Source organism: Glycine max, chromosome 9 (assembly GCF_000004515.6).
Source record: "Glycine max cultivar Williams 82 chromosome 9, Glycine_max_v4.0, whole genome shotgun sequence".
NCBI classification, from domain to species: Eukaryota; Viridiplantae; Streptophyta; class Magnoliopsida; order Fabales; family Fabaceae; genus Glycine; species Glycine max.
In genome coordinates, this window is record NC_038245.2 from 21,139,103 (window position 1) to 21,211,191 (window position 72,089).

Sequence of the window (72,089 nt, forward strand, 5' to 3'; positions counted from 1 at the left end):
GTTACCAAATGGTTTGGTATGTGTGTCCCCGAATGGATATGATGGTTTAGTTTTTCAGTCATTATGAAAATGTGATGCTCTTTAAAGGTTGTTGCCTTTTCTTGAGAGGGTTCCTACTCGTGAAGCTCTAAATATAATTTTATATCTGAATTTTACTGTGTCCGTGCTTTGTCATGTTAATGTGGAGCGATCAGATCATCTAGTTTTCTCTTACCCTGTTTCTTTTCAGGTAAGGTTTTTCTTCTATGCTTGGATTGAAGTTGCTGTTGTTCTTCTGGCTTCTGGTTTAGGTCATTATCATCAACATTAAAGGTTGGTAAGGGGAAAAAATTTAAAGGAAGCATGAATGATACTTTGGCATGCAATAATATAATCTATGATCTATTTGGCTTATGTGCAATAGCGTGTCAAGAGGGCTCAGTGGATTTGCTGCAGTTGTTGGATGCAATCAAATTTCGTTCTTGCTCATGGTTCCTAGCTACAAGTGGGAGATACCATTGTAATTCCTCTAGAACTCTACCTATGGTTTTGAGTAACCCTTGAACTAAGCTCAGTAAAAGTTTTGCTTACAAAAAAGATAAACATTTTAATAAGGGAAAAGGTATTCAATATTCACAAGTGTTCCCTTGAGTATGGGGAAAATACAACACAAGTTTTAGGACAACTATCTGTATTTCGCATGAGAACAAGAAAATATCAACAAAATTACAAAACTGCAAACAAAATAATTAAAAAAATGAATAATCTAAAAAAATGTAGATAGCTAAATAAATAATTGGCAGAATTTCACAAGTTTAAAATCCTCTAGAGCCATTGTAAAGATGCTTGATTGAGTTTTTCAGCCCCAAAACAGAAAACACCCGAATATCCATTCCTCTACCACCAAACTTACCATATTATGACACTGACCGGAAGGCTTATGATTGTAGAGGAAGCTATGAAGCACTAATTCTAACACGGACACAAACACTACAACATGACTAATGTCTAAAATATAAGACACCGGGACACCGCATACACACACAAACATAAAACTTCTAATTAAATGAAATATGAGTAACATATAACAAAATATATAAGTTGATGGCATATTCATCTTTTTAAACCAACCTTTTATATTTTTTCAAGTGTATCAATTGTGTAAAGATAACGGCTTAAGTATTCAAGCCAACAAAAAGTGATTTTTGAATCAGAAACCTAATAAGAAGTGTGGAATAAACATCTGGTTGTTTGTGTGGTGTTGAAAGCGCGACACTTCAAACAAGAGACATTTTCGTGCTTCACATAGAGAAAGAGACACGACAACAACCTTACAAAATAGCTCATTTTCCCTATTTGATGCTAAGCAGACAAAGATGAAAATATCATTACCCACTAAAATAATATTTTCATTTTTGTGAATAGTGGTTTGTTGAAACCTTTTAAATTAAAAATTAATTTGCGGGCATAATAATAATAAGACTAAAAGCAGCACCAACCTGAAACATTAATTGTGCATAGGTGTTGGTAGTTTATTAGATGATAGTTGATAGTTGATAGTTTTAGAGAATTGTTTTAGAAAGAAGGTTATGTCATTGATTTCTTGGATGATCAATTACAACATACCAATTGTCTATTTATAGGCTCAAGTCACCAACCTCTCAATGGTGGTGAGTGTTTCTACATTACTTTAGGTCTTTCTAGAGTTTTCATGATAGATTAGTATTATGATAGTTCTAGATTCTTCTATCTTATACATACACTTATAGTTCTAGATTGTTCTACCATATTCATACTCATTATAGTTCTAGATTGTTCTATCATATTCATACACACTATAGTTCTAGGATATTCTACTATTTTCATACATATTATATTTAAGAATATTCTAGAAATTTGTAGCAATTTCAACACTCCTCCTTGATGCAAATTTTTGTGACTCCGAGCATAGCTCGTAATTCTTCAAATCTTGGTCTCGGTAACGCCTTCGTGAGTATGTCTGCAATTTGATCTTCTGTTCTGTAGTAGTCAAGTTTGATCTCTTTAGTTGCTTTAGCTTCTTTGATAAAGTGATACTTGATTGCTATGTGTTTTGTTGTGCTGTGATGAACTGGATTCTTCGCCATTGCAATTGCTAATTTGTTGTCGCAGTTGATTTTAGTAGGCTCATCTTGTTTTTCTCCCATGTCTTCAAGTATCCTACAAAGCCATATAGCTTGACTCGTTGCTTCAGCAACTGCCACGTACTCTGCTTCTACTGTTGATTGTGCTACTGTAGCTTGCTTCTTCGACACCCAAAAGAACATTCCTGATCCTAGTGAGAAAGCATAGCTAGAGATACTCTTCATGTCATCTGCCGAACCTGCCCAATCACTATCGGTGTAGCCAAGTAATTCTGAGTTGGTTTCAGTAGTATACCATATACCGAACTCTTTTGTTCCTTGTAGATACCTCAAAATTCTTTTTCCTACTCCAAAGTGTATTTGACTTGGGCTTTGCATGAATCTTGATAGAAGACTTGTAGCATACATTATGTCAGGCCGTGTAGTTGTCAAATATAGGAGGCTTCCAATTAGACTTTGGTATTTGGTTGCATCAGTTTTTGATGCTCCATCATTCTTCTATAGTTTCTCATTTGTTATGAGTGGAGTAGCAACAGGTTTGCAACCATACATCTTGAATTTCTTAAGTAAGTCTTCTGTGTATTTCTTTTGCGAGATGAATATCCCTTCATTTCTCTGACTTACCTCTATGCCGAGGAAGTAACTCATCAAACCAAGGTCGGTCATCTCAAAGGTCTTCATCAAGTCTTCTTTAAAATCCATCATCATCTTAGTATTGTTTCCTGTGTAGATAAGATCATCTACATATAGAGAGAGTAAGAGAATGTATTGTCCTTGAGACTTGATGTAAAGTGTAGGCTCACTCTTGCTCCTCCTGAATCCTCGATCCATGAAATACTGATCGATTCTACTACACCATGCTCGAGGTGCTTGCTTCAAACCGTAGAGTGTTTTTCTTAGTCTTAACACTTTTCTTTCTTTGCCTTCAGACACGAATCCTTGTGGCTTCTCCACATAGATCTCTTCTTCAAGTACGCCGTTAAGGAAGGCGGATTTGACATCTAGTTGATGGATACTCCATCCTTTTTGTGACGCAAGAGCTATTAGAGCTCTTATGGTATCAAGATGAGCTACTGGTGCAAATGTCTCATTGTAGTCAATTCCGGGTTGTTGTGAGTAACCCTTAGCTACTAGCCTCGCCTTGTGTTTCTGTATGGTGCCATCAGGGTTGAGCTTTGTCTTATAGACCCACTTAACCCCAATGATATCTTTTCCATGGGGACGATTTACTAACTCCCATGTGTTATTTTTCTTGATCATTTGTATCTCTTCTTCCATTGCTTTGACCCATACTTCCTGCTTTGACGCTTTTTCAAAGCTTCCAGGTTCCAATATGGCTAAGTTACAGGTTTCATATATGTCCACCAAAGATCTTACTCGTCTTGGAGTAGACTCTGGTGATGATAGTTCTTGATCTTGTTGTTGTGGTGGAGGTGAAGGTGGTTCAGCTGGGTCTTCTTCCTCAACTTCTTCTTGAGGTAGTTGAGCGGGTATAAGAACGTTCTTCTCCACTTTTTCTTCATCCCAATTCCCAGAAGCGTATTCATCAACTTCAACATCTCGACTGATGATGAGTTTCTTAGTTTGCAAGTTGTAGACACGGTAGACCTTAGAGATATTGCTATACCCAAGGAAGATACCTCGTATAGTCTTGTCTCCAAGCTTGTGCCTCTTCACGTCTGGAATATGAATGTAGCATATAGATCCAAAGACCCTTAGGTGCTTTGCTGATGGCTTCTTCCCGTTCCAAGCTTCAATTGGAGTCTTGTCTTTTACAAACTTAGTTGGACATTTGTTGAGTATGTAAACAGTAGTGTAGACTGCTTCAACCCAGAATGTGTTAGGTAGTCCCTTCTCCTTGAGCATCAATCTAGCCATTTCCATAACTGTGCGATTCTTTCTCTCAGACACTCCATTTTGTTGAGGAGAATATGCGACTGCAAGTTGTCGCTCAATGCCTTCATCCTCACAAAATCTTTCAAACTCGCGAGAGGTGTACTCTTTGTCGCGATCACTTCTTAGTACTTTTATCCGTTTTCCACTTTGATTTTCAGTAAGGGCCTTGAACTTTTTGAATACTCCAAAGACTTCTGATTTTTCTTTTAGAAAATATACCCATGTCATTCTAGAGAAGTCATCAATGAAGAGTATGAAGTACATGTTGTTCTCATGTGATGGCATCCCCATTCGTCCACAGATGTCCGTATGTATCAGCTCTAATAGATCTTTCGCTCTCCATGCTTCGCTTGTTGAGAAAGGAAATTGGTGTTGCTTACCAAGGAGACATCCTTCACACACTTCATTGTTTTCCTTTATGCTTGGAAGATCTCTCATCATGTTCTTCTCATGTAACAACTTCAAGGCATGTGTGTTGAAGTGGCCAAATCTTCGATGTCATAGCCATGAATCATCAACTTGTACCTCCATGGCAATGTTTGTTGCATATTTTAAATTTAGAGGGAAGCTTCTATTGCTCTTATTCATCTTTACTTGGGCTATCTAAGACCTTTTATTTTTCTTGTCTAAGATTTTGCATACACCTCCTTCAAAGTGAAGTGTGTAGCCTCTCTCCATCATTTGGCCAATGCTTAGAAGATTTTCTTTTAGGCTGGGAACTAGTAAGACATCATGGATGAGTCGCGTACCTTTATCTGTCTCCACCATGATAGTGCCTTTGCCTTTTGATTCAACCTCACTTCCATTTCCCAGTCGAACTTTGACTTTGACAGACTCGTCAATGCTTTTGAAAATAGTCTCATCCTTGGCCATGTGATTGCTACATCCACTATCCAAATACCAGCTTCCTCCCTTTTCTTTTATTGAGTCTTGAGTGGCATAGAACATACATTGTTCTTGATCATGCTCCTCTGTGATATTGGCTTGATGCCTATTTTTGTTGCGACAATTTTTCTCTATGTGCCCGAACTTCTTGCAATGGCTGCATTGTGGCATATTACGGAACTAAAAAATTTTCTCTGTGTGGCCTTGCCTTTTGCATATATTGCATGGAGGATTTTTATCTATTTTGTTCTTAAGGAAATTTCTAGAACCTTCTCTTCTTCTGGAAGTTTCTCCATAATTTTTCTTTCCTCCATTTTCTTTGTTTTGGGGCTGAAATTTAAACTTTGACTGGAAGGCATTTTCAAGTGTATATTCTTATGCCTATACAGTCTTTGCTCATATGCTTCAAGAGAGCCCACAAGTTCTGTCTCTAATAGAGTGGACAGATCTTTGGTTTCCTCAATCGTTGTCACGATTGGGTCAAACTTTTGGGGCATAGTAATTAGAATTTTCTCAACAATTTTCTTGTCAAGAATGTCTTCTCCAAAAGCTCTCATTTGATTAACTATTTCTTGAACTTTAGAATAGTAATCTTTAACTGCCTCAGACTCCTTCATCTTCAATAGTTCAAAATCTCTTCTTAGAGATTGAAGTTTAACGGCACGTACCTTAATACTTCCTTGAAACTCCTCCTGCAATGTGTTCCACGCTTCTTTGGCAGTCTTAGCTCCCATAATTCTTGGGAAAATTGGATCAGTCACCACTTGTTGCAAGGTGAATAACGCCTTTAAATTTTTTTGTTTATTTTTCTTCAGCTTTTTTTCTTGAGATGCATTAAGAGCTTAAGTATCCGCGGGAACGGTGAAGCCTTCTTCTACTATGTCCCAAAAATCTTGAGATGAAAAATATGTTTCCATTTTAACACGCCAGAAATTATAATTTTCACCATTGAAGATAGGGACAGAAATAGTTGACAATTGAATTGTGTTATCCATAGCTTAGAAAAAATATTATTGGAGTGGGTTAATAGTACAAAGGAAATTCTTGAAGTAGTTGGGAGGATTTTGGAATGGTAGGTAGGTAATATAACTACGCCCGATGTATGACCGAACGTAGCTCTGATACCACTGTTGGTAGTTTATTAGATGATAGTTGATAGTTGATAGTTTTAGAGAATTGTTTTAGAAAGAAGGCTATGTCATTGATTTCTTGGATGATCAATTACAACATACAAATTGCCTATTTATAGGCTCAAGTCACCAACCTCTCAATGGTGGTGAGTGTTTCTACATTACTTTAGGTCTTTCTAGAGTTTTCATGATAGATTAGTATCATGATAGTTCTAGATTCTTCTATCTTATACATACACTTATAGTTCTAGATTGTTCTACCATATTCATACTCATTACAGTTCTAGATTGTTCTATCATATTCATACACACTATAGTTCTAGGATATTCTACTATTTTCATACATATTATATTTAAGAATATTCTAGAAATTTCTAGTAATTTCAACAGTAGGCATTGACGTCGCGGAGCAGCGTTTGTTTGGCACGGAGTTTTTCTGAATCTTTTGGAGTAATGGTTGCATCTCTACGATCAAAGGGGTTTTAGAAAAAAAAACAGGTGTAATTCATGTTGAACCAAACAAGGAGTTGTTCAAGGAACTAACAGATTCTCCAAAAGCGCGGGGTTTGCGTTCCAAGAGAGAAGTAGAATGAAAGAGTTTGGTGAAGATGCTCTTGTTCATTTTCTCAAAAGCTTGAAGCTAAGATAACCCAATAATAACAAGCATCAGCATCATAGGAACGAAGAACCCTAACAAAAAAAACACTAAATTTTTCCTAAGACGGTGAGACCCATTTCAATTTTCACTCATCACCACCGGGAAGTCTGTTAAGAACTGCAAAGATTTCCTAGTGTTCGAGGCCTAGGTTCCTCTAAAAGAAAAGGTAAGAGAAAGGAATATTGTTTGATTGCTTGACCATTTAGAGTACATTGTTTAGTATTTATAGAATTTTGTTGCTATAATTCTCTGCCAACAATTCTCTCTAATGGTATTTGGCATGTTGCCTTGGAGGAAAAAGACAAAGTTTTGCAAAAGTAAGATCATGATCCTAACAGAATTATGTCCTCAATCGATAAGGAATCTTCGGGAGCACTACTGCCAACTCAATTCTGCTCCACTACGTGCTCACAAGGCTCATTCCTACTCCATTACTTGCTCACAAAGTCCTTCAGGTAATGAGGTTTGTGAATTTCATATTTTAGCCTTCCTTCTCCTCCTTCCTTTGTCTCTGTGCTTGCTCATGTTTCTGTGTTGCTTTGTTGCTCCTCTGCTGCCTTTTCTTGTGTGTGCCCTGTTCCTAACATCCCCTTGTGCTTCCAAAGCAACCTTGTCCTCAAGGTTGTATTTTGCCTTCAATTTCTCCCAAGATTCCCATGACATGTCTTCCGGAAGCAGTCCTGTCCATTGCACAAGTACAAGTAACTTAGTGTCCTCATCGATATTATTCACTTTGCATCCAGTATCGCAAGTGGGGTGATGATTGTTGATTCTCCTCTAATGCCGGAGGCAGGTTGAGAGGGACTTCCGACGATGTTGGCGGTGAAAGATAGGGCTTGAGTAGTGAGCAATGGAACACTGGGTGAATTCATGATAACTCCGACAGGTCAAGCTTGTAGGCCACTGGCCCTATTTTTTGCACGATACGAAAGGGTCCATAGAATCTTTTAGTCAATTTGAAGTATGGGCCTCCTGAAGCAATTGATTGACGACGTGATCGTAGTTTGACTAAGACTTGTGCACCCTCTTCGAACTAAACGTCCCTTCTATGTCTGTCCGCACTCTCCTTCATTCTCTGCTAGGCTTTTAACAACTTCTTTGTCAAGCTAGCGATCATGGTGTCACGATCGGTCAACCAGTCATCTATTGCTGCTACGTTTGAATCTCTAGTCAAATATTGAGGAATATTGGGGGGTTTCTTCCCAAAGGTGATCTCATAGGGCATCATGCCGGTGGCGGAATGTATGGAGGTGTTATATGACCATTCAGCCCAAATTAAGAAGCGACCCCAGGTTGATGGCTTCTAGTGCACAAATGCTCAAAGATATTGCTCGATCACACGATTCATCACTTCAGTTTGGCCATCTGTTTGAGGATGATACGCTGTGCTCATTCTGAGTTTAGTTCCACTCAGTTTGAATAATTCCTGCTAGAATCGACTCAAGAATAAAGGATCTCGGTTGAAGACGAGGCTTTGCGGCATGCCATGAATCTTTCCAGTGATTTCCATGAATACCCTGGCCACTGTCATGGCGGTGTAGTGTGCTGGAAGCAATTCGATGTGTATCCCCTTGGAGAAGCGATCTACTACGACTAATATCGTGGTGTGTCCTTGAAATGGTGGCAGGCTGTCGATGAAATCCAGGGAGAGATCCTCCTATGGTTTCAACGGAATTGGTAAAGGACAAAGGAGCCCGGAGCTTTTGCAATGATCATTCTTGGTTTGTTGGCACACTACACAGGTGGAGACATATAATTGAACATCCTGCTTCATGGATGGTCAGACAAAGTTTTCTCCCAGGCATGCCAGTGTTTTTGCAATTCCCATGTGGCCGCCGGTGGGGGTGCTATGGAATTCAGCGAGGATCGTGGATATGGCTTGGAGGCCCTTAGGGAGGATGAAGTCATGACTAATGGTATAGTCTGGGTATTCCTGAGGGTTGGCTTGAATGCACCGACGAAACTCGAGGAAGTTGGTGTTGTGAAGGAGTTCCCTTTTGAGTTCCTGCAAAAACAGAAAGTTGGGTACTGTTAGAAGGAAGAGTTGGCCGAAGTGGGTTTCTGAGCGTCGTGAGAGGGCATCTGCCGCCGCGTTGGATCTTCCGACGCGATAATGGATGGTGTAATCGTACCCCAATAATCGTGCTAAATACAGTTGTTGTTCGGGTGTTTGGATTACTTGGGCCATTAACTTTTTGAGGCTTCGATGATCAGTCAGAATCATGAAGGAATTGCCCAAGAGGTATTGTCTCCACTTTTTAACAACTGTGGTGATGGTGGCGAGCTTCCGGACATAGGTGGATGCATGCAGGAGCTTGGAGCAGAATGGTTTGCTAAAAAATGCTATCGGGTGATTTCTATGAGACAAAACCGCTCCCATGCCGATGCCGGAAGCGTCCATTTCCACACAAAATGGGAGGGAAAAATCCTGTAAGCTTAACACAGGGGCACTACATAGGGTGTGCTTTAGGTTCATGAAGGCATGTTTGGCCTCAAAGTTCCAGTGGAATGAATCCTTGGCAAGCAGTGTCGTGAGGGGAGCTGCAATTGAGGAATAGCCTTTAATAAATCTTCGGTAGAATCCCGACAAGCCCTGGAAGCCTCGCAATGCTCTGGTAGATTGGGGAGTTGGCCAATTTTACACCGCTTCTATCTTCGCCGGCACGGGCTCTACGCCACGACAAGACACAATATGGCCCAAGTATTCCACATATGATGTGGCGAAGGAACACTTTGAAAGCTTAAGGAAGAATTGGTGGAGGTTAAGGACCTCAAAAGCTGTTCGCAGCTATTCTAAGTGCTCCGAAAAGGTTTTACTGTAAATCAATATATCATCAAAGAAGATGATAATGAATTTACACAAATAGGGGCCGAAGGTTCTGTTCATTGGTACCTGAAAGGTCGATGGGGCATTGCAAAGCCCAAACGGAATTACAAGAAATTCGTAATGGTCATGGTGAGTGCAGAAGGCGGTCTTGCCAATGTCCGGTTCGGCCATTAAAATTTGATGGTAGCCTTGCATGAGGTCCAATTTCGAAAACCAGGTGGCTCGTCTAAGAGCTCATCAATCGTTGGTATCAGGAAGCGATCTTTGATCGCCAGAGCATTCAAGGCTCTGTACTCAACACAAAATCTCCATGAGCCGTCTCGTTTCTTAACCAGAAGGACCAGTGACAAGAAGGGACTGGTGCTTGGGCGAATGATGTCGATTTGAAGCATGTTAGCAACTTGGGTTTCGATTTCCTATTTTTGAAAATAGGGGTACCGATATAGGCGGACGTTGACCAGAGTCGTATGAGGGTGAAGATGAATTGAGTGGTTGGTAGGTCGAGGAGGAGGCAAGGTGGTGGGGGGTTGGAACAGAGTGGTGAATTGGGTGATTAAGGTGAAGATATTTGGGTGTGTAGGTGAAGGTAAAGGCAGTGAGGGACAAACGCGTATGTGGAAAAATTCATTGGAGCCGTCTGTCTGAATCAGGCGACGGAGTTGTGGCGAGGACATAGCCTTGAGGTCTTTGGTAGTATCACCCTTGAGTTTGATGATGTTGCCTTGATGGACAAATTTCATTGTCAAGGTGTTGTAGTCTGTTAGCACTGAGCCCAGGGATTTCAGCCAATGAACTCCGAGAACGATGTCAGCTCCACATATTGGTAGGACATGGAGGTCAGTGGTGAAGGTATGACCTTGGACTTGAAGGATGGCTTGCGTGCACAATTGATGCCATTCAATTTCGTTGTCGTTGCCGACAAGCACCCTCAGGGTCGAAGTTGGTTGAGTGGCGAGCTGAGGTGGCGGACCAAGGGAGCTTGCACGAAGTTGTGCGTGCTCCCGCCGTCGATGAGGATCACGACGGGCTGGTTGGCGAGGCGGCCCAACAAGCGGAGGGTTTCCGGGGCAGAATGACCTGACAGTGCGTAGAAACTTATTTGGGCTTCGGGCGGGTCAGGCTGGGTTGGGTCTTCAGGAGTTGGGTCAGGGGTTATTAAATTAGGGTTAGCAGAGTCTTCAAGCTTCTCTTCATCTGCGATAAGGAGGAAGAATCGGGGGGCACAGCGATGCCCCCGCGTGAACATCTCGTCGTAGTCGAAGCAAAGGCCGCGCTCCCGACGATTGGCCATCTCGACGGGGGTGAGTCTTTTTAATGGTACAGGATGGGGTTTGGTCAGGGATGATAACAGGGGTAAGGAGTGTGAGGGTAAGGGAGGGGTTGGCGCGGGAGGTAGGGTGGTTGCCGGAGGTGGCAATGGCAGCGTTGGGCTATGGGGCGCGCGACCGTGATAAGGTCGGCATTGCTCCATGAGCTTGTCCTCCTGAAGGCGAGCTAAACCTGCTGCGTGGACCTAGGTGAGGAGCTAGAAAGCCTATACCTCACGGCGGATGTCGGAGTCCAAGCCGGAGATAAAGCAACTCAGGAGAAGCGATGGAGGCAAGCCTACAATCCGATTGGCCAGTGCTTCAAACTGACTAACCGAACCTTTTTGGGTTAACTTGATGATATGAACCCTCATGGCACAAGGACTGACTTAGGATCGTCTAGGATTAAACCTTGATGGAAAATGCGGAAATTGATTAAGGATGAAAAATAAGGTGGTTAATTTCGTGGGTCTTAATAAGGTGGTTCTTGGCATAAAATGGATTAATGGGATGGTAAAACGTAGGTTAAGTAGTGGCTCGACAGAAATATAGAAATGGCAATAACTCAAGCTACAGGGCTCCAAATGAGGTGATTCCAAAACGAGGTGAAAGGTCTCGTCTTGAAATTCAATTTAGGCTCAAGAATCACTTAATTTGAGTGCGTTAAATGGGAGTTATGGCCACAAGATAATTCTGGGCAGAAGTGGATTTTCTGGAATTATGGTTTGAAAGAACAAGGTTGAAGATGAAAGGAAGGAAAAAATCACTCTTTCCGGCGAGGGCAACACACAAAGGTTGTGAAAGTCCTTTGATACAGCCAAGGTGTTCTTGAATCACTCAAGAATTTAGGAGAATCACTCTCACTAAGATAAAAGAGATAAACTCTAATTTTCTTAATAAAACTTAACTTGTGTTTATTGATAAAATGGTTCAGCTTATATAGAAGCTTTACAGCAGATTTTAGTAATGACCCACTAACCTAGAATTAAAATAACTTAATTCCATTAACCTAGGGAATTAAAAAAAATTAATGGCTGAGTGTAACTGAAATTGTGGCAACCAAAAGTCACCCCCAACAGCCAACAAGTCAGCCACCATTTGGTCTCCCAAAAGGCTGATGCCTAGGTTGTCAATTGGGCCCTTATTACAACTTGAACTAAACCTACTAAATCCCTTTTAGTTGATTAACCCAAAACATATTTTTGGTCAGCCAACTTTACAAGGATTAGGCCATTATTTAGACAAACTAAACACTCTAAAATTGAGACAAAGTGGTGCCATTTAGTCCTCCATTTGGGCCATGATACAACTCACAACCTTGGACTTTTCTCCTTGAAACTTGGGCTTGTATTCAAATAGTATGGATAACACTTGTTGAAGAGCTTCCTTGGCTTTCCTTGCTCTAGCCCTTGTCATAGGCCCTCCAAGTCCTTCAAGTGGATCCTTGCCCTTGCTCTTGGTCATGTCCTCATCATTCTCTCCCTCTTGAGAAGGATTTGTCCTCAAATTGGATTCTCCATCTGCATCAAAAAGAGATAAATCAGAGACATTGAAGGTGGAACGAACATTATACTCACCGGGCAGCTCAACTTTGTAAGCATTGTCATTGATTCTTTCAAGCACTTGAAATGGTCCATCTCCCCTTGATTGAAGCTTTGATTTCCTTTGTTCCGGAAACCTTTCTTTTCTCATGTGCACCCAAACCCAATCTCTGGGTTCGAAGACAACCTTCTTTCTCCCTTTGTTGGCTTGTTTAGCATAGCTTTTATTTTTCCTCTCAATTTGATCTTTGACTCTCTCATGAAGCTTCTTCACATAGTCCGCCTTTGCTTGACCTTCTTTATGCTTAAAAACAGAAACATTAGGCATAGGCAAAAGATCAAGAGGAGTTAGTGGGTTAAAACCATAAACAACTTCAAAAGGAGAACAATTAGTGGTGCTATGAACAGCTCTATTGTAAGCAAATTCAACATGGGGTAAACAAGCTTCCCAAGTTTTTAAGTTCTTCCTCAAAATTGTCCTAAGCAAAGTTCCCAAAGTCCTATTAACAACTTCCGTTTGCCCATCGGTTTGTGGGTGACAAGTGGTTGAAAATAACAATTTAGTGCCCAACTTGCTCCACAAAGTCCTCCAAAAATGACTTAGGAACTTAGAGTCCCTATCACTAACAATGCTCCTTGGCAAACCATGGAGTCTCACAATCTCCTTGAAAAACAAATCAGCCACATGGGAAGCATCATCAACTTTTTTACATGGAATAAAATGAGCCATTTTAGAAAACCTATCAACAACCAAAAAAATGGAATCTCTACCATTGCTTGTTTTTGGCAGCCCCAACACAAAATCCATGGATAAATCAATCCAAGGATACTTCGGAATTGGCAATGAAGTATACAATCCATGAGGCTTTACCTTAGACTTTGTCTTTTTACATACAATGCAATGTTCACAAAATTTCTGCACATCCTTTTTCATATGAGGCCAATAAAAATGTTCTTGTAATGTTTCTAGAGTCTTTTGGACCCCAAAATGCCCCATTAAACCTCCTTCATGTGCTTCACAAACAAGCAAATTTCTAGTACAACATTTAGGCACACACAATTTGTTTTCTTTGAAAAGAAAGCCTTCATGTCTAAAGAAACCATTTTCTGAAAATTTTTCACAATTTTTAAAAATTTCTCCAAAAGTTTCATCATTTTCATACATGCTTTTCAAACATTCAAGACCAATCAATTTTGTTTCAAGCATAGAAAGTAATGCATGACGCCGAGAAAGAGTATCGGCTACAATATTACCTTTTCCCTTTTTATGTTTGATAACATAAGGGAATTGCTCTAGGAATTCCACCCACTTCGCATGCCTTTTGTTAAGCTTGCCTTGCCCCTTGATATATTTGAGGGACTCATGGTCACTATCAATGAAAAATTCCTTGGGATAAAGGTAGTGTTGCCATGTTTTCAAAGCCCGTACTAAGGCATACAACTCCTTATCATAAGTTGAATAGTTAAGGGTAGGACCACTTAACTTTTCACTAAAATAAGCAATTGGATGGCCTTCTTGCATCAACACAGCCCCAATCCCAACATTTGAAGCATCACACTCAATTTCAAAAGATTTTTGAAAGTTTGGCAACGCAAGTATGGGAGCATTAGTTAGCTTTTGCTTAAGAACATTGAAAGCTTCTTCTTGTTTCTCTCCCCATTTGAAACCAACATTTTTCTTGAGCACTTCATTGAGAGGTGCTGCCAATGTGCTAAAATCCTTCACAAATCGTCTATAAAAACTTGCTAAGCCATGAAAACTCCTCACCTCGGTCACGGACTTAGGTGTAGGCCATTCTTGAATAGCCCTAACCTTCTCCTCATCAACTTGCACTCCTTTTGAACTCACAACAAAACCAAGAAACACAACATGGTTAGTACAAAAGATGCATTTTTCAAGATTGACATACAATTGTTCTTCTCTAAGCACATTCAAGACAGATTTTAAATGATCAATATGCAAATCAAGTGAAGTGTTATAGATAAGAATATCATCAAAGTACACCACAACAAACTTTCCTATGAACTCTCTCAAGATATGGTTCATTAGTCTCATGAAAGTGCTAGGAGCGTTAGTTAGGCAAAAAGGCATAACCAACCATTCATACAAACTGTATTTTGTTTTAAAAGCAGTTTTCCATCCATCCCCTTCTCTAATCCTAATTTGATTGTATCCACTTTTTAAATCGATTTTAGAGAAGTAACATGCACCATGCAATTCATCAAGCAAATCATCAAGCCTAGGTATAGGATGCCTATATTTAATGGTGATGTTATTAAGGGCTCTACAATCGGAACACATGCGCCATGTCCCATCCTTTTTAGGGACCAAAATCACTGGGACAGCACAAGGACTCATACTATCTCTTACCCAACCTTTGCTAATGAGTTCATCCACTTGTCTTTGAATCTCTTTGGTTTCTTGTGGATTACTTCTATAGGCTGGCCTATTGGGCAAAGAAGCTCCCGGAATGAGATCAATTTGATGCTCAATTCCCCTCAAAGGTGGTAGTCCACTTGGCACATTTGGTGGAAACATGTCTTGAAAATCCTGCAAAAGAGTTTTAACACTAGAAGGCACTTCAAAATCATCAAAAGTGTTAGTGGTCAAAATCTGATTTTTGCAAAACAAGATATATAGTGACTGTTTAGCACGAAACAACCTCTTGACCTCACTTTTTGTGGCTAAATAGCTCTCCCTCACTTCAAGTGTTTCACTCTTCTTTTGTTCACTCTTTTTCCTCTCAAGTGTTTCCCTCTTTTTCTCACTCTCAAGTGTTTTGCTCACTTTTTCTTTTTCTCTTTTCTCTTGAAGAAGTTTTTCTCTCATTTTCTTTTGATCCTCACACACTTCTTGTGGACTCAATGGCTTGAGCATAATCTTTTTGTCTTGGTGCATGAAAGAGATCTTGTTGGTGTAACCGTCATGATTGGCTCATTTATCAAATTGCCATGGTCTCCCCAAAAGTAAGTGACTGGCCTCCATAGGAACAACATCACAAAGTACCTTATCATTATATTTCCCAATGGAAACGTCCACTTCAATTTGTTGCCTCAGTTGCACCTCCCCATCCTTACTAAGCCATTGAAGTTTGTATGGCCTAGGATGTGGTTTAGTAGCTAAATTTAGCTTTGACACTAATCTAGCACTAGCCACATTGGTGCAACTACCTCCATCAATGATCACCATGCACACCTTGCCATTGATTAAACATCTAGTGTGAAAGATGTTTTCTCTTTGGCTCTCCTCCTCATGCTTCAATTGACCGCCAAGTAACCGCCTAATCATCAACAAATCTCCCTTTGGAGTCTCCTCTTCCTCTACGTACTCACTCTCCTCTTCCTCTTCAACATCATATTCACTTATATATTCTCCATCTCTAAGAACCATGGACCTTTTGTTAGGGCACTCATAAGCATAGTGTCCTAGGCCTTGGCACTTGAAACACTTCACATCTCTACTCCTTTTAGAGGGTTTCTCTTGGGACTTTGAGCGAGTTTTTGATGGGATAGGTGTGGAACTACTAGAAGTAGCAGCCCCATCTTTCTTACCTTTGTCTTTCCAACTAGAAGAACCAAAGTTGGTAAAACTCCTCTTAGTCACTCCCTTCCTTTTTAATTGTTGCTCTACTTGGATTGCTTTGTGAAGCAAATCATCCATTTCAACAAACTCCTGCAGCTCAACAATATCACGGATATCATTAGCCAAACCATTAAGAAATCGAGCCATAGTTACCTCCTCATCTTCTTCAATCTTTGCTTGAATCATGAGCACATCCATTTCCTTGAAATACTCCTCAACCCCCTTGTTGCCTTGGGTTAGTTTTTGGAGCTTGAATTTCAAGTCCCTTGAGTAACTAGCCGGCACATACCGCTTCCTCATGATCTTTTTCATCTCCGTCCATGTATCAACCATTGGCTCTTCATTTCTTGCTCTCTCCTTTTGTAGCTTGTTCCACCACACAAGAGCATAGTCGGAAAACTCCGTGGCGGCAAGCTTCACCTTTTGGTCCTCCTCATAGTTGTTGCATCAGAAAACATGCTCTATTTTCATCTCCCACTCCAAGTAGGCCTCCGGATCATTCTTCCATTTAAATGGAGGAATGTTGAGTTTAATACCATCAATTCGGTTTTGTCTAGGAACACCATCATTCCTTCTTCTCCTCCTTTCTTCTTCATTATAATCTCTATTCTCCATTTGATCCAACCTCTCATGGAGCGCATCATCTCGTTGTTTCATTAACCTCTCCAAATGTTGCATCAAAGCTTGCATTTGGAATTGCGAAAGCCCCACTCCATCATTAGGATTAGTACCTGACATCTCAAACAAACAAATCAAACGTAACAAGACAATTATAGTTGTTGTTTGAATACCTCACCCACTCAAGTGTATCACACAATTATGGCTTTTCTCTAATGAAACACTCTTGCCTTTTACCACTCTAATTCCCCTTGAGTTCTTAGGCAATTCAAGAGATTATGGCCACAACAAAGAACAATTCACCAATATGTGTAAGGTAAGGCTAGAGAGACAAGGAAAAGGTTAACCAAGAAAAAGGCTAACAATGTTTTTAGGCACAAATGAAGGAAATAAAATTCAGAATTTAGGAATTCAAGTAACAATCCTTCATGCAACCAATATATTACCTTAAAGAGATTTTTTTTAAAGTTCTTCAAGCATGAACCATTCAGCCCAATTTTTTTTTTAATTTTGCTTATAGGAAATTCTGCTTCTTTTTTTTATAACAAAGAGATCAAAAGGCTTAACTTTTGCAATGGTTCAGCCTAAAAAAATATATATATGAATAAGAAGGTAATATAAATGGCAAAGAGAATAAAGAAGGATGTTACCCAATATTTCCAGCAAAGGAAGTGTTTATCCTAGAACCGGTGCTCTGATTACCAAATTATATGAACCCTCATGGCACAAGGGTTGACTTAGGATCGTCTAGGATTAAACCTTGATGGAAAATGCGGAAATTTATTAAGGATGAAAAATAAGGTGGTTAATTTCGTGGGTCTTAATAAGGTGGTTCTTGGCATAAAATGGATTAATGGGATGGTAAAACGTAGGTTAAGTGGTGGCTGGACAGAAATATAGAAATGGCAATAACTCAAGCTACAAGGCTCCAAATGAGGTGATTCTAAAACGAGGTGAAAGGTCTCGTCTTGAAATTCAATTTAGGCTCAAGAATCACTTAATTTGAGTGCGTAAAATGGGAGTTATGGCCACGAGATAATTCTGGGCAGAAGTGGATTTTCTGGAATTATGGTTTGAAAGAACAAGGTTGAAGATGAAAGGAAGGAAAGAATCACTCTTTCCAGCGAGGGCAACACACAAAGGTTGTGAAAGTCCTTTGATACAGCCAAGGTGTTCTTGAATCACTCAAGAATTTAGGAGAATCACTCTCACTAAGATAAAAGAGATAAACTCTAATTTTCTTAATAAAACTCAACTTGTGTTTATTGATAAAATGGTTCAGCTTATATAGAAGCTTTACAACAGATTTTAGTAATGACCCACTAACCTAGAATTAAAATAACTTAATTCCATTAACCTAGGGAATTAAAAAAAATTAATGGTTGAGTGTAACTGAAATTGTGGCAACCAAAAGTCACCCCCAACAGCCAACAAGTCAGCCACCATTTGGTCTCCCAAAAGGCTGATGCCTAGGTTGCCAATTGGGCCCTTATTACAACTTGAACTAAACCTACTAAATCCCTTTTAGTTGATTAACCCAAAACATATTTTTGGTCAGCCAACTTTACAAGGATTAGGCCATTATTTAGACAAACTAAACACTCTAAAATTGAGACAAAGTGGTGCCATTTAGTCCTCCTCCATTTGAGCCATGATACAACTCACAACCTTGGACTTTTCTCCTTGAAACTTGGGCTTGTATTCAAATAGTATGGACAACACTTGTTGAAGAGCTTCCTTGGCTTTCCTTGCTCTAGCCCTTGTCATAGGCCCTCCAAGTCCTTCAAGTGGATCCTTGCCCTTGCTCTTGGTCATGTCCTCATCACTTGAAGAGGATTCTGGTAGGGTCCTCATAGGGCGAGTGAGAAAATAGGGTCTCTATGGCCTGCACGAAACTCGTCCAGTGGGGAACTGGTGGTTGCATGTCATCCACTAGAACCAAGCTAAAGATGGTCCCTCCATTGCAAATGAAGCAATGGTGAGGCGCTCTGGTTCTGGGGTGGAGTAGTAAGTGAAAAATTGAGTGATTTTGAACACCTACCCCAACGGGTCGGAGCCATCAAACTTAGGGACATCGAGCTTCATTTTTGGTGGATTGATAGTTGTGGTCTGTGGTACAGGGGTGGCCGAGGAAGAGGAAGGAGAGGCTGTGGGGTTGGCTGAGTGTTCAAGGTTGGCTACGCGAAGGAGGAGGTCCTCCAGTCTTTCAGTGACATGGAGTTGGCTAGAGGCTAACTATGCAATGGCCTCTTCAAGATGCTTGAGGGTGGATTTGGACCGGGAGGAGTCTGCCATGATCAAAATCAATGAAAGCACCAAAAATTGTTAAGAACTGCAAAGATTTCCTAGTGTTCGAGGCCTAGGTTCCTCCAGAAGAAAAGGTAAGAGAAAGGAATATTGTTTGATTGCTTGACCATTTAGAGTACATTGTTTAGTATTTATAGAATTTTGCTGCTATAATTCTCTGCTAACAATTCTCTCTAATGGTATTTGGCATGTTTCCTTGGAGGAAAAAGACAAAGTTTTGCAAAAGAAAGATCACGATCCAAACAGAATTATGTCCTCAGTCGACAAGGAATCTTCGGGAGCACTACTGCCAACTCAATCCTGCTCCACTACATGCTCACAAGGCTCATTCCTGCTCCACTACTTGCTCACAAAGTCCTTCAGGTAATGAGGTTTGTGAATTTCCATTCTTAGCCTTCCTTCTCCTCCTTCCTTTGTCTTTGTACTTGTTCCTGTTTCTGTGTTGCTCTGTTGCTCTTCTGCTACCTTTTCTTGTGCATGCCTGTTCCTAACAAAGTCCCTGGGCAACATCTGTTTTGGGAGCAGGTTAAGAGGAATTTTGAAAAACAAAAAAAAAATGCACTGATAATTTTGAATTTTTTTGAGATTGCAGATATTTTGTTTTCTTAAAAGTTACAACAACATTTTTTATAGGGTAAAATATATTTTCATTCTCTATACTTTTGTTAAATTTTCTTTTAAAATTCACAAACTTTCATATTGTACAATTTAATACTTGAATTTTATAAAAAAAAAATTTAAAAAAAAATCTTGTGCCTTTATGGTATGAAATCGTTTTGATCCCTTATGGGTAAACATTCGATATATGTTATTCTTCTTCGATTTGTGTGGTAAAATTGGATACTTCCTATCACTATCTCTCTTGTAAAGATGAGTCAATTGAATGCATTTTAAGTAAGCTTGCATTTGAGTACTCTACTACTTTTGTGAAAAACTTATCTCTATGTGAATCATTTTGATTTCACCTTTGTAAATATTTTATGTCATTCCTTTTCAACTCGTTTGTGTATTTGTTGTTATCCTTATCATGTGTTTGGATGGGGGATTTAAAAATTTCTAGAAAATTCAAATATACAACATTTTGATTGTCTTGATTTAAATTCCTTTCATTTTGTAAATATTTTGTTTGGATGAGGCAATTCAAATCAAACGAAATCCATTTCGAGTCCGGGTCGCACAGACAAGTTCCCTCCCCCACTCATGAGGTTTCTCAAAAGCAATGATGCCAGCAGAAGCAATAGAAAATCCAAATCAAGCCCAATGTTCGTAAGGAAAAAAAACACCACCACCATCGAAACCCAAACCCAGGAACCCTCTTCCCCCAAGGTCACGTGCATAGGCCAGGTCCGGGGCAAACGCCCTTCCAAACAAGGCGCCACCACCAAACGTGACTTAGCTCCCACGCGCTACCACTATCGCTCCCGCTGCTCTTGCTGTTGGATTCGAAGCCCCAACAACCACCCTTGTCGCTGCAAGCCCCTCTGACCCAACTGGCCCAACACACTTTCGAGGAACCCCAAACAGAATCCAAATTAAGTTTTCTCAGAGAAAAAATTGCTTCACTCACCAAACCGAAAAAGGTTAAGGAAGTTGAAACAGAGAGAAATTGAAAGATCGAGAGAGAGGAGTGAGTACTGTGGGTCGAGATCAGAGTTCTTGGAACCTTTGAGGAAAGACCGAGAGAGAGGAGTGAGTACGCACAAAGAGAGAAGTGGTACTGGTATGGGGGAGAAATTGAAATTCTTTGGTTTTTAAGAGAATTTCATATTACTTATTTTTTGTTAATTAAAATTCCAAATATTCAATTTCCCTTTAAATTATTATCCAAACACTAAATTTAAAATGACAGATATTCAATATTTCATTTAAAATGAATTACTCTGTTGAAAGTATTCATCCAAACACAGGATTAAAGATAAATTATTGCCTTCAATTTTGGTGTGAGTCATTTGATCCATGTGAGTGATGTTTCTTTTATCATCCTTGCATTCGAGCAAGATGAATGTTTACAAGGAAGAAATAAAATCATGATAGAATTGTAGTGGTGGGAATACGTCCGGAGCATTCGCACAATCAGGATTCGATTAAGATAATTTTCCCTCCTAATATTATATTTGTTAAAATGTTGTCCAAATTATTTTATCAATCCTCCCTTGCTTTCCATATTGTGAGTTATGAATAGGTATTCTTGAGTGGTTGAAGATTGAAGTCAGAGTTTATAAGACAAGGATTGCATTGGTGATCAAAAGAAGAAAAAGAAGTTTTAAAGGTGTTTTCGTGTTTAGAGTGCATTCGGATGTTAGGCATATAATTGCTATCCTATGTTATTGATGGGTGTTTTCATGAGTTCGGAAGATTGAAACAATGTTTGATGGTTTAAAATTGTTGTAGGATTGATACATTAACCACTAGGATTTGAAATTTTATGTTTCGAGCATAATTTGGAACTAAAATAGTGTAATTTTTTGGTACAGCTATTCAATTGCTATACATTGAGTATAACAATTGCTTTCAAGTGACGTATCCATGATCATATATTAGCTGTTTTGCTCCATTATTTTTAATATTCTTCTAATTTATTTTTTTTACTTTCAGTATACTAGCAAGTAGCATTGTGAAAATCGAATCGAACCGCATCGATCCGAGCTGATAATTGAATTGGCTATACCTATCGCTTGATTTCACCTATCGCTTGATTTCACCTACATCGACTTGGCCGATTTTGACAAAAATCAATGACCCAAACACAAGTTTTACAAGTGCCTAAATATTACTTTTTGTCATTGAACTTAAATGATTATTTGTAATATGATAAATCTAAATTTAAAATATAGATATAAATTTGTGTTGTTATGAACTTTATTTGTTATTTGAGATATTCAGTAGTTTACTATATGACAATAGAAGAAAGCCTTGTAGTTTTGAAGATGTTGGTGGTAATGCAATGTACGTCTTTGAGCAACGCAATAACATGCAATATTATTGCCATGGACAACGAAGGATCCAATCAAAGCGAAAAGAATGTGACTATGTGAGGGAGTGGGAACAAACATCCTTGTGTTTGAATGTGACAGCATGCAATCAAACACCGTACCCATCTTCTCTCGACAGCTGCTAACTGAATGATGAGTTGGCGTTTGCATAATTTCTCCCACTTCCCTCCCTCACCAAAAAGTCAAGAATCAGCATTCCAAACTCAACCAACCATGACAACCATTGATACATTGATACAGATGATACGGAGATTTGTGTTTCTTAGTTAAATGGTCATGATTTAAATTTTAATTATTTTTTAAATATAAAATAAATTATCTTTAAAGAAAATATTTATTATTTAAGATTTTTATCAAATATTTTTCATTATTTTTAATAAGAATAACTTTATTCTAATACGATGGTTACAAAAAAATTCCAAACTCAACAAAATCCTTCAAAATAACAACAACCAACATAACTTTTTTTTTCAGTAGCCCCTTGTGTCTAGTCTAAATTAATTATCCTGTTGCATTGTCGATCTATCAATATATTTTCATATATATTGAAAAAGCAAAAATATCTATTTTTTATATTTTTGTTATTAAATAAATTTTAAATAAATCTGGAATAAGACTGACATGATTTAATAAAAAAAAATGTATAAAACCTTTATTTAATAATAATAATAATAACATATTGAAGAAAAAAAATAATTCATTCTAAAAGAGTTGTCATGCCAACATTATTCCTACCTCGTTCTTTTTAACAATCAGTTCAGCATCCAGCTGAGCTTGTGATATTTTGCAGTGTTGGCACCGAATCGATGAATAGAGTGTGCCCCATATGAATTTTGATAGGAGCCTTTCACGCTTAAAGCATACCATTAATATGTAAAGAAAGTTATTAAGGAATGGGAATTGTTCAATATTATTTTTCAATGATACATCTGAATCCAATTCTTTTTTTAAGTATTTATTGATTATTTATATTTAACATTTTAAAAACTTATTATAAATTTAATTTCCATCCATTATTATAGTATAAAAATGTCTACATTATCAATTTAAAAATTGCTATAAAAATATTTTTAAATTATTATTACAAAAAATAATAATAATATCATATACAGTAAATTTATAATTAAAAAATAATGTAATAAAATTTAATTGTTCATTGTATTTAAGTACTGTAATTGAATGACACGATAAATCATTTATTGTATTAAGGCACTTTAAAGTTATATTAAATATTATCAATTAATTTTAATTGAATTCATGGTTTTAATTATTAAATATTTTTATAATTGAAACCATGACATTTTTTATCATATATTATGAAATCTAAATTATAATTATATAATTTTTTCTTTTTATATTATAATTTCCCTTTTCATTTTAAATAATAATTACTTATATTTTGAAACTATTTATGTTTTTTAAAAAAATCTTGAACTAAAGCTACTTATTTTTATATTTAAATTAAAAATATACCCACAAAATCATGATACTTTAATATTAATGAAAACTGAAGTTTTCTTTAAATGCACAGTTAAAAAATTCTCATACAAACGAATGGTAGGGAAAAGTAACAATAGAATAGCTCCCACAACTTGGGAGAAAATAATTTGAGTAGAATCACTTTGCTATTTTCAGAAAGAAAATGCCTTTATTTTTCGTACAAAAAAATTTATGTTAGGAGAATAATACTCTAATTTAAAATAGAAAAACTCCAAATTCAAAAAATAATTATATAGAGCTTATAATATGGTTAGATGTAGAGAAAGAAACAATAGATTTAAAAAAAAAAACAATTTATATATTTGATCATAAAAACAAAAGATAAAAAGGAAAGATTAAAAACGAATTTAAAATTTCCCTTTTTCTAACTTAAATTTGATTTAAATTCTTTTATTTTTCTTTCTTCATCCAAATAAATTAAAGTCACGAATTTATGTATTTATTTATAAGCGGGGAAGGAAGAGAAAAAAAAGGTGCCAGCTATTTCCAACAATAAACGTGACCCGCATGGATGAGATAATTCGAAAACGAAATAGACGGCCACGATCTTCCTAAATGGCATTTGCGGTTCATTTGAGGCGCATTTCATTTGCCATAACTTTCCTTTTTTAAACCACACTGCGGGTACCTCAGCCACACAAAGCCACGTTCGTTAAAAATAGAAAGCACAACACATAAGCTACGCACACGTAGCTTCCTTCATTTCGGAAATTCTAAGGTACTCATCACATCACATTCTCCAACTTTCTTCTTTCCTTATTTCACACATTGCATCATCAATTCTTCGCAGGTGACAATTAATTCGTTAACAGTTTGCACTCAATTGTACATTAGCTTAATCTTTTTAATGTGAGACTTCGATCATGTTGAAAATGCAGCATTTTTTTGTGCGATCATCATGAATTGTTATCTTTTGATTAATCTTTTTCCTTATGTGACACATAGAATTGACATTTAATAATCTTATTGACACTAACTCTTGTTTTTAATTAGCTTCATTGTTTATATGAGAATTTTTGTAATGTTTGGTGTGTTTTGCAGCAATCAATAAAAGATGGCAGATGGTGAGGATATCCAACCTCTTGTTTGTGATAATGGAACTGGAATGGTCAAGGTAATGTATATGGATTCATTTTTGTGTTGTTTTGCTTGTTCATCTTAAAGGTATTGGTTTTGGACAAAAAAAATGCATTTCCATAGATTTTTTAGTGTTGTTCTCCAATCAGAATTTGGAGTTTTACCTCATCAATTCGTATTAACATTGATGGAACCTTTATTAGGAGGATAACTAAGCTGAAATTCTAATTCTGATCCACGAACAACATCAAAAGCACAATAGAACTGCATCTAAGTTTTGTCTTTTGGTTTTTGATGATACTAGATTTTGACCCGTGGGATACAAAGAGAGAACTAATTGGGTGAGTACTTCAAATTATGTTCAATTTTGCAGGCTGGATTTGCTGGAGATGATGCTCCAAGGGCCGTGTTCCCTAGCATTGTGGGTCGTCCACGCCACACTGGTGTGATGGTTGGAATGGGGCAAAAGGATGCATATGTTGGTGATGAGGCTCAATCCAAGAGGGGTATTTTGACATTGAAATACCCAATTGAGCATGGCATAGTTAACAACTGGGATGACATGGAGAAAATCTGGCATCACACTTTCTACAACGAGCTGCGTGTGGCCCCGGAAGAGCACCCTGTTCTCCTCACAGAAGCACCACTTAATCCTAAGGCCAACCGTGAGAAAATGACACAGATTATGTTTGAGACCTTCAACACTCCAGCTATGTATGTTGCCATCCAAGCAGTGCTTTCTCTTTATGCTAGTGGCCGTACAACTGGTAAAGATTCTTCAATGTCTGTTTTTCCTTTTCTTGGTTTCTGGTAATTTGGGGCATGGTGCATGGTACTTGTATCTTTAGTGTTGTCAATTGTCATGACACTTGTATTTTATTAGAATCTCAAGATGATTTTCAAATAATATAGTTTAAATGTCCATATGAAATTGTGCGTGCTAATCAATTGAGTTTCAGTCTTTTATTTTAAACATTTTGTGGGAATTAATAATGTCATACATTTGAATGGTAGGTGTTGGGATACCAACATTGTTTGGATGTCAATTACCTATTGTGATGCCTTTGCATGCCATATCTTCATAAACAAAATTGCGATACATTCTAAGGGAGTTTCAATACATATTAAAATTGATTTTTCGGCATGGTGCATGGTATTTGGTTAGAATTTCAAGATGATTTTTTAATGAGTATATTTTAAATGGCCATTATGAAATTGTATATACTAATCAATCAAGTTTGATTTTTTTATTTATAAACATTTTGTGGGAATTAATAGAGTCATACATTCTGTTTATTTCAATACTAGTGCAGATTTTCAAGAATGTTAAGTGAGAATGAGATCTGAGGGACAATGAAATGGGTTGAAAACGTAGTTTTTAACTGTTTGAACATGCTTTCATGTAGGTATTGTTCTGGATTCTGGTGATGGTGTCAGCCACACAGTTCCAATCTATGAAGGCTATGCCCTGCCACATGCAATCCTTCGTTTGGATCTTGCGGGGCGTGACCTCACCGATGCCCTCATGAAGATCTTAACCGAGCGCGGCTACTCTTTCACCACCACTGCTGAGAGAGAAATTGTGAGAGATGTTAAGGAAAAATTGGCCTACATTGCTCTTGACTATGAGCAAGAGCTGGAAACAGCAAAGACAAGCTCAGCTGTTGAGAAGAGCTACGAGCTACCTGATGGACAGGTGATCACGATTGGCGCGGAACGGTTCCGTTGCCCTGAAGTGCTCTTCCAGCCATCCATGATTGGGATGGAGTCTCCTGGCATCCATGAGACCACATACAACTCCATCATGAAGTGTGATGTTGACATCAGGAAGGACCTCTATGGTAACATTGTGTTGAGTGGTGGCTCAACAATGTTCCCTGGCATTGCTGATAGGATGAGCAAGGAGATCACAGCATTAGCACCAAGCAGCATGAAAATTAAGGTGGTGGCACCACCAGAGAGGAAGTACAGTGTCTGGATTGGAGGCTCCATTTTGGCATCCCTCAGCACCTTCCAACAGGTACATCACTTGGCTTTGATAACATATGAATGAAATTTGTGTGGTTTTGTATTGTTGATTCTGGAAACTAATCAGGGAACTCTATTTGAAGAATAAGTAGGCACCAATAAAATTAAGGGAAAAGAAAAGGAGGAGGGAATAACCAACATAATACTCAGTTATTAAAGGGAAAGGAAACTGGTTTAAATTAAAATTGATGTGAAACAAATGTAGTTTGCAGAGGTTGATAGTGTATGGTAATTGTACAACCTTTTTTTAGCTTCCCTTCTTAAAACAAGAAGCTTCTCTAATTAACTTTTGTGAAAGCTCCTTTTGTGCTTTCTTCACTAAAAATTTACTATTATTTTCTAGGGTCTTTTTAGAATTATTTTTGGTTCAACTTCTCCTTTTTAAGAAAAGAACCAAAAAGTTGTGCTAACACTATCTTAGTACTGATCTGATGCTTTTTTCTGATAACACTTAAATGTTTTCCTGATAATTTTTTTCTTTCCTGAGAGCAGATGTGGATTGCAAAGGCAGAATATGATGAATCTGGCCCTTCAATTGTTCACAGGAAATGCTTCTAATAATGCAGAGAGTTCAGGAAATTTTAATATATACTCCGTACTACAGAAATACCATAAAGTGGTTGAGGAAGTTTTATTTTCTATTCTTTACCATTTTTTAACCATGTTTTTGTGTTTTCCTCTATTAATATGTTGGGATAAGAAGAGCGTGAAAGCAAAGCGTGATATATAAGATTCTTTTTTTTATTCATTTTCATTTTGTTGTAGAAGAGCTGTGTATTGTTATTGATTTGATTTGGTTGAATCAAATTCTCTTTTAAGTATTTTGATTAGAATAGAGGTATGTATTTTGATTTATTGTTCTGTGAACGAAGGAGTCATTGTTGTTCACGGACCGATCTTTTATTTTTATATAATAATTGATATTTGGCCAACCTTGCATGTGATAACATAATGAAAGTTATTGCAGTGCAATTTTCATTAAAAAAATAGATTATATGAGTTTAATACGATCATTCATTCACAATTCATATGTTAAAGAAATAGATTATATGAGTTTAATACGATCATTAAAAAAATAGATTATATGTGTTAAAGAAATTTTAAAAAAATGGGTCATATGGGCAGCATGAGTTTCCACCATCTTGAGTCACAATGAAGCCGTACAGAAGAATAACAACTTGCCACGTATGAAGATTAGAGAACAAGTTCACCAACCACACAGGATAAGAGATTGAGATCACAAGCCATTGGAGCTCACGATTTAGCTGTAAGAGGTAACAAAGTATAAAAGAAAATTGGTATCAAGAAAGATGAATTCGTGAAAATGAGGGCTAATATATACAATTTAGGAGGAGTAGAGTCTCTTGTTAGGATAAGAACCAAGGATTTGCCCAATGTAACTTACCAGAAATAACAAAAGCAGAACAAACAACTGAATAATGAAGAGTCACTTGCCTAACATTAACCAAAATAAAATGATAAGTTGAGCTTAATCATCCATAAATCCATTCACTATGTGTGGTTGGTATTAATTAGAAGCATGTGTATAAAATTAAAAAAACCGACGTAATCAATTGAACTAAGTGTTAAAACTTTTGTACTTACACCACTTATAATTTAATAAGTGAAGAAAAGATAGACATGTGTCATATTTAAACATATTATATATACTAGTATATTTGCGTCATTTTTATAAATTGGACGTCAAAATGTGATAATACATGTGTTCTTCAAGTCTAACCAGACACGCACTATGTAGAACATGAAATTAAATAATCTAACAATTAAATTGAAAGTTCTTAAAAATAAAAAATAATTGATATTATTGTACTATTTTATTTTACCAAATAATATATTATTTAAAATATAAGTAAATATTCATCATTACTAAATAACATACCAACAAATATCTTATTTATATGAAATTTAATATATTTAAATACCAAATGATTGAATGTTGAATAACCAACTTGATATAAGTAAAAGTGACTTTTATCTTTTAATTAAATAGTTTAAGGTTTAAATCTTAATTAATTTTGAATATGAAATAAATTATGATAGAAGAGAAAGTTGATCATGTGTACTTAATATTTGCTTTTAACAAGGATAATTTAGTATAATATCATGATTAAAAAATATATTGAATGTTGAACTGATTAATTTATTTTATATTTTACGTAAATTTATTAAATAAGTACCTAGTATCTATTGATTCTCTAACATTAAAGTGGAAGCTTATCTTAGGGAAATGTGATAAGTCACCACCACCGTCATCACCATTTGCCATCTCTCAAATACGAGAATCACATAGATTTTAGATATAGTGACAGCTGACACAAGAAAATTGACAGCAAGGAGTGTGTACGAGAATCACATAAATTTTAGATAGAGTGACAGCTGACACAAGAAAATTGACAGCAAGGAGTGTGTGGTCTTAACAGAATCCTTATATTCATTCACAAATCACAGCATAGTATGATGATAAAAACTTACCATTTGCACGGAAAAGTATTTTGTTTAATTGATCGATGACAGACAGTGGGCTGGAATGGAATTCCACTAGGATTAAAATGAAGCAGACAATGTACGATACCAAAGTTTCTTTGGGTACAAATTCTTGATAAATCATCAAAAGGACTCTAGGAATTACTTTTACAAAAAAATTTGGAGAATCTGTTTTGAAAATAATTATCAAGGGATCTTTTTTTCAAAATTCTTCGTCATTACTATAAGCGAAATAACATGTGGGTTGGCGAAATAGGCATGACAAATTCTTTTCTTTTTAATTACATAATAATTAAATTAATTTTAAATAATTACATAATAAATGAGAGTTAATATTTTTTCTTTCCATTTATGTTCAGGAAAATTAATTCTCATTTATTATGTTAATATTTTAATTTTAGTATATATTTTTTCTTTCCTTTTTAAATTTTTTTTTAATTTTAGTATATATTTTTTCTTGTTTGTCCACTGCATGCGTGCCACGTCAACCGCGAAACTCTCACCCCTATTTCGCTAATACCACCAGCGAAACCCACCGTTGCCGTGACGTGATGGGTGCCTGTTTCGTCAACCCCACTGACGAATGTCATGTTGTCCCTACCACGTGATGTTTCGCTTCCAGTAATGACGGAAAGCTTTGAAAACAGACCTCCTTAGTAATTACTTTCAAAACAGACTCAGTTTCGAAAAAAGTTTGTAAAAGTGATTCCTTGGGTCAATTTGCCTCATCGAAACATCTTTTTTTTTTGTTAATACATGCGAAGTTATTGAATATTTTGTGAAAATAACAATACCGGTAATAAATTTGTCACGAATTTATATATTTTTTAAAAAATATTATTTTTATTAATAATTCTTTCTCTTTTAAATGCATATTAATATAATGTCTTTTTTATTTAATTAGTAGTCTTTTTAATCTAAATGAGACAATATGAATTGTATAAATGAGGAAGTTTAAAAAGTTGAATCTTCCAAAGTAGGTAGTATTATTTTTAGAGTTTAATACCTATGCACTTATATTATAAAATAATTTTGTAATTTTATATTATTATTTAATCATAAATCATTATTTGAATTATTTTAAGATAATTATTTGAAGGCTTAAATGATTTTTTCATACTTAAAAAATAGGTTGTTTTCATATTACTACTTAAACGTTCATTTTTTTCAAGTACCTGAAATTTTTTTTGTTTCAAGGTAATATCTACCGTTAGTCTTTTTTTGTTTTATGATAACGTGACATACGAAATGTCATGTCATCAAATCACATCAATGTCACATTATTTTTTATTATTTTTAAAAAAATCTCTTTCTTCCTCTTCCCCTTTTTCTCCTTCTTCCCTTTCTTCTCGATTGCGTCACCGTCGTCCTCTACTGCCAACTGCTCCAACACACCGTCCTCCTCATCATGGAACCCAAATCTCCAACCATCTAAAGTGGATGCGAATATAGCATTCCATTTCTGTGGCTGAAAAACATCCTCGTTATCGTCATAGTCCTCAAGGGTCTCGTTGGTGTGGTGTCGGTGTTAGCGAGGAGGGAATCCCTGTTGGAGGCCTTGTGAACGATTCATAAAAGGCACATGTAGGCCTTTGAGGGAGTGAGTTTGAGTTCGATGATTAAGCGGTCAAGTTTGTTAAGGACGAGGTAGGGGAGAGGCGCTCGATCCAGCACGGGCAAAGGACAACACGGGTCTAGATGTGGATGCCCTCAATGGCGTCGACAAGGAGGAGGGCATTGTCGCTGAGTCGGGCAATGGCGGAGACCTCGTTGCAAAAGTCGATGTGGTCGAGGGAGTCGATGAGGTTCACCATATAGCAGAGGAGGATGGAGGAGTTCTTCATCGTGATAGTGCGGCGTTGCTCCTCATCCAAGTAGTCCATGAACCAAATGCAACCATTGAGCTTCAGGTGGACGACGTCGCCGCCCGTGGCAACGCAAGCAGTTTTATTAATGAAATATAATAATATGATTTTATTTAAAATAATAAATAATGACATGGCCAGATCTACCTACGTGTTTAGTGAAAGGTTTGATGGCATGACATTCAATTTGTCACATCATCATTTAACAAAATGAGACTAATAACAAATATTACTTTGAAACATAATTTTTTTTTAAGTATTTAGTTGAAAAAAATGAATGTTAGGTAATAATCTAAAAACAATCTATTTTTGAAAAACTTATTTAAATCTTATATAAAAAGTCAATAAATTTATCATATATAAATTGATTATAATTGAATGAATACATCAAACTTGTTTACGCAAGTTTTACACACTCAGTGTATAACCCTTTTCTCTCCTATCTTACTAATATCCCTGATAAATATGACTTTAAATTTTCATACAACTTTACTTCTCAATGCTTTGGAAATTGACCGAAGAAAAAAGGCATAGTGTCATGCTTGGTGTTTAGTACCCAAGATAGAAAAAGTACATTTGGAAGTGCTTCAAATTCACAAAGGAAATTTACTTGAATTTAATGTCAAAAAAATTACTTAAAGCAAATTTGACCTTTATTCTAAATCAAACAATAAAACTATAGTTTGGAACCGGGACTACATGCTTCATGCCCAAAAGTGCAAAAAGTAAAGCCATTTGAGAATTTCTTTCAAACCTCGTTATCAAAAGGGGTTCCAAAGTTGTGGACAGAAACAAGTATATTTTAGTAGTAAGAGTTAAAACCATGGTTCACGTTATCGACATTATTCAATCAAACAAGCTATAACGGTATGTAAACAATGAAGAGAAAAACATGACTTCCCTAATTTATCACCACCAGCAAACGTGTTTCCAGTAGACAAGGTATAGTTTAAAACTTAAAAAAGTTAAGCAAGGAAAACCCTTGAAAAGTGAGAAGAAATGTTCAAGATAAACAACAATTAGATGTTGCAAAAATGTCTAATGAAGTATTGAATTTCTTTTAGCTTCCTTTTGGACCAATGAAGCAGCCAGTCAAGTTTGTTGGCTACAAATGAACCTTGTGATCATTCCAATCCCCGCAAATTTCTAAAATTTGATGGTCCAACTGTGTCAATAAACCCTTTGATGGACAAATCAGGAACTGTAACATTCTTGCCGCGCAACTCGTGGTCAATGAAGACAACAACCACAGTGATATCATCATGGAAGAAACGCCTAATCCCCTTTCCAATCTTCTGAAGGTCTTTATATCTCATTTCCCTTTTCCTAGCTGCCTCGTTTAAAGCTGCTTTAAGAAGTCTTCTTGCAATACCCTGATGTTCAAAAGAGTGTGTTAAAGAGTGTTATTAGCATTTATCTAAACACCAAGCAATAAGAAAAACTTAATGGCTTTTCATATCCAAGGGCAAAGATGATCGAAGGAAAAAAGACAAGTGGGAAAAGAATCGTACGATTCGTGGATTGTTATGAACAATCTCAGCAGCTTCCTGGTTTGTCAAGTGTTCCCAGAGTCCATCAGATGCAAAGATAATGAACTTATCATTAGGTTTTAACACTCTTGAACATATAGAAGGTTCTGCGGTTAGCACAGGTCGGCGGATAGGTTCAGGCAGGTGGAACCGTGGGAATGACGGATCAAATGAGAACTCTGGCCGCTTCAAATATGCATCTCCTATAGATCTGGATACCTGATCCCAGTCGTGGGGTGTACAAGAAAACTTATGTTACAATGAGCAACCCCAACCAACACAGCAGGCATCTCATTAATTGTTGTAAAATTAATTACATGAGCAAATGCAATAATTAGCAAGGAAGTGAATCAATCATGAATGCAGCTATCCTAAGTGTTTATCATATATAAAACAATTTTTGAATAAGTACTTGTCATAAATGTGCTTGTGTATAAGTTGTTCCTATAATCAAAGGAAAAATGAGATTTAAGTTGTTTTTACACAAGTCATAAGTTGTTCACATAGGATATCCTGGAGAACTTATTGAAATAAAGACGTAAACAGCTTATGGACAGATCATAGGTTATATTCGTAAGTTCTCCCAAACACTTGCAAAAATCTTGATGTCATAAGATAACAGTAAATAAGATCTTCCAAAATATGATTTATATAGACGAAAACAAGGGTATGGAAAAAAATATAAAACCATGTAACGGAAGTTGGGAGACACCTTGCTAAGAAAATCAATTCGCACAAAACCTCTGTATAGACACAAGGGAAGAATATTACATAGAAACAGAAGCAAAGACAAAACAACAAAGGCAACAACAACAACAACAACATAAACCATTAACAAAAATTGATTTCTAAAGAGAAAAGAAAAAGAAAACCTGGATGATGCCTTTAATGCGCCAGGTTCCTTGCTTCATAACTACAATTTGTGAATCTTCTGGATGCAAAGACCTGAGTTCTCGTCTAACCTCCTCTTTGCTAGCGTTGTGCTCTTTGGTCAACTGCTCAGCAATGATCTTGTTAGATCTACCTACAGAACCAATTACAGCGCGAGAGTCTCCAAGATTCGCAATATATAGCGTCCCTTTCCAGACAACACCAACCAGACAACAGGAACCCATTGCTGCTATCAATGGCTTTATTCCATAACTCCTTCGAACAAGAGTCAGAAACCCGTCCTCAGTAGCAGAAACAGCACTTCTGATAATATCTTCAGACATAGAACCATTTTCTTGAGCAACCCCTGCAATTAGATTAAATTTCAACAAAATTAAATAACTTCCAAAAGCAATGCAGTATCCAGAATATGCACAACATAAATAAAAGTAGAGGGGAAATGTGCTAGGATATGTAAAAAGATGCACAAATAAGAGAAAACAGAAACTGAGAATATGGAATTTCATAAACCATATTAATCCAGAATTAGTAGGTAAATCAATAATTCGCATGACCCTTTACTCACATCACATTATGTGTGCCAATTTTTCAAATATGTAACCCTACTCCTAGCACTCCAAATTACAACATATAATGGTCACACTAATTTCAAATGACATACTATGGTAACTTGATCGAGTGTGCGCCTTGATTGTATGAATAAAGTAATAATCTTCATTCCAAATTTTCCATCTTCTCCCATGTCACTTACACAACAAAGCAAACCATATAAAACTGTATTTACTCTGAAGTCAAAAAAAGGCATATCATTGACTGATATAAAAGAGGAAAACTCCCGCTCACACAAAAGCAAAGACAAATTGAGGAATAACTAATTAACTACATGATAATTAAAAAGGTTCAAACTTTAAAGGAAATATTTACCCTGTCCGATCTCTAGGATATGTATATATATACACATAAAATTTTAATAATAATTTCCTTCTAAAAACACCACTCAATTTTTTTTTCTTAAAAAAAGAAAGGAAACCACGTCTCTTAATCCTATCTATGACCTGAAAGCAAATTGAATTTTCCACAGTTTCCGTAGCCGCAAAAGCATGTAAAACTAAGAAACCAACAACAGAATCGGCCAGCCAGAAGAAGCACATAATCCAAATTAATGGTCCATCCAAATAATTCCAAGACCCCAAATCTCATAAGCAACCAAAAAGGTCCAAAATATCAACATTGATCAACCCTCCCCCAAATCAACGACACATCCCCCAAAACAAATCCATAAAATAAAAAATATCCTCCAAACAAACCAATTCCGCACAAGTCAGATAAGACTATTATAGGCAACAAAGTTCACTCACTCCTATTGTATTGAATGGCTCATACTCAATAATACTACTAATTAAGTTGGAATAGCGTTATGTTAGTTAATCCAAACATTCAATGGTACCCACAATTTTTTTTTTTATTCGTACCCCATTGCCCAGAGGCTCTTCGCTATGCGAAGGTATGGGGGAGGGATGTTGTACGCAGCCTTACCCTTGCATATGCAAAGAGGCTGTTTCCGGATTCGAACCCATGACCAACAAGTCACAAGGCACAACTTTACCGCTGCACCAGGGCTCGCCCTCAATGGTACCCACAATATTGGTATTATTATTGTTAAAAAAAAACCTTGTATTTCTGTCCAAATATTGATAGATTTGATCTTTTTGATACAAAGAGTAACTACTTCTACTACTATAGACGATAAAACTCTCCTTCCAAATTTTTAAGAGTTGCTACCGAAGAATCTAATTGTGAGACTATCTAGAACAATCTCGGGCCAGTTGATTCACACTCTAGGAATATAATGAATTCTTAAAAACAAGGAATTAAATCTAAATGTTTATTGAACTTTGAGAACATAGATAAAAAATAAAATAAAAACACATTTTTGGCCTATTATTATTGTTCACTAGAGTTATAAGGTTGGCTTGTGAAAGAAAAAACGAGGTGGTGAGTTCAAAACCTCCGATTAACAAACAAAATACTAATAACTAATGAAAAATGAAGAATTGAGAAAGGGTGGAAAAGGAGAAGGTGGACTCACTGATGAGATTAAGGAAGAGATGATCGTTGATGAAGCGCGAGGCTTCGGCGCCGCCGTGTCCGTCGTAGACGCCGACGAAGACGGCATCGGAGCCGGTCTCGACCTGGCTGTGATCCTCGATGACCTCGTTGGCCTGAACCACCGCGTAGGAGAATTCGCCGCACGAGTGTTTTTCGAGGTCCTTCCCCCACACAAGCGCGTCGCCGATGGTGGACACGTCATCGACATCACCATCCTTGCTCATACGCGCATATCGCCGCACCGGTCTCAAGCACGCCGACACTATCCTTGCCAGCCACGAAAACATCCCACATTTCCCTCTCTCACGGATCCCCAGAATATGAAGCCGGAGAGAGAGGAATGAAGAGGTGGATGATGAAATGCACCCAGATGGGGGAGAGGGAGAAAAACGAGTTTTTTTGGTGATGGGGGGTGAGAAAGATTGGAACTTTGAAAGAAAAAACTGGTGGGTGTGGAGGGAAGAGTGAGAAATGTGACGTGAAGAGAGGAACAAGAAGGTAAATAATGAAATGTACCCAGATGGAGGAGGTGGAGAGGAACAAGATTTTTGGTGATGGGGAGGGAAAAAGATTGGAACTTTGATTGAAAAAATTGGTGGGTGGGGAGGGGAGTGAGGCAGGGTGTGGATTGGGTGTGAATTCTGATGTGAAGAGAGAGAGAGAGAATAAGAATATTTTGAAAATTGTTGGATATGGAGAGAGAGAGAGATGGGGGATTATGCTATTGGAATTTTGAAGAGGGGGAAATAATTGGAATGGGACGATCTGGTCTATTAGAGAGTGAAGAAGAAGAAAGGAGAGAGTTGTTTTTTTTTTCTTTGTCAAGAATAGTGAAGGAGAATGGTTAAATACATGGTGTTGGCGAGTTGTACATGATGAACGGTGTTTTGTTTGTTTGCTATGTCTGAAAGAAGGTTGATTTGAGATAGCGGGATTGTTTGGTAAGTGAAAGTGGGGTTGGTTAATTTTTATTATGGGAGAAAATAAGGGAAATTTGTCTCTGAAAAAGAGTGGAGAGAGGTTGAAGAGGAACCTGGGGTGAGAGGAACAAGTTGAATTATGCCTCAGTTTGACTTTAAAAGTATGAATTGAAGAAGAAGAAGAAATGGCGTATCAGCTTTCCTTTTGTTGAATTTGTAGTGGAAAATGTTTTTTTTTTCTTGTTCGCGTCTTAATAGGGGGATGCACAGTGGACACAGATACACGAAGGAAAGAAAGGAAATATAACATAATAAAATAGATAATATATAATGAAGAAAGTGATAAAATAAAGTATAAATTTGCCTTCAGATTTTTCTATATTTGGTCAAATTTAATTTCAATTCTTACATTTTTTAAACAGTAAATTTTATCTTTATATTTTTAAAATGTGATTAATTTTGTCAAGTCAAAGTAAATATAAGATTGTCGACGAAATTTACTACATTTCAAACATATGATTATTACTAAAGTTATTAATTTTAAAATGTAAGAACTAAAGTAAATTTTTATCAAATCTTAAAGGATCTTAAATATATTTTATTCAAAAATTAATTTAAATTAACAATAACTTACATGAGAAAGAAATATGTTTTTTATTGGTTGATAGGATTATAGACGAAATTTACTACATTTCAAAAATATGAATATTAATAAAATTATTGTTTCGAAATGTATGAATTAATGTGAATTTTCAGTAAATCTTAAAAGATCTGAAATATATTTTATTAAGAAATTAATTTAATTTATAATTGAGGAAAGTAACGATAACTTATGTGAGAAACAAGTCTTTATACTAGTTGCAAGAGATCTCTATATATAATTTTTTAAAATAAAAAGTAAAACAGAACAAAAAAAACAGTTGAAGAAAATAATGACAATAATTATATTTTAAATGTTCATAAAAGAAATGTAAAAAGTTATATATTAAAAGATAATTTAGGAATAAAAAATATATACATCCTAAGGAATATATGTCTTTGTTAATAGTTATAAATGCAAGAGTTACATTGTAAATTTATAAAATGAAAAAAAGAAAGAAAAAAATCGTTTGTGAATTGATAATTCAAAAGAAAATTAATTTATTTTATAATTGAAGAAAGTAACGATAACTTATGTGAGAAAGAAGTAATTTATATGCGAGAGTTACATTTTGAATTTATAAAATGAAAAAATAAATAGTTAACAAGAGAAAATCGTTCGTGGATTTATAATATAAAAGAATTTTGTATTCTCATTTAATTATGAATTTTAATATATTATAATTTTTTTTACTCTTATAATAACCATGTTTTTTTAAAATGAGCATAATAATTATCTTAAAAATTATATATTTTTATTGATTAATAATGTAAAATTTCTTACACTAACAATACATAAAATTGAAATTAAAAAATACTAGTAAAATTTATTTATTGAAAATACGAAAACTATTTGACATTTTTTTATTTATTACTAAAATATTTAATAATATATAATTATTTTTCTTAAAATAAAAATATTTGTGAAACTTTTTTTGTAAATTGATATTAATTTCATATTTTTAAGAAATTCAGTGACAAAAAACTCATAAAATAAGTAAACTAAAGACTGAGAATTCGTCAGACTAATATACCTTTCTTTACTCGTGTACCCAAAAAAATACCATTCTTTACTCTCATTCAAATTCTCCTTATTTGATTTTTTCTTTTCTTTCCAATGACCATTACTTTGTTTTTCCTCCTCAAATTGACAAGATTACTGTATTTAACTAATCGCTATCAATTTCATTTGGTTGAATAAAGATATTGCTGGACGGTGACCAGCTTCCAACAATTTGGCCTATTCAGATTTCACTATTCTTATTAAGAACAAGAATTTCAATTGCCAAGTCCCAAGCTCGGTCTATGGTCCATTCAGATTATTTTTTTATTCATTAACATGGAAAATTTATTAGAATATGTTGTGAAATTATATCATCTCCAATGTGAAATTTAAGTAATTTATTTTGACATCTTTATTTTATATTAATTGATTTTTATAATATCATGTCATAATTAAACAACTCAAATATATTTTATTTCATTTAATTTTAAGCCGCTTAACACGACACATAAATCATTTCTAATGATAAAAAAAATTAAAAATAAACAACTTATTATTGAACAACTAGAGTTTCAATATGTTATGAAGAAAACTTTTGCTAACAAATTCACCACGCCTTCTCTAAGTACACCGAATTAAGCGCATTATTGCATGTAATAATATCTCTCACGGTATGTTTGTAAAGACAGAAAGATTTTCCGAATTTTCTATGTTGCTTGTATGCTAGCTACAATTTTGTTGCTTAGACAAATGGGTAGGCCAAAAGGGTTCGGATTCATTAAATTTTTCAGTCCAATGATTGCATATATTTTGCATGAATTATAAATTATTTGAGGTGATATTAGCATGGATGAACATTGGCCACAAGTTATGGTATTCGCCCAGTGCAATGAAAAGGGGCTAAGAAGTAAGAATGGGAGGGACACCTGTAATTGAGTAGTTGTGGCTTATAAGTTGTGCAACATGTTTGGATGGATTAAAGGAGGGAAATTGTGCATTGCCGGGGTAGAGGGCAAGTTGTTGTTTTCCAAAGGAGAATGGAAAGTCACACTTGTACACATGTGGCATGTGAAGTGGCCCTTTTTTCTTAATCCACTCCCTAACTCATACAGTTGCATTAAAGGTTTGTGGTTGCTACCTAGGAGGCAGGGACCATTTGATACCCCAAAATAATTATGTCTCTTTCTTTTCCATTGTCACATGGTTGTGACATCTTACACCTTGTGTGGGCAATTTCACAAGGGAGGGATTGATTCATTGCTCACCCATAATAAGTCAAATTTTCAATTTTTCAACCCCGAAGTAAGGTTCACCTATGTTCTATTCTGTAATCTATACCCAATGCGTGTTTTATGCCTTAACATGCCTAGCTACAAAATAAGTAGTTGTTACTAGGATCTATTTGGTAGGATGGATACAAAATAAAGAAGGGAAAAAATTTGTTTCTATATCCCTTTTATGAATGGATGGTAACAAATTTCTGAAGAGTACTAGGTTTACATTGTATTAGTTTTACATCTTTTTTCTTAAATTTTTTAACTATTGCAGGTCTGCAACAACTTGATATCAATTTATTTTTTTTGAGTTTTTGACAATTCATTCCGGTCTTGGAAGAATATTAAATGAAGACAAAAAAAGAAATAAAATAAAATATTAAAATTTTAGGTTATGTTTCATAAAACTATCTTATAAGTTAGTTGAAAGCTTATAAGTTATAAGTTAAGAGCTGAAAGCTTATAAGTCAGTTTAATTGAAAGTATTTGATAAGACAAACTCATAAATTAACTAATAAATATTCAAATGTTATAAAAGAACATATTCAATTGTGTGTAGAATTTAGTTAACAAAAAGGGAGATTTTTGCTTTTACAAATTGAATTGATAAAATAAAAATCAAGCAAGAAAATGAATTAATCATATAATTTTAGCCAAAAAAACATAGAATAATTCAGGAAATGATTATAAAGTTGATATAATTCAAACAATTAAAAATAGATATGAAGGTGTTTTCAGATAGCAAACAAAAAAGATAAGATGATTTTTAAATTGAATAAAAGGATAAAATATAATTTCAAATAAAATAGTAAGAATAAAATTGAGAAGAAGAAAAATAGTAACTTATAAGCTAGTTTATTCTCATTTTCCATAAGTTACTTGAAGTACTTTATGAAAAATAAGTAACTAAAATAAGTTTGTGTACCATATTATAAACTAGTTGTTGAAGTAATTAACAAGTATAAAACGACATAAAAATAATAAATTATGATTTATTTAAAAAAGATAACAAGAAAAATAAATAAATATATTGAGGATAAAAGTGGAAGATAATAAAAAAAAATTAGAAGTCAACATTTTTAAAAAATACTACTTCAATTAGCTTTTAAAAAAACACTCGAGGTTATGGCTATATTCAGCAAGATATTTCATTTAGTGTCTAACTTTTTTTACTAGTTAAAAAACTCATTTAGTTATTCGATAAACAAGTTTTTTTAGTAGTTTCTTAATATCTTCTAACGTTTTTTGAAACGCTACTTAAAGTTGTATTTTTTAAAATGCTAGCTTCTAACTTTTTATATTTTTTTCTTTTTTATTCTTAGTATATTTATCAAATTTCCTTATTACCTTTTTTTAAATAAATCTTGATTTTATTATTTTTATGTCATGTTATACTTTTCAGCTATTGCAGCTGCTAGTTTTATCGAATATTTATAATTTAATAAGTTAATTTTTCAACTTCTAGCTTCTAGATAATTTTTCAACTAATTTTGTCGAACATAGTCATAATACAAATATGAAAACAAATACTTTAATATAGTCATAAATAGAATAAAAAAGAATGCAAAAAGAAAGATTTTGATATATTTATTTTTCTTTTTTTCATCATCAATCATATGTAGTAAGTTCCACCTTTTTCTTTTAAGAATTTTTCTAGTTCTATTTTTCTTTCACTAGTTAGTCCACCTTTTAGTGGTTGTGTAATTCTGGTTTAATAGTAGTTAGAAAGTCTCTTTCATATTGAGGAATTTTATCTAATGGCATTTGATCACAGAATCCACTTAGAGCTGCATAAATGACTAGAATTTGTCTTTCAATTGGAAGTGGTGCATATTGAGGTCGTTTCAGTATTTCTGTATATTCAAGTTGAAAAATTAGTTTATTAACATGTTTGACAAATTAGCTGGAAGTTGAAAAGTTAACTAATAGTTAGAAACTAGTAGTTGGAAATTAAAAAGTTAACTTATTAAATTAAAAATATTTGGTAAAACTTGCTAGTGAAGTAGCCGAAAAGTATAAAACAACGAAACAAATAATAAATCATGATTTATGTTAAAAAGGTAATAAGGAAAATGAATAAATATACTGAGGATAAAAATAAAAGAAAATATAAAAGCTAGAAACTAGTGTTTTAAAAAATGTTAGACGCTATTGAGAAGCTACTAAAGAAAGCTTGTTGACCCAGCAAATAAACGAGTCTTTCAGCTAGTTAAAAAAAGGTATAAGTTAGCTAAAATATCTTGTTGGACATAGTCTAAATTAGAAGTGTTTGATAAAATTAACCGTTGAAATAACTGAAAAATATAAAATGACATAAAAATAACAAAACCATGATTTATTTAAAAAAAAGATAACAAGAAAAGTGAATAAATATATCAAAGATAAAAATGAAAGAAAATATAAAAAGTTAGAAGCTAGCATTTTAGAAAACACTACTTTTTCAGCAAGTAAAAAAAGTTAAATAATATCTTGTCAAACATAACCTTAATAAGCTAGCTTAAAAGCTTTTAGCTTTCAACTAATAGCTAGTTTTGTCGAATATAGTTAGAAACTATTGAGAAGCTGTTAAAAAAAATTATCGAATAGTCAAATGAATTTTTCAACTAATAAAATAAAGCTAAAAATTAACTAAAATGTCTTGTCGAATATAACCTAAATTTTAAGAATTTTAAACCTAATTAAATCTCAACTAATTACTACAACGACTATTTTACTTTTTGCATAATTTACATTCTTATTTGGCTAAAATAAACATATGGTCTCTTAATTTATTTTTTGGTTCTAAATTGGTCATCTAAGTAATCTAACTTTTAAAAATTCTAAAATGGTCCCCTTACTTATTTAATTCATCACAAGTTAGTCCTTTTGAAATATTGATCATTTTTTTATTTTTGAACATTTTTTATTGATTCTAGAAGTGAAATTTATCTTATTAAATTCATCTATATGAAAACTATGAAAATCCACTAAAGTTCATACTAAAAAAAGACATAAACTAGGTGAAAAATATATGAAAAATGAGTCTCGTAATAAATTGAAAATCTAAAAATCAAACATCACGTTCTTTTCTTATTATTCATGAGACTCATTTTTCATATGATTTTCACTACATTTATGGTCTATTTTGTTTCAAAGATGAGTTGATTCTTATAATTTTCATTGGTGAATCTAATGAAACAAACTCCACATATTGAATCCATCAGAAAAAGGTTTAAAATTGTGTCAAAAATAAAAAAAATGATTGATATTCTTAAAGGAATAACTTGTCATGAATTAAATATATAAAGAGATCCTTTTAGAACTTTTAAAAATTAAGGCATCAATTTAGAAGAAAAAAAATAAGATAACGAAGTATTTCTATATTTTAGCCTTCTTATTTCAAATTTACTAATTATGTTAATTATCTTTTTTAGCAATTAAATGTGGCATCGTAACATTAAAGTAACAAGGGTAATAAGATATGTATCAAAAAAGAAAAATAAAGGCAATAAAGTCGGATAAATAAATGCAGCAACAACAAAGCATGAAGAGTGAAGCTTTAAAATTGAAACACTCTCACCACACATAAAATACATTATACACAGAATTAGGCCTTGTTATTGGAGCCATTGAATCACTTATCAAGGCATTATGCCAATTGCCATCATTCCATATGTATAGTAAAAAGTTTAGAAAATGTGAAGGCTGGGACAGTGGCCTTAATGGCCCGGTCTTATGCATGGCCTTGGGTTAACTCATTATTTCTCTTTTGAAGATGATTTTGTTCACAACATTATTGAACATCGAATATATAAATACCTTTTTGCTGGGGAATTTGAACATGGATTTGCCAAGTTATGAGGGATTAATCCATTTCCCTATACCTAACTCCTTTTAGTATCAGAAGGGTGGTTTACTGGTTATGCATTAGGAAAGTTTAACCTATTTTTATTCCTAATTCTCACTACAGTTTTTTATATTAAAATATTATTTTTCACCTTAAATCATAAGTAATATTTTAAGGTAAAAATATGTTTTTTTGTCTTGTAAGATTACCAAAATTAGGATTTAGTCTCTACAAAAAATTTCATTCGTTTTTCGTCCTCCTAAAATTAAAATATGTTAAATTTTAGCCTAGAACTAGGTTTGGACAAACCTATGTGTTTGATGAATGACACATAAATTGGTTCATTAATTAGTTGGATGTTGACACTTATTAAAATCCTAACCCTCTTTCTCTCTCCAATCCCTAATAAGTAATTTTATATGCAATGTTTTTTGTCCTTCTCAACCTCTCCAATTTCACTTTGTTTCCCTTGTTCATGTTTCCTTCCACCTCTATCGTTACTAAGTGCAGAATTGAGTGTGCAACATCTTTCTTTGGGTGGCTATGCATGAAGAATCATCTAATCGAATCTTCAAACCAAACAAATCACAAAAATAGGTATAACCTCTCTTTCCTTTTCGCCAACTTCTTTTTTGGGGGATTATTACCAAATGGCAAATGTTGCTTTGCCATGTATGTGTTAAGGATGAAATTTGTGTTTGTTTTCGTTAACAAACATAATCTCACATGTATATTCGAGGAATGCGACAATTCTTCCTTTAAAGGCCTTTTATCCTCCAAGTAGGCCTTGCCATGAGTCTATGTGTTAAACTTTATGTTTAGTTCGATTTAAAATATATGATTGCAAGTACAATCAAACAAACTATGGAAATGTATTAAGTAGGAGAAGATGTTGTCAAAAGAAAAAAAATAATATAAAAATGAGAAAAGAATGAGAAGATGTGCAATAAAGGTAAATGAAAGCAAATAAAGTTATTTGATGAAAAAAGTAAAATGTTGGAATTCAAATGGTAGTTGGAAACATTGTCTTAACCCGTCAATCCGTAAGCGTCACATGAACTTATGAGCGTTGCGTGGACTTAAGAGGATATGAGTTACATGTTTCAATCCTTGTTACTGTGGTACAAACTAGTATTTATAGACAATAATTCCTAACAATCCATAACTTCCCAAATAACTTTCATTAAATCATCATCTTCATCGTTGATGAATTTTGTCTCCAATCTTTATCCTTGATGACTTGTATCTTCAATCTCCACCGTTGATATTTTCTATTATCTTGATGTTTTTCAAATCTTTATTTCTTCTATCAGTGTACAATTATCCAAAACATTAATTTTGACACTTAGTCAAAATAGTTTATTAAAAGACTAATCCCCAATACTTTATCGAAGATCATTTTTTGATTGTCGAAAAATAACGATGTTAACAGTATGACAACTATTATTTATAGGTTTTCCCTCACTCAATATTTTATTTTATTGGGATGGAATTATCACTTCACCAAAGTTTTGCATGAGATGCATGATAAGATTATTTTTAGTGAAATGAAAATTTGTTTTTGATCAAGTGTAAATAATAGAGGAAGGAAAGAAACTATGGATAAGATGAAGAGATGCAGGACAAGGGGAAGGAGAGAGAAAGAAGACCACCACCCACAACTAGTATCGAATTACCAGTGTAATATCCCTATTTTTGTGCCTTGATAAGCTTTTAACTAAAAATAGCAAATGTTTTTGTGATAGTTAATGTTGTAAATTTTTAAATAGTGAAATGATTGTTTTGTGTGTGTGATATCCTTGAATGGATACGTACTCTAGGATTTTAATTCTACGATTAACAATATGTATTTTAGGCTTAAAATGTCTTGGGCAACATCCAGTCAACTAGTCAAAGAAAAGTTAAAGTATGAGAATTATCCCATTAATGACAATTTCGTAATTATGTAATTTTTTAGACTAAAAATTATTTTGAGCCTTGAGAAAATAAGTTTAATTATAATTAAGAATTTTGATGTTTTTAGTTCAAGGAAATATTTTGATATGCATTAGTAATTAATTTATTGAGCATAATTATTGTTTTAATCATAAAAAATTCATTTCAAGCTAGATTTGAGTTATTCCAAAGGCTTTCAACTCACAAAATTATTTGTGAAAATATGATTTATTTATTAGATTCAAATTAAGAAAATAAGATGGTTAGAGATGCCTAAAATGTATTTTTAATTCCACTTTGGGAATGACCAAATGACCCTTAGACCTAATTTGGATCCCCCTATATACGCTTAAGGGGACTCCCCTCACCTAGGTGTGTTGGCTATGTGAAATGGAGGGGAATGAATTTTCAATATTCTGGAAACTTATAAGGCTACTTCAAGGCAAGTTATAAATTACCAGAAGCTTGATATTTTATTTAGTATGAACACGTCGAATAGCATGCGTCATGGTATCTTGGAGGTTCAAGAAGGATTTGAAATAGGTAAGGGTGTGTTTGGTTTGAATTTTCATTTTCTGTTTTCATTTTCTGAAAACTATTTTCATTTTCAAAAGATTAGAATTCTGAAAACATGTTTGGTTTGACTTCTTGTTTTATGCTTTCAAGAAATAAAAACACTGAAAATGTGTTTTCAAAAGAAAGTGTATTTTTAGATTTGCTTAAAATTACATTCTTTGCCACCGCGTTTTCATTTTATCCAAAATGAGGTCCCTGGTTTCAACTGAAAACAAGATTTTATTGTTTCCAGTTTTTGGTTCGTTTGAGAAAATATTTTCACTGAAAATGTTTTAAAAAATTCAACCAAACGCATTTCCATCACCATTTTCTATTTCTAGTGAAAATGAAAACAGAAAATAGTCAAATCAAACACCCCTTAAGTATCTTGGATTGCATTCCCTTATTTGTAGGAATAAGAAGGTTGTGTTTGCTTATGTGAAGGATAGGGTTTGGAGAAAGATTAATAAGTGGACTAGGAAGTTCCTATCAAAGGTGAGAAATGAGGTAATGATTAAATCTCTGCTTCAGGCAATGCCTATGTATTGCATGGGTTCTTTCTTATTGTCGTATACCTTGATTGATGAACTACATTGCATGTTGAATGCCTTCTGCTGGGGGACAAGGAATAAATCATGAAAAGGGATAAGGTGACTGAGTTAGAGTAACCTGACAATGAAGAAGGATGAAAGGTGTGTGAGTTTTTGAGATTTGATGACTTCAACCTTGTCTTACTTGTTAAGAATGGATGGAGGCTTCTAGAAAACCTAAAATCTCTAGTTGCACATGTTCTAAAAGTTAGTTGTTTTCCAAATCAAAGTTTCCTAGAAGCCCAATTAGGTCATATTCCTAGCTATACATGGAGGAGTATTTGGAGCGTGGGGGACTTAATTCAAATTTCCAACATATGGAAGATGGGGAGTGGAGAAAAGATCAAATTGTGGGGAGATGTATGGCTTAGGGAGAAAGGTAATAATTATCTTTGTCCATTGAATCTGAATAGGAAAGATAACCTTTGGGTCGAGGATTTTATTAATGCGGAGGACGAGGGTTGGAATAGAAATCAACTGGAAGCTTTTGTTTCACAAGAAGAGGTTCAAGTTACTCTGTCTGTGATGCTTATCATGAAGCTTGAAGTTTAATGGATATGAGCAACTTGAAGGTATAGGGAGATTGGAAGTCAATTTGGCCTTAAACAACCCCCAAAGGTTAAACGTTTTCTTTGGAGGATAAGCAAAGGTGTGTTGCCTATGAGGTTGAAACTTCAGCAAAAAGGAATCATGTGCCCTAGTGTTTGCCAACAGTGTAAGGCAGTACTAAAAATAGCTGGCACATTGTCATGGATTCTACTAAAGCTAGACAATGATGGGAGTTCGTGGGTTTACACTTGTGGGTTGACTAATTAGTTTCTCATGTGGAAGGGTGAATGACTTTGTCTTTCTCCTGTTATCCTCACAAGGGTCTAGGAAGATGTTTGAGAGTTGCATAATTTTATGGAGTCTCTAGAGGGTGCGAAATAGGTTAATATGGGAATCAATTGAAGTGGAGGGAGCTCAGGTTCTCTTTCAAGCTCACAAATGTTTAACTTAATGGAGGATGGCTTAAGAGTTTCGTGATAAATTAGAGGACCGACGTGAGAAACTCCATAGTGAGACACATTGGAAGAAGCCTAGGAATAGGTTTGTGAAGTGTAACATGGATGTGACCTTTTGCAAAGGGAAGAAGAGTATGGGGATCAACATTTATGTCAGGGATGCAAATGGTGCATTTGATGCCAAGTTAGTTGTTAAGAATTTTTGTCCTCCTACATGATTCGGTCTATAACAAGACCTTTTGGCTCTAGGCAATGACATAGATTTAGCTTTGACCAACAATCTTCATTTTTTGTGCATGTAAAAATTGCATAAATAGTTGTCTCAACTTTAACTGTAGATAGTGGTCATACAATGAGACATTACACCCTTCTAGAATTCAAAGTTGTTCTAATTGGAATGCAACATCTACATATTCTCCACATCAAATTTCTTACTCGTGGTGGAACATTAACTTTCCAAATCAAACACTGTGATTTTATAATGTTTATTATAAAAAAACATTTCATGTAGCATTATTGGAATTTTATTTTATTTTATCATATTTATAAAGGATGTTAAAATTATTATCAATACATTGCACATAATACATGATGAGGTTCAAGAACAATGACATCAAAAAACTAATTATCAATATGGGTGAGTTTCAAACTTCTTTTTCTTCATAGTAAATATCACTTAATTTTGTATTATAAATAATAATTGAAATTGTTTGTTCATAACTACCTAGCACATGCAAGGACAAAGCTTTAATTTAATCACTATTATAACACTATGAGGGAGGAGGCACAAACTGAACTAACAATTAATTGGCTTAGGGAGATTCCGCAAGAAAAGTGGACTCTTACATGGGATGGTAACCAACAATGGGGACACATGACTACCAATCTTGTTGAGTCAATTAATTTGATACTTAAGAAAATACGAAATTTTCCAATATGTGCATTGGTAAAATCAACATATATAAGATGTAATACATTGTTCAACCAAAAAGGGAGAGAAGTCACAACAATGATTACATATGGCCAAGTTTATATGCAAGTACCAGACAAGGCTATGGAAAACGCATAGAAAAAGACAAACTCTCACATTATTCTTGAGTTTGATCTTTACAACATATAATTCTTAGTCTTTAAGACAATTAACTAGATAGAGGTTTGACCCGTTAGAAATTTCATGATTAGACTGGGTAAAAAGTGATGTGACTGTGACATATTATAAAAAATGCACATGTCTTATTTTCATATTGTTGTTGCTTATAAGCATACTCACCACGAGTATAGGAATTACATACATCATGTGTATATGTTGGAAAGTGTCTCAACGTGTACAAATGATTGTTTGGCGAATTACACAATGAAGTGTATTGGTAAAGATGATAAGGAATTCTAAAGGTTGTCATGTCTCCTCTCGTATACATACCGAAATGGATATTTGAGAATCTGGTCAACCAAAACAATGTTTCATGTGTTATATCCTAAACCATTCAAAAAACAAATGCCGCCATTATTTAGGCTCAAGTCAACAACATTAAGTTTATGTCATATTGTTTGTATTTTAAAAATTTTGTTGTATTGTTTCAAACTTAAATATATTTTTTTCTATTTTTTGTAATTTTATATCTATTTTGTAATTTACATATTTATTTAAATTTCAACTTGTTTGATTAAATATGTTTTTTTTTAATTTCAATTAAGTTGTTGATTTATTATGCATTTTATTAATCAAATAAATTGAAAATATAAAGGATTTCAACTCTTGAAAAAATGATAAAACCAAAAATATGAAAAAAATAACAACATATGCAAATAATATTTAAAAAAACATAAATACAAACAATTAATAACACCAAAAAAATTAAAATGCAAAAACAATTTAAAAACTAAGAAAAAAATACAATAGATAAGAAATCAATTCCTAGGAACCGATTTTTTAACTGGGTTTCTTAACATGCACAGTAAAATATATCAGCTACATAAATAATTATTGGGTTATATTATTTGCATAAATAATTTATTTTATGTTTTTTAAGTAAAAAATCGAATAAATTGACTAAAAGAAAATTGATACATAGTTTTGAGATTTATTAAAATCATGTTATTCACTTAATGTAATAAAGCATATCATCTCTTGTCTTATTATTAAAGCAAATAAGTTCTACATAGAAATTTTTTCACTTTTTTTGCATTCAAATCTCACTAAAAAAATTCAGGTAAATCAAATAACAAATTTATATTATTGTTAAAGCAATATGTATTGATTATTGTCCCATATATATTAAAAGACCCATGTCAATTAATGAATATATTGTTATTTTTATGCATAAATTTAGTTCCTTTTAATGATCAAATTAATTGATATTAAAAATACATCTCAATCCATTGATATATTATTGAGAATCTCTATAGTCATCAAGCACCCCATAATTATCCATCAATATGTAATACACATTGACTGATTTAGGAATTAAATTAGGGAGAAGCCGTTTCATTAATTAATATAGTGCAATAGGAGGCTTTTCACATTTAATAGAAAACACTGAACAAAAATTAGAAAAATAAATTTGAATGAAAAAAATGAAATAGAATTAAAATATAAAATTATATTAAGGGGGTGTATTGGGTTATGATTTTAAAAGATTATCTTGACATAAAAGAAACCTATGGGTTTTAAAAGAGTTTGAAAGAATGTGATGAGATTTTTAAGATTTTTTTAAAAGACTTTTATGGTTAGGATTTTTTTAGTTTGAATTTTAATGAATTTATAAAATATGAATTCATAAGATTTGAATGAAAATTATGAATTTTTAAGATTTGAAAAGACTTCATGAATTCTTAAAAAACATTTAAAATTATTGATAAAGATTCATGATTTTTTTCCATCTATCATTTTAAATAAAACTCAACTTATACAATAAACTCTAAACTTGTTACATAACAAATTAATTTCCTCAAGCATATTTACAAGCACAATAGATTCATTCCCCTTATTCCTACAATAACGATTAGACAAAAAAAAAAAATCTAACAATTGTTTCATACCTCATTATATATTTATCCACTTATACACACTGAACTTTTCACATTTATTAAAACTATATATTTCTCATGTTGATATATACTGACGTTCATTTATATTAATGTATAAGCATGTAATAAAGATGCCCCAAGTTCAAAGAATTGGAAAGGTATCTCATATCACATGTTCTAGGACATGTTGATTATTGGTTGAAAGAGAAAAAAAAATATGAATATATATCATTTTCAACAAAGAGACAAGGGATTAAAGAGATTTTGTGTGATTGAAAAAGAAAAGAATGACAATTGATAAGAAAAGAAAGAAACTCTAATGAAATCTTAAGGGATTTGGATGAGATTGATTAATGTGTATTTTCTACTAAAAAGTTTTATGAAATTCATCTTAAAAAAGAATTCATCAAAATTTGTATATTTTTTAATAGCATAAAACTTTTTTTAAGCTATAAAAAATTTCAATTAAATACCAATGGATTTTATTGAATTCCTTAAAAAATCATAATAGTCTTCATTGAATACTACAAAACTTGTTTTTATTATTTAAAAATCTTGATTAAATATTTTAAAAAATTTAACAAAAAAAAGCTTTTTCAAATTGTAATTGAATACACCCCTTAATAACACCACACTTTTTTTAAGCCAATAAATTTTATAATTTTCAGCATGAAATGTAATACACGATTACTTTAAATAATTTATTAAAGTGTATAAATAAATTTTATTAATTTACCTATAAGTTAGACCATTTTATAATTATCCAAATAATAATTATATAGCAAATGTATATAGTTAAGAACTCATTTTTAATAGTTTTTTTATATCACAAATTAATAACCGTGTTAATTACTAATGAATTCAAATATTTATTTAAAGTTATATTGCACCTTTAATTCTTAACATTTGTGGTTTCTAGATCCTAACTGTAAAAGAAATGTACAAATATAATCCGGGATGAAAAATGTACAAATCCATAAAATTCAATTCTTAGATTTAGGTTTGTAGATTTACAGGTTATTAAATTTACAATTTTTTTTTTCAAAATTTTGACAGCGATTAAAAATTCATTCAAGAAATTAAAAATATCAATAAATCTCATAATTTAAAATAAATAACCTGACCTTTTCTATCTTACAAAGGGGAAAGAATTTTCAAGATGAATGTCATGAATTTGAATTTTGAGAACGATGTTTAGTTCCAATATACTACAAAATATAATTCGATCTCTATGTAAAAAATTCAAGCATTCTCAAGAAAATGTATCTTTTTCATATGTAATTACTACTATATGATGAATACACATTTTTTTATTGGTTATAATAACTATTGATAAATTGAAAGTCCCTCATATATATGTTTTTATTAATTTTGATTAATGAAATTTTTCTTTAATTATTTTTTTAAGAAAAATAAATTTTCCATAATAAATATTGTAGTTAGAGTAAGTTAAGAGCAATTCACAAATTTAAGAGAATGGTATGTGCATTGCAGGAGTTACCCAATTAGTTCTAAAAAAATGTTAGAAACATTCTCACTTAGATTTTCTTTCTAACATTTTCTGTTTGATTGACTTGAATTTATTGAAAAACATCAATTTAGAAAAAGATACCCACTAAAATTAATAAATTTGTGTTATAAATTAATTTCAATTAATCAATTTGAAGGTTGAAATCTTGAAAATATCATATTGATTATATTTTTTTTTACCATAATTAGGTCATTTGACTCCTTGATGAGTCCCTCAGGTCTCCTTGCAAACTTCAGCCCTTTGGAGCTGCTACGTGACTACTGACTAATTTTCGGTTTGAGGTTTATTCACACTTAAAAAGTTTTTCACCTCTTTTTTCAAGAGTGTATTTTGTGGGAATCAAACTTAAGTTCTCCCCCACAAACTTAGTGAGTTATATTGGGTATACTAATTATAATTATCTTAATTAATGTAATTATATATTTTTATGAATTAATAATTATAATAACTATTCAATATATTAAAAAAATATTAATAAGTCATTGGCCTGAGTGGTACCAAACGATTTTCTTAAGAAAAGTTTTGCATTCGAGTCTTATGAATAGAAAAAAAAATGATTGAGAAAGAAGATCTATTAAAAATGACCAATCATATTTTTTGACAGAAATTAATCATCCACAAAGTCTATTGATACTTTATAACAATAACATGGTAACAAAAAATATTTTTATTAAAATGTTACAGTTATTATAAAATTACCGCAACGACTTTATAATTTACCGATGTGATTTTTTTTACTAAATAATACTTATCTTATTTCATTATGAATCAAATGCCTGAAAAAAAGAATCACATGATGAATAGAGTAGAGGCTAGGAAACAATGAAGCCACCCTTGCTAACTCATAAGAAACTTCATTAGCTTGCCTCTTAACAAATTATATTTCATAGGATGGATGAGTAACTACAATCTTTCTACACTCAACAATAATATTTCCCAATTTTGTTAGGTCCTCACATGCAATAGTTATGTTGTCAATTACCACTTTATAGTCTAATTCATACACCACATGATTAAATTGATTGTATCTACAAAACGAAGCGATTTTAATAGACTTCATGCTTCACCTTCTTGAATGTTCATGCATGGTTGTAAAGCTGTCATTTTGGCCTAACCCACTCGGCCTTGCATTATGGCCCTATGAGGACTTAGCCCCCTTAATGAAGGGCCCTGCAAGGCCCAAACCCACACAACCACACTTAATATGAAGCCAGGGCCAGCCCACGAGCCATGCTATTTTAAAAGTGATTTTTTTCAATTGTCCAAAAAATATATTTTTAAATCAATTTGATAGGATTAATTTCAGTCGACCTCGACTAGGTTTATTCGCAACCGATATCGACCAAAGTTATTTTTGAACAACCTCGATGGAAATTTTTTTTCCTAACTCAGTTAGATTATTTTTGGTTGACCTCAGCCAAAGTATTTTTTATCAACCTTTGTCAAGGTAGTTTTCAACTGACCTTGCTTGGGTTGTTTTTCGTTGACCTCAGTGAGGGCTATTTTCGATCAACCTTAGCCAAGGCTATTTTTGGTTGATCTCGACCAAGATTGTTTTGAAACCAACCTTGGCCATGACTATTTTCAGGCTACCTTTATCGTGGTCGTTTTTGGTTGACCTCAATTAGGGTTATGTTTGACAAACTTTGGCCAGAGTTTTTTCTGTTGACTGACAACTGCAAAATTTGAGTTTAATTGATAGTCAATTTTAGCTAAGAATAATTAAAATTTATTCACTTTTATGTTGTTTTTAATGAAATAATGAAGAATTTAATATCATTGTAATTTTTGACAAGTAGGATTCAAAAGAAGGAAATTTCAAGTGCTTCGGAGGAAACTTTATGCAAAAACTTGAAGAAAAAGTTGAAAAAGGGATAGCTCACTTAGCGCCCAAGTCAGACTCGACGCACATCTTCGCTTAGCGGGCAAGCTCAAGCTTAGCGCGAAGAAGGCCCACGAAGAAGTCCAAAGGCGCGTTTAGCGCGAAATTCCACGCTAAGCGCGTGACCGCCTCGCTAAGCCCAAACGTGTCGCGCTCAGCTTGTGATCACCTTGCTAAGTCCAGAAGGAGTGCGTTGAGCACGAGGTCGTGTGGATTTTAAGCTACCTTGGGCCTATAAAAGGAGTAGGAAGAAAAGGAGAAGATACACCGAGACTCAGAGCTCTCTAATGAATACATCCAAAGCCCGAACATCTCTTATGGGGGAAACCCTCTCTTTAGCCATTCTACCATCTTCCTTTATCCACATTAATCCTTAAAGTGTAAAGTCTTTCATGGTCATGAGAGGCTAAACCCCCATTGTTGGGAGCCTAGCAACCAAATACCCTTGTAATGTAATCTTTCCTTATTATTTATTCCAATTTTTATTGTTTTTTCCTGTGCTTTATTGTTATTGTATGACTTGATCATCCTTGCATATTTTTAGAGATTAAGCATTGGGAAGTGTTTCATTTCTAAAGAACTAAGAAATGACATCTAAATAAATCATTGTTAGGGATAGAGTGATCTTGTTTTACCTATGCATACATCTCCAAACTTTATACAATTTATTGTTTTATCTTTGCAAATGGATTTGAGAGAGAGAATAAATAAATAAGGTTCTTCATCGTGAGGGATCAGGGTTGAGTATCTTAATAGATGTTGGTGAAAATTGGAATAACATTAAATAGAGAAACACCTTAGCATTGCATCAAGGGTAGTTAGGCATGCTAGACCCCAACATATCTGAATTTACCTTTAAGCATTCAAACACATTATCACCATCTTTATCTTCTATCTTTATCGTCTTTTACTTTAAGTCTTTATCTTATCTTCTACCTCTCTTTATCCTCTATTTTAAATTCCTTATCTTTCTTATCCCTTACTTTCTTTAAATTTTACATCTACAATTCCTTTCTCTTTTACTATTCTCTTGCTTAAAAATTGGGATATACACAACTCAAGTACGAATAAAGTCCCTGTGGATTCGACACTCAAACTTTCGAGTAATTTTACTACTTGTGACAATTTGGTGCACTTGCCAATGAGTTAACATTGACCTCAACTAGGATTATTTTCTATCGACTTCGGCCAAGTTTATTTTTGGCTGACCTGGGTTGATATTGTTTTCGATCGACCTCGGCAGAGCTATTTTCGATTGAACTCGACTAGGATTATTTTCTATCAACCTCAACCAAGGTTGTTTTTGGCCAACCTCCACGGGACATTTTTTGGTTGACCGAACTAAAGTTAATTGTGGCCAACCTCGACTAGGGTTATTTTTGGTCGACCTCAACCAAGACTATTTTCGATCGACCTCGTTTATGGTTAATTTTGGCCAACCTTGATTATGGTTATTTTCGAGCAACCTCGACTAAGGTTAATTTTAACTGAGGTTATTTTTTACCAATCTTGACTACGGTTAATTGTGTCCAATTCCAGCCAACCTCTTTTATACAAAAACAAATAACTATTATACTAAAATAGATATTTGAATTATGGGAATTGAAAAAAAGGTCTAATTTTTTTGCCGATGGATTGGCCCTAGCCCACAAGGCTTTGTGGGCTTTTTGGTCCTATGGGCCATTTATATATGTGACCCATTTGACAGCTCTATTGATGGTTGTCTCCATGATGTCATTGCTGAAATCAATATCCCTTGATCATCACGAACACATAAATCAGTTCTAGTGGTATTACAAATCATATGAAAGCTAGAATGCACATTGTATTTGAGTCATGCATGTTATGGTTTTTGCCAACCTTCATTGATACGGTTTTGAGTGTCAATTCTCCTCAGCTGACCTTTTGTCTTTGCACACTTCCAACTCTCGTGAAATTTCTCTCCTCTTTTAACCACAAACTCACTTGGGACATCCTTGTTTTTCTAGAACGGATCATTTCTTCTTCTCCTCCTCCTCCTCCATACGCTCCATAACAAGATAGTCATTTGATCTTTCCTTTCTTCTTGCAGCTTTGAAAACAATGTGAAAAAGAATTCCTTACATGATTCAGTCTGTAACAAGACCTCTTGACTCCAGGCAATGACTTAGGTTGAGCTTTGACCAATGATCTTCATTTTTTGTGCATGTAAAAAAAGCGTGAATAGTTGTCTTAACTTTAACTTCACATAGCGGACAAACAATGAGACACTGCACGCCTTTATAATTCAAAGTTATTCTTGTTGGAATGCAGCCTCTACATATTTTTTACATCAAATTAGTCGGGCTAGAATATTCGCTTCCTAGATCAACCTATGTGATTTTATAACGTTTCTTATAAAAACATCTCATGTAACATTATTGGAATTATAATTTTTTTTATCATATTTATAAAGAATATTAAAATTATTAATAATAATTTACTATAATTATAAAATATTCCATAAAATTAAATAAATCAATTACCATATTTAATAAAACCATATTTTGTATATAATAATATATAAAAAAATTATATACCCAATTAAAAAGAATTTATTGGATGATCATATATGAAGAAATTATGTATTTATAATAAGATTTTATAATTATCAATTTAACTTCAACTATTTCTAAATTCAAAAAGCATTTATAATTTATAATAATTAAAAATTTCAAAAAGTCAGTTACAAAAAATTGTAAATAATTATAATATATATATATATATATATATATATTATCTTTAATTCTTTAAAAATAAAAAATAATTCCTTCACAAAATATAATTAATTAATAATGGATATTTTTTTTAGTCTGTAAGAATTATAGATACTAGCGGAACAATAGACTGAGCTAGACATATGTAATAATGATATCATGTATAATTTGATGATAATAGATTTTGTATTCTTCCTCTGAAGCCATAACCTAACCTTAAAAGGCTAAAACCTTTTGTGTTTGCGCCGCTCTAAAGCCAAGCCTGAGACTCGCGACTCACCACCACTGCTCGCCGGCCTCTAATTTTGAAAGCTTCTGCGCCTCCCACGCCATTTTTGATACTCTCTTTGGTATTGTAATTCAAAGTTATTTATTTATGTAAATGAATCAATTGTTTTAATCGTTAGGGTTTTGAGTTTTAAGCTTTAACTCACCGCCGCATAGCGAAGCAGCACAATTTCGTAGTTATATGTGGCAAATCCTTTTCTTTTGCACAATAATCTAATTTGTTCTGTAACGTTATAGTGTTCGCATAGTGAGATATGGGGAAGAAGGCGAAGAAAGCTATGAAGAAGAATTTGAAAAGGGCTTCCTTTAATAAGAATCCATCTGAGGATGCTGATTTCTTGGTACGTGAATCAATGTTGATATCATGTGCTCTCAATTTTCAATTTTCTTTTTTCTTCATTTCTTTTTTTGCGTGTAATTTGTGTGCTTAATTTTGTTGCTCTATTGGTGAAGCCCTTGGAAGGTGGCCCTGCTCGTAAGCTCGCCGGCCAGCAGAAGCCGCCGCCGCCGCCGGAGAACACCGCCACGGTTTTGTACGTCGGTCGGATCCCACATGGGTTCTATGAGAAGGAGATGGAAGGTGCATGTTTTTGGATTTTGTTACATGATTTTTGTGGTGTGTGTGCTTATCTTTGCTTTTTGTAGGTTATTTTGGGCAATTTGGAACCATTAAGAGGTTGAGAATCGCAAGAAATAAAAAGGTTTGTGGCATGCTTGTTTACTTTATATTTGCTTGTGTTTGTTGTTGTTTACATAAATTAATGAAGATCTGCAAGAAATAAAAAGGTTTGTTGCTTGCTTGTTTAATTGTTTCCTTTATATTTGTTTTTGTTGTTGTTTACATAAATTGATGATGATTTGTGGCAATCCTTGGTTATTCTAGTCTATCTACTCATGCGTAGCTGATGGTACTTATGAATTCAGTCGCCTTTTTTCTGTAGCATGTTTCATTCTGGTGTGTGAATCTGCATATGTGTGTATAATGTGTATCAGGGGAAAGAATGCACTTACAAGTGGTTAGTGTGATTAACTTTTTTCTTTCATTCTTATCCAAGCATATGGTTGTATGGTCAAAATTTGTTTTTCTTGTCTCATGCTCTGTTTAGGTGTGTGTTCTTAATTTAAGAAAATGTTCAAATTCAAATGCAAAACCTTCATATATTTATGAGTTCCTCGTCTTCAGCTCTCACTTCCTGGAATATAAAGCACATGTGAATCACTATTTTAGTATTGTTTTTTTGGTTTGGTTCTTAGCATTTGGAAGAAAGTATGTCTTTTGAGCCGTCAAGTTATTTGTTTCATTAAATATTTTGGTTCAGCAGTATTTATTTGTTGTTGAATTACCATTGCAGTGATGATTGATATTTGTTTAAGTTGATTGATACTGATCATGTGTGTTTCTTGATGTTTAACAGTCTGGAAAATCAAGACATTTTGGGTTCATAGAATTTGAATCTCCTGAGGTAGGTAGTTGTTTCTGCTGACTGATTGATATGTTGTGACTTGTGGCTACTATTATGTTTGTGAAAAATCCAATTTCCTTGTTCTAATAATATGCCCCGATTTGTAGGTAGCAAAAATTGTGGCTGATACTATGCATAATTATCTCCTTTTTGAACACCTTCTCCAAGTTTATGTGATACCTCCAGAGCATGTTCATCCAAGAATGTAAGTTATTCTTAAATTTTTTTTACATATCTATTTTCTTTTAAAGATTTGTTACATGGTTTTCTTAATCCTAGGCTGTTAGTGTCTAATTGTCTATTTTCTTCTCATTTCATTTCTTTACTTTGGTATGACAAAGAGATATTTATTGAGAGTCTTGAAGAAAACACTATGGACATCAGGAGTTCCCATGAATGATTTGGGGGAGGGGCATTGGCTAGACTCAAAAATTATTTAGCACACTATAGCTTTCCATCCCCTCTGTATATCAGATAAATAGTTTTATTATCAGTTCTGTTCCATAGAACTTCTATCATGTCTTTATATTATATGCCCATTAGTTCGATGACACTTTTGTTTAAGATGATTGTAGCCAAGATTATTATTCTGACCCCCTCCCAAACAACAAAAGAAAGAAAATAGACCTGAAAAGATGCTATGAGCAGAAACACAATAATAGCTTGGAAAATTATCATATCTCAAAATGTGCAATTACAGCCGGCTAAAAAGCCTAGCATTCATTTTTAACCAAATAACCCCACATGCCTGAAAAATGAGCAGGAATCCTAATCCTGTAAAATGACATATTTTGTAACATTAGATTGAACTATTGGCATATTATGTGTCTTGATTAAAGGTAAAACTAAGAATTAGTTTTGTATGTTGAATATCACCAAGAGTATCAAATGAATATGTGATGTTGCATTTTTGTTTGTAGATGGAGAGGATTCAATTACCATTACAAGCCATTGGATTCTGTCCAAATTGAACGGAAGCGTCATGACAAGGTATCTAGATCAATGAATAAGAAAGTATATCTTCTGGATATTGTCAGTCTGATTCTCAGTATAACGTTCTGTTCGTTGTTGTTGTCATTCCAGGATAGAACATTGGAAGAGCACAAGAAGTTGGTGGAGAAGGTTCTGAAACATGACCAAAAACGACGTAAAAGGATAGAGGCTGCTGGGATTGATTATGAATGCCCTGAGATTGTGAGACTCTTGCTTTTATCAATCTGTATTTTTTCATAAAATTAGAAAAGTCTTCTTTTTTATTTTTGCTCTCAAATTCTGTGGTTTGTTTGCTCCATTCTGAACTATATAATTGCTGTTACAGGTGGGTAACATCCAACCTGCTCCAAAGAAAATAAAGTTTGAAGACTGAGTGGGTAACCTGTCTCATCATCTTTAAAAGATGATTTTTCTGCATATCCTGAAAGGTACTAGAGAACTTAATCAAAGTGAGGTTGTTTTGTTACCTTTCTTCCCTTAGATGTGTTAGAGTAAAACTGCTACTGCTGTTTTAGGACTTAGTATTAGCATTTAACTATTGTCAAGCCTTTGCAATTTTGGGACTTAATTCTGAAACCTTGTGTTCTCAGAAATATTTTATAGAAGCATTATCCGTTTCTTAATATTTTTCCCAGGAGGGTAGATTGTTAAGATTGCCAATCTGTTGAAATTGAATTCTAAAGATAGATAAAATTCCTTGAGGGGTTTGACCACATTGTGAACTCAATTGAATATACCTTAAAATTATTTTGTGATGAAGAGAATTATCCCGCGCTGAAGAGAAGTGAAATGGTTATTGTTTGAGGAAAAACAAAATACACGTGAGAAGTAAAATGATTATTATTCAATAGAAATTTTCTAAATCCCTTATAACAGGATGGGCTTAAATAAAATGATTAATTGTAATTTGAGTTTGGTTTGTTTTCCGGACCAGAGATTTATCTTGAAAATTATCAAGCCATATTCACATCCCTCTTTTTTAATTTCTATTCTGCTTCTCTCCTTACAGCCCGTTCGGCACTCAAAGACACCTCATTTTCAAACATCTTACTTTTTCTTTACACGTATTGCTTTTTTTAGTTTTTTTTTTGTCTTTTATAACATTTTTCATGTGAGTTTGAGCACATTTATTGTTTGTTTTTTTTTTAAAATATCAATTGAATTAAATAAAAAATTCAAATAAAATGAAATTAATAAAAATAGATTCAATTATTCCTTAAACTTTTTCAAATAAAAATGGAATTAATAAAAACAGATTCAAAATTATTTCTTAAACTTTTTCAAATAAAAAATAGAAGGCTTAATTAAATTTTTTATATTTGAAATATAGTTTGTTTTAAATTATTACCTAGCATTCACTTTTTTTATAATAAAGTACCTGAAAAAATTTTAGATTTCATTTTATTATCCATCATTAGTCTTAGTCTTATTTTGTTAAGTGATGATGTTGCAAACAAAGTGTCATGTTATCATACCTTGTCATTGACATCTCAGTGTCACGTCATTATTTTCTTCTTCTTCTACAACGGTAATCACCACTACCATGCCACCATCGTCGACCACACTGTGCCACCACTGTCGTCGACTGTCACCATCGCGTCGTCCAACCCCTTCCTCTTCTCCCCTTCTCCAACTGAAAACAACCCACCTCATGTTACCAATAGAAAACAACTTACCTCGTTGATTCATCTTCTCTTTTAATTGACAATGGCAACAACAACAAAATCATCAACAAGATTATCAACAACACAAGCGGACTCAATCGCGTCGAGGAAGGTGGTGTGAATGTGTGAGGATGCTGGTGCGATAGAGATGTAGCGACTCACTGTTAACTTATTGACAAATGTATTAATTTTATCACAAGTAGTAAAGATTAAAATGGAAGTTCAAGTGTCGAATTCACATGGACTTTGGTTGTACTTAAGTGATGCAAGCCCAATTATTAAGCAATGAGAAAAAGTAGTAGAAGAAAAGATAAGGAATTGGAAGTGTGAAATTTGGAGTAAGACAAAAAAAAAATAACAAGAAAAATAAATAATAATTTAAATACAAAAAGATGAAGTTAGAATCTGATAATGTTGGGGCCTAATATGCCAAAATTAGTTATAGTGTAATGTAAAAGATTTTCTTTATCTAATGTGATAATGTTAAGGCCTAGCATGTCAAAATTTATGTTTCCACCAACATCTACTAAGACACTCAACCTTGATCCCTCACGATGAAGAGTCTAATTTATCTATTATCTTCCCTAAATTCATTTGCAAAGATTGAATAGTAAATCACACTAAGCATGGAGATGTATGCAGAGGCAAAACAAAGTCACTCTATTCCTAGCAATGAATTATTTAGATGCTTTTTCCCAGTTCATTAGAAATTACCATTTCTCAATTTATAATTCCTAAAACTAATGCATGGATGATCAGACCATACAATAACGATGAAGAGCAGAAAAGAAATAATAGAAATAGAAATTGCATTTAATAGATAATAAGAACAGTTACATTACAAGGGTGTTGGCCTGCCAGTAGGGGTGGAAATGAGCCAAGCTAAGCCAAGCTTTACTAGGCTTGAGCTCGGCTTGAGTTGAATGCTCAAGGCTTGAGTTCGGCTTGAGTTGAATGCACAAGGCTTGAACTTGGCTCATTACTTGTCATAGGCTTTTTTTAAAAGCTCGGCTCGGCTTACATAAAAGCCTGGCTTGGCCTACAAGCCTACTTAAAAGCCTGCTTAAAGACGTCTTTGACCAATTAATTGTTTTAAAACCTAGTGAAATACTAACTAAAAAAAGAAACTTATAAAATTTCGTATAAGTAATGTACAAATCCAAAAATAATTGATTAACTAAATCATATTGAATTCAAGTTGTTAAAACACAAAGTATATAAAAAGAAAATGAAAAGAAAAAGCATAATATTAAAAAAATATATGGATTAGAGATGATTTATACTAATATAGCCAAATAAAAATATTTAAATTGTCTAAAAATGTCTTTACAAAACATTCTTTTCTTTAGAAGTATTAATCTGATTGCATTATTCTTTTAACTTGAGTCTTTTTCTTTTTGAAAATTTTCCACATGCAAGTGAACTCTCTAAGCACTTTATGTCACTTCATCCTATCATTCATAATGCCACAAAAATGATATAGATAATAGTTATTATTATTATTATTATTATTATTATTACTTAAACAAGTTGGCTTGTCAAGCTTAACAAGTTTTTTTTATAGTTTGACTTTGACCTTTTTATCTAAAAAAACTTTTTAAAAAGCTTGAGTTTGGCCTAGTAAACAAGTCAAGCCGAGTCGAGCCGAGCCAAAGGCCCTTAACAAGCGGCTTGACTCATTTCCATCCCTACTTGCTAGGATCCCAACAATGGAGGTTTAGCCTTTCATGGCCATGAGAAATTTTACACTTCAGGGGCTAATGTGGATGGAAGAAGGGGCTAGATGACTAAAAGAAAGAAAGAGAGGAATGACTAAAGAATGAGGGTTTCCCCTAAGGGATAGGCTTAAGCTTTGGATAGCTCTTAGACTCGGTGTTTTTTCCTTCTGCTTCCTACTCCTTTTATAGGCCTAAGGTAGCTTACTTTTCACACTAACTTCGCACTAAGCTTGCCTTTGAGCTTTCTCGTGGGCCTTCTTCGCTCTAAACCTGGGTTGCACGTTGAGCGAGATTGTGCACTAAGTCTAAATTTGCCCGCTAAGCAAAAGTGTGCGCTGAGCTTAGATTGCGCGCTGAGCGAGTTGTCCAATTCTTCCAACTCTTCTTCAAGGTTTTTTCTTCAATTCTTGCATCAATTTTCCTCTAAAGTACTTGAAATCTTCTTCTTTTGATTCCTGTTAATAAAAATTGAAAATATGTTAATTTCTTCATTAAAAACAATAGTAAAGTGAAGAAATTACAATCATTATTAGCCAAAATTTACTATCAAATTAACTCAAATTTCACAATTATCAACTCCCCTAAATTAAAATATTTGTTTGTTCTCAAGCAAAAGACAGGTTCTGAATGTACCAACACCTGAGATAACTGCGCAACCATTTGAAACCTTTCAATGACTGACCCTGATCTTGCATTTGTCTTGATCTTGTGATGGAAGCATGAAGGAATGCACATAGAGATGAAAAAGGTTAGCAAGTAAAAGCTTTATCAAGACAGACTTACCACACTACATTCCTCACAAGGTTAATGTTTTCCTCAGCGCACAAGTGTCTCGGTTAAGAGTGTTTTTAATCCAACAATTGAAAATAATATTCTTAACTTTGCACTTCATCTCAGTTAATGTAATCATGCGCGCATATTGTGGATCACTAAGGACTTTTTAGGCTTGTGACGTGGCTGGGCTAACAAGGAACTCATGGTTTTTCTTTGGATTCAAAGTTAGGTTCTAAGAGAGCACACACTCAAATTTTCCTGATAACTCATGACTTATATTTCACAGCCCCAACTTCTATGTTTTCTACTCTTAAAAGCACACAAAATTTATTTGACCCTTAGTTGCTTTCACCTCTTTATTTGAAATACACTTTTTTCTCTTTTTTTTTTGAACTGACAATGACACTGATCACATGCTGCATTTACCTTTGGTTGTGTGCTGTTATTAATGTCCATGCAACAAAAATCACCCAAGAATCCTCACCCAAATTAGGGGAAAATTTGTCTTAACCCATAAGTGGTCTCCTACAACCTAAGATAGGGTAATTATTCAATATCACTTTCATTCAACTTGGGTTTCAATGACAATTTATTCACTTTAGGCTCGACAGGGTGCAAGGGATGTATTAATTCATGACAGGGTGACTATCTAGCTAAGTGACTGAAACAATTTAATACAAACAAGGCCTTGATCATTTTTACATTCTGTATATACTCAAATAGTCTAAGAATCATGCAAAATCAGGAAGTTTGAAGACAATCGTTCTCTCACAATCAAAGGTTCGCACAACTCAATGGACATTTATGAAGTACTTATCTTACCATACCATCATTTCCGTTCAGACATGCTAACATCTTCACTCTTGTGCTTTCGATTCATACTTCATCACTCACAATAACACTTGCTCACACAAGAATCATAATTTTCTCAATCAATACACAATATATCTCATTCATCAATTCATCTAGAACAAGTCATGGCCAATTACTGATATCCTACGTCTCTATTATGAATTTTTTTATTCAATGACTGAAATTAAACTACTGGAATTAACTATTGAAATTAAAATAAATAAAAATAAAGAAAAAAAAAGTTAACGAAGAAAAATAAAGAAATGAAAAGAAAAAAAAATCCTGGTCCAAATGGGCTTTAATCTTGTGTGGGCCTTGGATCCCAAGCTCTATGAGCATGACTAATGTCTGCAACATAATCATCATCAGCTTCGACATCTGCGACATCATCATCAACAACGCCAGAGGTGTCACCCCCCCTAATAGAAGGAAGTTGGACTCCCAACCAAGCAACCTGGGTAGGAATACCTTTGGTCGTGGTGAAGGCTATGCAGCATAGGGAGGAGTTGCTCCGATTGAGAAAAAGGCAGAGAAGTTTGGCCGGTAGGTGGAGGAGAGACGTCTGGAAGAGGAACCGCTGGTGGAAGAGCTGGAGTGGCTTGGTTCGTGACCTGTTTTGGCCCCAAAAGGACAGTAGAATAGTCTGCAAGATTCACCACTGGCTTAACTTCATCTTCTTCTACAAACACAAAATTCAGGTGCTCCCCAACAAGAGTAGCTTTTTGCTCAATTTCCTCCACTTTAAAACAAGTCTTGCTATGATTGGGGTGCTCAATCGCCTCAAACAAGTTGAAGGTGACTTTCTGGTCCTCCATTCTCATTTCCAAGTTTCCATTCCCTATGTCCACAACACACTTTGAAGTTAGCATGAATAGCCAACCTAGAATCAAGGGAATCTGAACATATTCTTCAATGTCCATGATTACAAAGTCCACCGAAAAAGTGAGTTGGTGGACTTTGACCAGAACGTCTTCAACTACCCCGAATGGTCTTGTGATGGAACGGTCTGCTAGATGGAGCATCATCCTTGTAGGAGCTATCTTCAGATTTCTGATTCATTGGGACATGGACAAGGGCATCAAGTTGATGCTTGCTCCTAGGTCAATGAGAGCCTTCCCTACAGACACATCCCCAATAGAGCATGGGATGGCCATATTTCCTGGATCTTTGAGCTTACGTGGTAGCTTCCTCTGGATCACTGCACTGCAATTGCCCTCTACCACTATGCTCTCATTGTTGATATATTTCACTTTCTTTGTGAGGAAGTTCTTCAGGAATTGGGTATATGAAGACATCTGATGTAAAGCCTCTCTAAAGGGAATGGTGATCTCTAGCTTATTGAAGATGTCAAGAAAACGAGCAAAGTATCGCTCCTTATCATTCTTAGATGGCACTAAGGGATATGAAACATTCTTCACTAAGACTGAGGGTATCTCATTTCTAGCCTCTCGAGCTAACTAGCTCTTGGTTGGGACCTCATCATCACTCTCCTTAGTCTTATCTTTTTCTCCCTCTTCTCTGTTTTTCTTTTCTCCTTCCTCATCACTCACATCCTCCTCAATTCTCTTTTCCTTCTCAGCACTTTCCCTCCTAGTGAAAATTATCTTGCACTCCTCTTTGGGATTCATCTCAGCATTGGCCCCAAAGGTTCCAGTGGGTCTTTCAGCCATTTGCTTAGCTAATTGACCCATTTGTACCTCCAAATTCCTAATTGCTGAATCAATACTCTTTTGGTGTGTCAAGGTAGTTTGCATGAACTTCGTCAACATTTCTTCCAGCTTGGTGGTTTTCTCATATAGGCTAGGCTCTTGGCTGGGAGGTTGATGAGATGAACCTCCTTGGTTGAAATTATTCCCTGGATGGGACCTCCAACCTTGGCCCTGAGAGAAATTTCCTCTCTGATTGAATCTTGGTAGTCCTCATTGATGGAATCCTTGATGATTTTGACTGCCCATGTAATTAACTTTGTTAGCTGCATCATCTTAGACCATGCATGAGCCTGACTCGTGAGTGCCACCACAGATGTTGCATCTCCCAATGTGCATGACTGAAGATGGAGAAGGTTGCATTGCACTGTTGAGGGAGATTACTCAGAGTTGCTGTAAGGGTCTCTAAGGTCTTGGCCAGGAGCTTGTTTTGAGCCAACATAGCATCTTGAGAAGTGAGCTCAAGAAGATTTTTCTTTGTAGGTGTGTAGGCTTGATCACGGAGGATGACGTGCTCACTGGCTTCCATATTCTCTATTAGCTTCATGGCTTCTTCTGGCATCGTCAGTTTAATCTTCCCATCGGCGGAGGCATCGAGGAGCTGCTTGGAATGGGGTCGCAAGCCATCAATGAAGATGTTGAGCTGGATTGACTCGCTGAACCCATGTGTAGAAGTCTTTCGGAGTAACCCATGGAAGCGATCTAGTGCTTCACTCAACAATTTGTTAGGGTGTTGGTGGAAGGATGAGATTTCCACCTTCCCCTCAGCGGTCTTGGACTCCAAGAAGTACTTCTTAAGGAACTTCTCCACCACCTTTTCTCATGTCCACAAGCTATTCTCCTTAAACAAGTGAATCCACCTTTTTGATTCACCGACCAAGGAGAAAGAGAATAGGTTGAGGCGGATGATGTCTTCTGGCACTCCTGCTATCTTCACCGTGTTGCAGATCTCAATGTATGTGGCAAAGTGTGCGTACAAATCTTCACTCGACAGACCATGGAATAGATTCCCTTGGATCAGTTGGATGAGAGAATGTGAATAAGTGATGTTGGCCGCTTGAACGTTCAGTCTGGCTATGCTGGTGAAGTACTGAGGTGTAGCAGAACTAGAGTAATCTTCTAGCGTCATCCTCTGTGGACGATCTTCTGCCATGATGTGTTCTTCAGAGAAAAGATGTGAATTGGTCACAAGAGAGGGAGAGGATAATTTAGATGAGGGTCCTCTCTCTCCTTGATTAATCTGCACCTCATGTTGCTTTCTCCTTCTTATTGTAGCGTTGTTCCTTCTGCAAGTCGTTTCGATCTCTAGATTCAAGGGAATAAGGTTTTATCTTGCAGATGTACCTCGCATACAAGAAAAAGAGACACTACCGTGCAGGTTATCATAAAATTAATTTTTTTATTTTTTTTAAATAGAATAAAATAAGAGTGAATAAAGAAAATTTGAAAATAGTTTTTTTTTGAAAAATTAAATAAAAAATTAAAGAATAAAGAATGATTGCTCTCAAATTGGGATTTGTAACAACCAAGTATGAAAATCAAAGTCCCCGACAACGATGCCAAAAACTTGTTAACTTATTGACAAATATACAATTTTATCACAAGTAGTAAAGATTAAAATGAAAGTTCAAGTATCGAATCCACAGTGACTTTGGTTGTACTTAAGTGATGCAAGTCCAATTATTAAGCAATGAGAAAAAGTAGAAAAAGAAAAGATAAGGAATTGGAAGTGTGAAATTTGAAGTAAGGCAAAGAAAAAGATAACAAGAAAAATAAATAATAATTTAAATGCGAAAAGATGAAGTCAAAATGTGATAATGTTAGGGCTTAGCATGCCAAAATTAGTTATAATGTAACGTAAAAGATTTTCTCTATATAATGAAATCCCTGTTTCCACCCACATCTACTAAGACACTCAACCCTAATCCTTCACGATGAAGAGTCTAATTTATCTATTATCTCTCCCAAATCCCTTTGCAAATATTGAATAGTAAATCATATTAAGCATGGGGATGTATGCAAAGGCAAAACAAAGTCATTATATCCCTAGCAATGAATTGTTTAGATACTCTTTCCAAGTTCTTTAGAAATTACCATTTCCCATTGTATAATCCCTAAAACTAATGGATGGATGATCAGACCATACAATAAAGATGAAGAGGAGAAAAAAAGTAATAGAAATAGAAATTGCATTTAATAGATAATAAGAATAGTTACATTGCAAGAGTATTGATCTGCTAGGCTCCCAACAATGGAGGTTTAGCCTCTCATGACCATGAGAGACTTTACACTTTAGGGGCTAATCTGGATGAAAGAATGGGTTGGATGACTAAAAGAAAGAGAAGGGAGGAATGAATAAAGAAGGAGGGTTTTCCCTAAGGGATAGGCTCAAGCTTTGGATAGCTTTAAGACTCAATGTCTTTTTCTTCTGTTTCCTACTCCTTTTATAGGCCTAAGGTAGCTTACTTTTCATGCTGACTTCGCGCTAAGCTCGCCTTTGGGCTTCCTCGTGGGCCTTCTTTGCGCTAAGACTGGGTTGCGCGCTGAGCTAGACTACGTGCTAAGCTTGAACTTGCCCACTAAGCGAGAGTGCGTGTTGAGCCTAGATTGCGCGTTGAGTGAGCAGTCCAATTCCTCCAACTCTTCTTCATGGCTTTTTCTTCAATTCTTGCATCAATTTTTCTCTAAAGTACTTGAAATCTTCTTCTTTTGACTTCTGCTAATAAAAAATTGCAAATATATTAATTTCTTCATTATTTCTTTAAAAACAATAGTAAAGTGAAGAAATTACAATCATTATGAGTCAAAATTGACTATCAAATTAACTCAGATTTAACAGTTATCACTCGCATCCAAGCCCAGTCACTGTGCATGCTCACCATCACCAACCAGATCCATCTCTATGCGCACACAACAACAACAACCCAGTCACCATCAACCACTGAATCGTCGTGCACAACTCCACCCTCACCACTTCTATGTGGTCATCGGTGACAACAAGTGCGACGATTTTTATGGGTCTGGCGTGGGTGAGACGGGTGGAGACGACGTCATTTTGGAGGTGCTGGGTGATGTCATTGAGCATTGCAGCAAGGTTCGAGGTGTTGGGTGCTGGTTGACGACAACCTCTTGGGCGCGACAGACCATGATGACATGACATGAATAAGGGGAGAAGTGGAGAAAGGGAAGAAGGTGATGACGTGACGTTGATGTGTGAGTGACAAGGCGTGATGACGTGACACTCTGTCTACCATGTCTTCATTTAAGAGAAGAGGACTAACGATAGATAATAAAATGAAACGTAAAACTTTTTTAGGCACTTGGAAAAAAAATGTTAGATAGTAATCTGAAAACAATCTATATTTCAAATATAAAAAACTTAATTCAGCCAAAATAAAAATACACATGATTTATTATATCTTAAGAAAATTTTATTAAAAAAAGTATTTGTAAACAACATTGTCTTAACCATGAAAAAACTTAAGGTTTAGTAAATATTAAAATATTATAGATCTTAATTTACTTTTAAAAAAATTAAGATATTTCTACAAACCCAAGAAATTCATAATCTAATAAAAAATATTAAATTATATCTAAAGATCATATTCTTTTATTAAATATATGCATTCATTCTAAATTATTACTGCCTCTGGTCATGTCATATATATATATATAAAGAAACAAGAATAAAAGTAGTTAGATTAATTAATTGGTTATAAATTTTAATTTTATTTATTGATTATTCAATTATTTTTTAAAAGATAAATTTTTAACTAATGAGTTTATCTTATTTTGTTGATAGCTTAATTGATAGTTTAATAAAGATAACACTTTTATGAAAAAAAATCAGTTTAATCATTAGGAGCAGAAAGGAAATTTAGTAATAAAATAATAATTAAATGTTTCCTGTAATTAAGACCATGGGTTGTCTTGTCACAGGTAATATTTTTAGTACCGAAAATATTCTTCCTTGAATGAGAATGTTATTTTTGGATATTATTAAGAAAATATGTTTAATTACCTATTAAAATTGATTGAGATTATTTTTATTTTTATTTTTAGGAATAATTAAAACGTGTTTGGTTGAATTATTTTTTCCCCTGAAAATATATACTGTAATCTGTTGTAAAAATAGTTTTTTTTTTAGAAACCAGCAGTCAACAATAGTTCTATTTAAAGAGGAACATTGGAGGGAATGAAAAATTATGATAATATGTAAGAATGAAATTAACGGTAAATCAAATTGTCCAAGTAATAACTGGATTTAAAAAAATTTAAGCATGTATGATGAAGAAATAATAATAAAAATACTGATGTAATGATTAATAAGAGAGTATATATAATTTTTTATTCATAAAGAGACATTCTTGTCTCATGAGAATAATTTCTCCCTCCATACAACAAACAAACGGTCTCTAAGAAAATGTAGTCCGTTGTTTCTTATATGAGTGTTAATGATCGCTTATAGAAAACACACACACACACATATATTTTACGATAGTTTGTTTTTTATCCATTAAAAAAATCTACATGTCATCTTTGGAGTGTTTATAATAAAGCTCCATTATTTCTATCAGCAGCAAATTATTTTTCTGGCCTTAGTTAAAATAATTGAACTAAATTTTTAATTGAAACAAAAATAAGTGTAAATAAAAAAGTATAAAAGTACTTGTGGGTTATTTAAGGATCGCTTAAAATTATACTTTTGAAGCAAAATGTATATACTTTTTTTTTTCTAAATAGCATAATGTATATGAATTGCTTAACTACGAGGTGATATTGTGAGAGCCAATTAATAAAAAATAAGAAACTCAAAATGTATTGCTTAATTTATAGGCTAAAATGTAATTTTTGTTTCCTTAATTTTTTAAATATATGATTTTAGTTTTTCTATTTTTTAATTAAGACATTTCATTTTTCAATTTTAAAAAATTTACAATTTTAGTCCATGATTTTTTAATTAAGACATTTTGTTCCTCACTCTTAAAAAATCAACAACTTTATTCTTTGTGGTTAATTTTAAACTGTTGATCTATGTTGATCTATGTATTTGTAAACGTTGACAGACACATATCTATTTATTATTCACATGACAAATGTTTCTTTTTTAAATTATTTAATTGTTAACAAGTTTAATTTATTAAAAAAAGAATTTAAAAACTAAATAGTCAAGTTTAAAATTGAAAAAGAAGACTAAAATCACAAATTTTAAAAATAGTGGAGGACAAAATGTCTCAATTAAAAAATATGAAAACTAAGATTGTAAATTTTTTAAAAGTGGAAGATAAAATTCATCAATTATAAAATAAAGAGACTAAAATCACATATTTAAAAAAATAGGAGGACGAAAATTATATTTTAATTTCAATTTTTATCTTTATCTATAATAATATACCAATGGGATATGTCCTTTTGGTGCCCACTTTTACTTGCCCGATTTTGTCCCTAAATTAATCAAGAAATTACCGGTTAATATCGTGTATAACCGCGACAATACAACAACAAAATGCGGAGAGTGGTGCAAATATGGTGCGTGAAAAATTTGTTTCCACATTTCAAAAAATGTCATTTAAATTTAAATTTAGTAACAGCAAATAATGAGTAACTACATACTATTAAAGATGTGGGGTAACCGCACAATTATTCTATGAATACAATATTTGTAACACATTCCATTATTTGTACTGTTTCATTTGGTTTAACATTTTGTCTATCTTTTCATCTCTCTCACTCGTCCTTTTGTTCACTTCATCTTCATTTTTTTTTTCATTCTATTTCCATAACATTTGAAGTCATTCTCACTATTTCTTTTTTTTTTCTTTTTCAATTCATAAAGGTTTTTCATGCTGAATTTTGGAATGAAGATCCTATGTTAGTATTATTGTAGTCATGTCAGCATCTCCCTAATTTTGCTATTTCTTTTCTTCTATAGTTCTATTGCATGTCATCAAGGTGCTTAACATTATTAAACTTTATATGAAAAACTCTCATGTGTGAACAAGGTATTCACATGAAGCTTAGACCTTGACTTTTATATTCTCTTCTGTGTGTACATGGTATTTAAGTATGAAATATCTACAAACATAAAGCTTATACTATGACTTTTGTTCTACTGTATTAAACATTACAGATTCATGTTCATTCTTGTCCATTGAACTAAAGTTTTACAGATTCATGTTCATTCTTGTCCATTGAACTAAAGTTTTAGGGTTTTTTTTTTATCTGCATTGCGATTCACTAAATTAAATATGATCTTTTAGATTCACTGTTTATTCATGTTACTAGACTTTCTATATCTAAATTGTCTACTAATCTTTTGTTTTGTTTATATGAACTATTAACTTTTCCAACTCAAAAGC

At 34.1% G+C, this 72,089-nt stretch overlaps 3 protein-coding genes across 5 annotated transcripts; 2 read left to right on the forward strand and 1 right to left on the reverse strand.

The window, feature by feature from the left end:
- The first annotated feature begins 23,970 nt into the window (after positions 1 to 23,970).
- LOC100777705 (actin) lies at positions 23,971 to 27,273 on the forward strand. Of its 3 annotated transcripts, none has more exons than XM_003533867.4 (5): positions 23,971 to 24,065; positions 24,389 to 24,461; positions 24,798 to 25,191; positions 25,831 to 26,444; positions 26,945 to 27,273. In XM_003533867.4, exons 2-5 carry the CDS (start codon positions 24,402 to 24,404, stop codon positions 27,008 to 27,010), a joined length of 1,134 nt encoding a protein of 377 aa, XP_003533915.1. In that variant the 5' UTR covers positions 23,971 to 24,065; positions 24,389 to 24,401; the 3' UTR covers positions 27,011 to 27,273. The 3 variants fall into 3 exon arrangements, with proteins under 3 accessions (XP_003533915.1, XP_006587210.1, XP_006587211.1); XM_006587147.4 differs by having other exon boundaries at positions 23,987 to 24,137; XM_006587148.4 differs by lacking the exon at positions 23,971 to 24,065 and adding an exon at positions 24,141 to 24,196.
- Positions 27,274 to 31,701: 4,428 nt separating this feature from the next.
- LOC100778238 (probable protein phosphatase 2C 25) lies at positions 31,702 to 36,494 on the reverse strand. The gene is made up of 4 exons (XM_003533868.5): positions 35,332 to 36,494; positions 33,224 to 33,588; positions 32,334 to 32,570; positions 31,702 to 32,195 (listed from the first exon to the last, which is right to left on the reverse strand). Exons 1-4 carry the CDS (start codon positions 35,636 to 35,638, stop codon positions 31,947 to 31,949), a joined length of 1,158 nt encoding a protein of 385 aa, XP_003533916.1. The 5' UTR covers positions 35,639 to 36,494; the 3' UTR covers positions 31,702 to 31,946.
- A 19,915-nt stretch (positions 36,495 to 56,409) lies between these two features.
- LOC100778780 (MKI67 FHA domain-interacting nucleolar phosphoprotein) lies at positions 56,410 to 59,639 on the forward strand. Its single transcript, XM_003533869.5, has 9 exons — positions 56,410 to 56,622; positions 56,798 to 56,901; positions 57,014 to 57,140; positions 57,206 to 57,261; positions 57,976 to 58,023; positions 58,131 to 58,228; positions 58,944 to 59,013; positions 59,107 to 59,217; positions 59,342 to 59,639. Exons 2-9 carry the CDS (start codon positions 56,815 to 56,817, stop codon positions 59,387 to 59,389), a joined length of 645 nt encoding a protein of 214 aa, XP_003533917.1. The 5' UTR covers positions 56,410 to 56,622; positions 56,798 to 56,814; the 3' UTR covers positions 59,390 to 59,639.
- Positions 59,640 to 72,089: the final 12,450 nt, after the last annotated feature.

Bases quoted from the DNA above. Each gene is read 5' to 3' on its own strand.
- LOC100777705 (XM_003533867.4), top strand. From the start codon at position 24,402: ATGGCAGATGGTGAGGATATCCAACCTCTTGTTTGTGATAATGGAACT. The intron at 24,462-24,797 runs GTAATGTATATG...TCAATTTTGCAG, and splicing joins ATGGAACTGGAATGGTCAAG to GCTGGATTTGCTGGAGATGA. The intron at 25,192-25,830 runs GTAAAGATTCTT...GCTTTCATGTAG, and splicing joins TGCTAGTGGCCGTACAACTG to GTATTGTTCTGGATTCTGGT.
- LOC100778238 (XM_003533868.5), bottom strand. From the start codon at position 35,638: ATGTTTTCGTGGCTGGCAAGGATAGTGTCGGCGTGCTTGAGACCGGTG. The intron at 33,589-35,331 runs GTGAGTCCACCT...ATCTAATTGCAG, and splicing joins TCTCTTCCTTAATCTCATCA to GGGTTGCTCAAGAAAATGGT. The intron at 32,196-32,333 runs GTACGATTCTTT...TTTGAACATCAG, and splicing joins TTCATAACAATCCACGAATC to GGTATTGCAAGAAGACTTCT.
- LOC100778780 (XM_003533869.5), top strand. From the start codon at position 56,815: ATGGGGAAGAAGGCGAAGAAAGCTATGAAGAAGAATTTGAAAAGGGCT. The intron at 57,262-57,975 runs GTTTGTGGCATG...GATGTTTAACAG, and splicing joins GAATCGCAAGAAATAAAAAG to TCTGGAAAATCAAGACATTT. The intron at 59,014-59,106 runs GTATCTAGATCA...TTGTCATTCCAG, and splicing joins AACGGAAGCGTCATGACAAG to GATAGAACATTGGAAGAGCA.